This window comes from Haliotis asinina, chromosome 3, assembly GCF_037392515.1.
Source record: "Haliotis asinina isolate JCU_RB_2024 chromosome 3, JCU_Hal_asi_v2, whole genome shotgun sequence".
Lineage (NCBI taxonomy): Eukaryota > Metazoa > Mollusca > Gastropoda > Lepetellida > Haliotidae > Haliotis > Haliotis asinina.
In genome coordinates, this window is record NC_090282.1 from 17,429,623 (window position 1) to 17,501,711 (window position 72,089).

At 40.3% G+C, this 72,089-nt stretch overlaps 2 protein-coding genes across 3 annotated transcripts; both read left to right on the forward strand.

Annotated features, from left to right (window-relative positions):
* Positions 1-5,050: 5,050 nt before the first annotated feature.
* Positions 5,051-35,887, forward strand: LOC137277582 (protein odd-skipped-related 1-like). Of its 2 annotated transcripts, none has more exons than XM_067809379.1 (7): positions 5,051-5,280; positions 29,852-30,262; positions 31,312-31,480; positions 31,733-31,822; positions 33,479-33,634; positions 34,385-34,484; positions 34,959-35,887. In XM_067809379.1, the coding sequence occupies exons 1-7, from the start codon at positions 5,208-5,210 to the stop codon at positions 34,962-34,964; spliced, it is 1,005 nt and encodes a 334-aa protein (XP_067665480.1). In that variant the 5' UTR covers positions 5,051-5,207; the 3' UTR covers positions 34,965-35,887. The 2 variants fall into 2 exon arrangements, with proteins under 2 accessions (XP_067665480.1, XP_067665482.1); XM_067809381.1 differs by lacking the exon at positions 5,051-5,280 and adding an exon at positions 29,043-29,163.
* A 9,558-nt stretch (positions 35,888-45,445) lies between these two features.
* LOC137279273 (U11/U12 small nuclear ribonucleoprotein 25 kDa protein-like) lies at positions 45,446-54,486 on the forward strand. Its single transcript, XM_067811781.1, has 6 exons — positions 45,446-45,551; positions 46,237-46,413; positions 47,086-47,209; positions 47,558-47,663; positions 51,806-51,880; positions 53,651-54,486. The coding sequence occupies exons 2-6, from the start codon at positions 46,237-46,239 to the stop codon at positions 53,712-53,714; spliced, it is 546 nt and encodes a 181-aa protein (XP_067667882.1). The 5' UTR covers positions 45,446-45,551; the 3' UTR covers positions 53,715-54,486.
* The last annotated feature ends 17,603 nt before the right edge of the window (positions 54,487-72,089 follow it).

Genomic DNA, 72,089 nt, shown 5'->3' on the forward strand with positions numbered 1-72,089 from the left:
GAAAGGGCTAGGCTTGAAATGAAGTGTGCTTTCTCAAGAGTGCACCTCCCTTTTTTCAAAAAGCTGTGTCCGTCCCTGTTGTACATGGTATTATGACTGAACTGACAAATTTAATCGCCATTCAGCGACTTTGAACTCCACGGCAATAAGCTGCCCCTATCTCCTCCCAACAAAATGAAATCCCAATAGGTGACACTTTACATCAGTTACCATATTGGTATATCGCCAGTACCTATAAACATGAAAACAACCCAATATTCGCCCGTGTTATCGAAAACAGTGTCTCCACAAACAGCATGAGAAGCATTATACGGACCCTATCACCAACAAAAGCTTTCATCTGACCACCCTAGTCATTACAGATTAGCAAATCTAATTCAAACGCTCTGTAAACTTTGAACAAGGATAAGATATCACAGTTTGAACGTACCGCTTAAAACTTGATCGCTTTGCCATCACAAGTTATTTCCCTTTGAATACGGAATCCGTTTCTATTAGATACGGCTTTCTGATGGGAGCCTCTTCGGGCTACATTAAGCTTGTCCCGCGAAACTCCGCTGACGGACTAACGCATTAGCAATGATCGATGTTTAGCCTACTAAGTCTGGTAGCCAATTCGGAAGGGACTGTAAACAGAAATGAAGGAAAATATGAGGTAAAGGGTTAATTTATGCCCGACAGATGTCATAACGCCCAGTAGTAAGAACCTTTCAAAGATCTGACGCTTGATGTTTCGTTAACTCACGTTTAATGGTCAAAAACACGACCCAGCTCAACGGTGACATACAAGTGACTTGCTTTCATCGTGGGTATAGATGGAGAAGATTTGAACAGATGCTACTGTTAAAATACCTCAATGGTAACTTTGAAGTGAAATGTTCAAATGTTCACGTTTAAGATTACTGCATTTATTTAGCGTTTTCATGACCACCCGTTCCTTAATACAATCTGAGATAGAGTCAGCAGCGTTTGGTATTCAGTTAACCTTTTTCTAACTGATGAACTCGACTCGCCTGTCATTGTAAAGTTTCCAGTGTCTAGAGAAGTGTAAGCACAAATTGCACAAACATTCAAACTTTCAGGTAAATCGATGTACACAGTAACCCATTTACGAAAAGAGTAGTGAGTGTGTGCGTGCGCGTACGCGTGCGCGTGTATATATGCATGAGGTGAAAGAGTTTTACATTCAGCAGTGTATAGCAATACATGCATTAATGAATCAAGAAAATACAGCACGAATTTTCTTTCTATATGCTTGCATCATTTTGTGGAATTCGTTACTTATATAAAACATTTCTTTAAATCAAATTCACCTTTCAGACTTTCACCCTTCAAGAAACGAATCACATACTTATTCCTATCCTATGTTCCTATGTTAACTTGGATCATTACTCTGAAGGAGGTGTTTCCAGAGTTGGTTCTGAATAAACATCGTACTTTGTACGAAACCAAGCTGACATGGATTTGTGTCGATTTGTTACTCAAGACATCCTTTGGCTGCTGAACCAATTTGTGTATGGTGTCGCTGATGACAGGTCTTACTTTCAGGTCTGACTTTCAGGTTGACACCCAGTCCAACTTCACCAGTCTGTCATACAGATCCCGAGCACACCATTCAGTCTAGAATGGCAAGTCTACATTTCCACGGTTACTGGAAATGAAGTACCTCGGTCTCCATCTTATCATATATACATGTTTTACTATGAACATTTTTTTACTGTAAAACGAATTCATTTCAGATACTAGTTGTTAGTCTATTGCTTCAGTGTTTATCATGATTTGCATCCCCTAATTGGTCCGAACCATGTTCAGCCTACCTCACTCACTAACTCATCCTTGCTACTGACCCATGAGAGTTGTTGGATACACAGTCCCGAAATTGGCATTTCATTAGTAACATCGCGTAAGTAAACAAAACATAGCATACACATAAAATAATATAATACAACACTGATAAGAATATTAAGAATAAAGTTTCAAATTAAAGACTTGCGGCATTTAAGCATTTTTAAGGCCTAATACTATTGGTAGTAAAACACCTTTCAATCTGTTTTCTCGAAATGGAGGAGGAATTAGATATCACCGCCTAGACAGTCTAACAATAAGGTCCGAATTGAAAATGAAAATAAGCTGTTGGGATGATTTTCATAATAAGTGAAAAGACAATCTTCACTAATCTTTCATTTGCAAAGTTGTTAAGGCGTTCGCCCGTCACACCGACTGCCAGGGTTTGATTCTCTGCGTGGGCACCCATTTCTGAGCTTTTCACCCAAAGTCCTATAACGACACTCACTCACTCATGTTTCATACAAAACACTCGATATTGAGCTTGTATAGCTATGGGTAATCAAGCACAGTAGATTCAAAGACGTGATCAAGTACCTAACCATCATCCTACCCCATCACTTCCTGCATCCAAAAAATACGCCCTGGCAAAACAAAATTATGCATTTAAAATTTGAATTTGTGTAATCAACTGAAATGATTACGGAAACGTTACACGGCATAAAAAACGGTCACAAAAAACATTGCCAACATAAAAATACCTCTATGCGTTCGTTTGCTCGGCAGTTTGTTTCGATAACACTTTATGCCTCAGTCTATGTGAACCAGGAACTTAAACATTTCGATGCATTTAGTCACTACCAAAGAATTGTATGTGTACGGAACATCCTGATTTAGAATATAAAGAAATGCAAAGAATTAGCGGAAATCATTCATCATATGTATACTTCCATGTGAAACCGACAGCCGAGATTCGTCGAATTAGACTCGTCTGTGACAAAGTGTGCAGGGGAACGGGAGAATATGAGTTGGGCAAACAGTGGATTAGGGTTCGTGAGGGGAGACAGTGTGACTAGAGATACAGATTAATGAGTGTGGTCCGTTGTGACAGACTTACAGTAGTATAGGGTCCCTGAATAGAAACAGGGACTAAAGAATGGGGTGCAAAAAGGAGACAGTAAAGGATGGCGTCCTTGAAGCAGTGACTAAAGAATGGGCTCGTCTGAAAAGGGAGAGTAAAGGATGGCGTCCTTGAAGCAGTGACTAAAGAATGGGGTCTGAAAAGGGAGACAGTAAAGGATGGCGTCCCGAGAGAGAGAGAGAGAGAGAGAGAGAGAGAGAGAGGGAGAGAGAGAGAGAGAGAGAGAGAGAGAGAGAGAGAGAGAGAGAATCGTGACAACATTTTAACATTTATAAATCCCGTGTGACGCTTTTTGAGTAGGAAACCAAACGGCGAAAATGAGAAAGAGTTCTCAGCAAGTGACGACGGCATGATTCAAGTTAACGAAAATCAGCGAATTATGGAGAAAAGAGCAGATATTTCGGGAAGCATGACAGACGTAATGTCAGCAAGTGACCCCTTGTGACCATTCGTTCCACACATGACCCATTCAAATTGGACATCGTGAAAACGTCGCTGGCCAGGCTTGGGATTTCTCCAGCTGGAAACAAGACCTGTGTTATAGGATGCGATGACATTTGAAGCCCAAGTACCAGACTATCTTATGTTATCATCAAGTCATTAATCGCCAACGCAGCCCTCAGTATGTCGGGAGGAAGGACTGACTCTGAGAGACGAGCACGCGGTTTTATTGAGGCTATGGTTGGGAGAGGCTGAGAGATGGGAGCTAGGGGTGGAACGGTTTTGTGGCGAGGGGAGTGTGAGAGTCATAGACTAATACTTAACAGTTTTTGATCACTTCCATATGTCCTCTTCACAGTTAGTCGTAAACAACAGAAATGGTATTATGCTCGAAATTAGTGGAGATATAGAGGGTTTGAACAAAGTGTGAATCCTGATTTAGACAGGACGTGTTTCTAACCCTAATATGACTCATTTACAAAGATATCTCTACGTTTTGGTCAACGCAGACGCATTTCTAACTTTCTTAAGTTCTTAAGTTCTTTAATTGTGCATAGATGACGTGAACGGTGTGATGTTGTAGATGAAGGCGACACCACCATCCTATGCTTTTGTAACTATTGGTGTATTATACAGATAAAATAATGTTTGCCTGGTGTTATGTTATACCCAATGCTCATAGTATCGTTCATAATGTATCCAGACGGGAAATACTAACTGTGACTGAGTACGGCGGTCATTCTATCATTCTATGGGTGATACTACTACTACTACTACTACTACTACTACTACTACTACTACTACTACTACTACTACTACTACTACTACTAGTAGTAGTAGTAGTAGTAGTAGTAGTAGTAGTAGTGAAGATAGCCTTAAGTGGCGGGTTATTGAGTCGGATGGTGAGTCTTGTGTCTTAGATGATGCGTATCTTCGTATCCCTGTTGCTTAGGTTGAAGTTCATAACATCAATCACCGGATTGTCTGGTTCAGAGTACCTGGAATATTAAACACTACTACTACTACTACTACTACCACTACTACTAGTGAAGATAGCCTTAAGTGGCGGGTTATTGAGTCGGATGGTGAGTCTTGTGTCTTAGATGATGCGTATCTTCGTATCCCTGTTGCTTAGGTTGAAGTTCATAACATCAATCACCGGATTGTCTGGTTCAGAGTACCTGGAATATTAAACACTACTACTACTACTACTACTACTACTACTACTACTACTACTACTACTACTGACCAAGACGAGGCTACGAGAAACGGTACCCCATGACTCAAGTGCATGCTTGAAAGACATGTGAAGATACACAGTTATACCACCCATTACCAGCTTAAATGAATAATTAGTCGACAACGGTGAAAGATATCAATGATAAACCAAGAGTAGGTCTCACACAAACTGAACCTAAAACTGACAAATTGCACATTGAAAACAAGCACAACGTATGTGTAGCGCCATGTCGTTATCTTGATATTTTTCGCTCGATAAATTGTGTGTCGCAAAAGTCAATACTTGTCACTATTTACACGTTCTACCATCTCGTTGAGGAATAACGGCATATTTTAACCAACAATGAATCGGGTCGTCACTTTTACGAGCCGTACATGCCAAGTGGCCTAAACTATAAAAATAGCTGCCATACCCGTAGCTGATGTTTACAACATTGATGCGTCACTGTTTTGACTCGATCAAATCTGACGACATGTGCGCATGCGCTGCTGTGAGTATATCCCAGACGAGAGCCTCAACTGTTATCATTATCGAAAGTGATATTTCATTTTGCACGTGTCTTCTCGAGTGACACGCGACATAACAACTCACACCGCCAGTATGCCCAGATCTTTCCTAATCAGGAATGGGCCCCGCAGCTATTGTAACGACAATTCTACGTTGACTCCAATTGGTGAGTACATGATCTAAGTATTTCATAAAATACATCAAAGATTTTGTAAATATGTTATAAGTTATTGAAACATTTCATATTAGGAATCGAACTCCCGAAACGGTTGTGTCTCTTCATCACAGAACCAGAGCTCAAAAAGGCAAATTCACCTTTCAGTTAGTATACACATACATAATGTTCTTCATTCCACTTAATTATTTTATTAAATACGATATAAAAAGGTAATACTTTATTCTTTTTTATGTTTATACAGTCATTCCTGGGTTGAAACATTAAATCCCTTTTTTTCTAATGAGGATTATTAAACATAACTAATCTTTATTTTCTTAACTCGAGCTTTTATTCACGGGGTGATGATAATACATAGAGGGCTCATGATTTCAGAGAAACGTATTTCGTCATAACTCTGTGTAAACTTTACATGTTGCTCATGTTGCGGGGTGTCTGTTTCCTAATTATGTATCCAGTTTGTGACATGAGTTGGGCGGGAAAAGGGAAGGTTCTTGTACACAATTGGAACATAATGCATAAATAACACTTGTAATTGATTTAGATACTGCCATTGAATTCCTCATAACGCTTTTAATCAACTTTTCGCAAAGTGCATGCTTTTTCTATAAATGAAAAACTTACAACACATGTATAAGAAACATCAGCAAGGAACAGTTATTACGATGGTTAGAAGAAATATCGTTTAAGTTTGACTATATGAAAAGTGTTAAAACGTTTGCGGTTCTATCATCTATTTGATGAGTTTAAAACCCTTAATTAGGAGAGATTGACGATGTGTCGTGAGAGAGATTGTCCCCGTCATGGCTGTTTCAGGAATCAGCTTACAAATACTTCCTTCCTAAAATACTTCAGTCAGAATACTGAGAAGTAGTGTGCGTAAAAATACTGGTTTTCGTTGTTTGACAAAATCTCTCAATTTATTAATTCTTAGAACGAAACCGGATGTAGCATGTACAATAAGACCCACACGTTACACCATGCGTGCAGCCTAAACTGAGGGAAATGTTAGATCATCCCCACGCACAGCATCCCTCCTATCCTACAGATGGATTTCCTGCCATTCCTTAGTTTCTTGAAATGTGTGTTTTCTCATAGGTTCTAATTTCGATATGGTTCAGCCTCAACTGTTCTACACCCAATCTGCCCAGTCACTGTGTTATCTACTGTTCTAGTCTCACCATGTGCGTATAGTTAAGCACACTTTACGCTCTGTCTCAGACGTACGGATTGCTGGTTCATCCTGCACGCCCTGTCTCAGACATGCGATTTGCTGGCTCATGTTGTACGCCCTGTCTCATATATACGTTTTACTGGTAAATATTGTACGCCCTGTCTCAGACATGCGTTTTACTGGTAAATATTGTACGCCCTGTCTCAGACATACGTTTTACTGGTAAATATTGTACGCCCTGTCTCAGACATACGTTTTACTGGTAAATATTGTACGCCCTGTCTCAGACATGCGTTTTACTGGTAAATATTGTACGCCCTGTCTCAGACATACGTTTTACTGGTAAATATTGTACGCCCTGTCTCAGACATACGTTTTACTGGTAAATATTGTACGCCCTGTCTCAGACATACGTTTTACTGGTAAATATTGTACGCCCTGTCTCAGACATACGTTTTACTGGTAAATATTGTACGCCCTGTCTCAGACATGCGTTTCACTGGTTCATTCTGTACCTCTTAGACATACAAGATATTGGTTCAGTTCGTTAAGTCGTACTTCCAATCTCAGACAAACCAGGTACTGGTTCAGTCTCGTACTTCGTTCGCCCTATCTGTAGACATAGCATGTCCTAGTTGTCGACATTTACAACTCACATCAGCATTCACATACAGTTTCTTTTGTTTACAAATTTTACATTTCGGTATTGACATATTGTAATTTAATTCTTCACTCAGCAATAATCCAGCTTTTTGAGGCGGCTTTCTGTAAATGATCATTCCAGTGACTGACCCAGAGAACAAAAGGACCTTCGCAATTTGGATCAACAACCTCAGCAATCCTGACCGCCCGAAGGTTGCTTTACGCCAATTCAATCTTCACGGGTCTTATTTACATATTTTATGAGCAATTAAGTATTGTTTCATTTTCACATATATCGGCTTTTACGTATTGATCTGGCATTCAAACTTTATATCCATATCGATCGATATTGTTACAGTATTAGCATATTTCTCTGCCATTTTTGTACCTGTTCGATCGGTATTCATGGTATAAGCTCAGTATCCTGCTATTCACGAATTTAGTTAGTTTCCATATTTCATACTAGCGTTCCCACTGGCGTTTCAACATTTACAACTATGCACTTGTTTTGGTTTTCGTTATAATAATCATCGTCATTTTGTGTTGAGCTTTTCCGTGCTCAGTATCATGCTCAAATCTGTATTCAACCCTGACTTCAGTAAATTCTGGATTGTGATTGGTTAATCAAAGTCATTCACGTCATATGCCTCTGATTTTCCAACACATGATGTAGTTGTTTAAAATCTGAATAACGCGGTTATGGTAGAATGGAGATAAACTTATTGTGTTGGACAATTAGGGGTATGTCGCAAAATTGTAATAGCTCTAAGTCTGATTTGAAACCGAACGCGTAGATTTTCCAACACAGTATGTTTATCTCCTAATTTACATATCATACTCACATGTACATGCACAACTGGTACTGTCGTATTTGCACCCGTCTACTGAATCGTTTTCACAAAGATATCGATTCAGCAAAACGTTTTATCGGATCATTGGTGGTATCTTGGTAAAACGTATTTGCTAGTCGTATCGCTTCATTATCTAGCTTCCCATGACGTTTTTGTTTACCATAACTGTTCCATAAAATGAAACACAGGGAGGAAATATGTAAATACGTGTACTACAGAGGATGTCTCGGAAGATTAGAGTTTGGTTTTAATAGCAAATTTGTAGTGCACTCGTTCTTACTCCTTTGTAAAGTCGAATGAATGTAGCGGACATATTGTGTGACAAATTCATATTTTGGACATGGATATTCATATTCATATTTGCTGTTATGAATTATACATACATTATAAAATGCATATGTAGTTTATTGATAATTACACATGCGTTTCGAACACTAACTGATTTACTTATTTGCTAATTCTCAGAGCATCACTGTTTACTACAGGTTGAAGTGAATTGGGCTTCACGTCACATCCTAATTATTACAGCCGATTATTATAGTGACGAGACCAAGTATGCTTTCATAAACAGTTCTTCTACTGTCTACTAAATCATGGATGGAAGACGTCTTGTTAAATTCCTGTTACCGTTACTAGTCAAAACCGTATGCATAGTGGTTTATGAACGTTTTAAAGTTCTGTTAAATAGACAGTAATGTTCAGTATTATTGGCTAGCTGTCCCATGTTACAGCTCTTCTTGCACCAGTTTTCGTGGCACGTAGCAAGAAAAAACAAAAGAACACTATATCTAAACACTTTCAAACATTCTTGGAGAATGCGTATGTAAAAAATGTGGCCAGTTGCCTTAAAGGTACATTTTGTGAAATTCAACAAATTCATCATTGTAGATTCATATACATATTTCCCATCGAGAAATATTAAATACCTTATTTTCAAATCATTAAATTCTGGACATTGTAGTAAAATATGAAATTCATCTTGAACGTGTCCGTTGTTACAATGGTTACATTAACTGTGCTGACTCTCAGCATCGTTGTTTCGTCTGGTGGCATTCGCATTCAAGTTATGTACAGAAATTCGTAATTTACAAAATAACTTCAGTGGCGTCTTATCATGGGTATGTAATATACGCTTCAGGCTAGAATCCTGGCTATAACACAGTTAAAGAGGACACGGATTGGTCACTAAGTTGGATCGATCACTGCACCCAATTCTCAAACGAGCATTGATAATTTGACAATATGCAATTTGACAATTATTTTAGTCAAAGATATACAAACACATCTTTTTCGGTTCAAATCTTCGAAGAACATTTAGAAGTGGAATTTTAATGGAGGAGCAAGCATACACTCCGAAACGACGTGTTATTCAAAATAACGCTCACATCCTTAAATTTTTTTATTTATCCGGCTTTGAATTCTTATCTCTTTATCTTTGACTCATGTATTACAACATAAGGGACGTTGGTTTTCATCATATGCTGTGGTGTTTTGTTTTTGTTCTTTTCTTTTTTTTTTTGCCTTTTAATTAGTGAAGCGGACATATTGCTGTACAGTTCCCCTTACTCAGCCCATGGAAACAAATTTTAGTTGATTTTCGGCACAGATTACTTGCGACCAGTCATTATATCGCTTTATCCAATCCCGGATTTATTCTTCATGCATGTCCTGCGAGTTGAATCCTAACAACTGATATGGTGCAGGATATCCGGATTGTGTATTGATAAGAGTTAGAGGGAGGTAGACAAGCCAGGAGTTTGCCTGACGTTCATAACGCCCGTTTCGTGACGATATTCTGTAAATAGTGAGTCGGATCAGACAATTCAGTGATTGACATTATGAGCATCGGTCAACGCAACTGGGATACGGCGTCATGTCGGCGAGCCTGACGACTTGATACTTTTAGTCACCTCTTACGACACTGATATATAATGCTTACGTCTCGCCGCTGTACCTACCTACCTACCTACCTACCTACCTATCTATCTATCTATCTATCTATCTATCTATCTATCTATCTATCTATCTATGTAGTCTATACATATAGAAAAGCAATGATGTATTCATGTAAAATAGGTTTTCTGTTTTCTACCCTGTAGTGTTGAAAAGCGGGTTTGGTCATTAAGATAGAGGACACGAGCATATATTTTCTTAATTTGACAATGTTCAAATGTGTACACTTTAGTCGTAACAAGAATTATTCTAAAATCATCATATATGGAATACTAATAAAACATACCCATCGTATTCAAGCGTGTGTGTGCGTCCGTGTGTACGTACGTGTGTATTCGCCGGAGTATACCTACATCGCATATTTTTTCCTGCCTTACCTTCACCCACATCACCTTTTTAGCACAGAGTCCAGAACACCTAACGCCAAGAAATTCGTTAGTTATCCTCTGTCCCCAACATGTAAGTGTTATGTGTGCGTGCGTATAATTTTCCAGCCTTAACTTCCCCCACATCACCTTATTAGCACAGAGCCCTAACGCCTAATGTCTGTGACCAGTGAACGGTGGCGTCTCAATGGAGCAGAGTACGTTCTCAAGTAGGGGTCTCCCTCTCTGCGTTCTCCATTAATTCTTACAAAACACACCTAATCAGCTTAACACAGCTTGTGACTTTGCGAACTGTAACCTTAAATACGTAGAATACGCAACACAAAATACAAGTCATGAATCAGATTATCGTCCACACAAGGTAAACGAATGATGTAGTGGAAACATAGGAGACAGGAAAAGGAATGCCATTTTAGAGAGTGGTCAGATGCAACACATGTCATATTTGGGATTTCACTTTCTCAGTAAGGTACAAATTCTAGTACTTGTTTGGTTGAGTCCCATCCGGGATTCGAATCCGCACCCTCAGAGTCAGGCACCTAATCGCCAGCACACAAAGTCAGCCGCCTAGCCCGCTCAGGTACCTCACAATCCTTACCAAGTGATATTATTGATATGCTCGGGTTATGTATAGGGTCTTACAATGTCGTAACCTAAAATACACCATTATCTATACTTTACATGATTGTATCTTCCGAACATACTTGGTATTTATAATCTATTTGTATTCCGGATCGGTATTCAAATAAACAACGTACTGCTTGCTTGCAATCCGGTTCCGCTGTTGAAAATAGATATGTTTAAACCATACACTGTATTTCTAGCTTAACAAGTTATTACAACAAACGGATTCCATGTTCAATGTCTTCAATAAAGATGAGCGGTAACTTCCGTACAGTTCCTGGGTCTCCGTTGTTTCCTCTTTTGAAGTTGTTTTCATTCTTTTGGAGTATGATGTAAAACGCAAACGAACTGATGACGTGGGTTTTCATTAATATGTGACTAAATATTAGGTTAATTGGTACATGGAAAGATAACATGCACTATCATTAGTGCTATTTGTACGCTACAAATATATATGCGCCGTTGCTGACGACATTCAACTTGAACGTAAAATCCGCGCGTGTGTGTGTTTGTTTGTGTGTGTGTGTGTGTGTGTGTGTGAGAGAGAGAGAGAGAGTGTGTGTGTATGTTTGTGTGTTTGTGAGAGAGAAAATGAAGGGAGACTGTGACGGAATAAAGAGAGCATAAAGACAGACAGTGTCTGACGGAAGAATAGATCCGTGGAGAGAGAGAGAGAGTGTGTGTGTATGCATGTGGTGTGTGCATATTTAGATTGTGAGTGTATGTGTATGTATGTGGCGTGTGTCACACACACACACACACACACACACACACACACACAGAGATAGAGTGAGTGAGAGAGAGAGAGAGATGGTATATGCGATATACTTTAACCCGGATCTTTAAAGGCGTTAAACCATCTTGTATGAGACTGTTACACCTCAACTCGTGTAACCTGTTTAACATCATCATGTAACGCCCTGTAGAACTGTCCCCATGGTAACCTATGTCGGCAGTGGGAGGTGAAAAAGTGGATTGGATGCCCCTGCACGAGAAGGCGTGGACATTATTCACGCAAAAGATCATTCGAAATATACTTACTGTCTGGCTTCATATCGCTTGTACATTTTTTAGAGCGCTTCTGACAAATGTTGCTAGGATATAAGAGCAAAAGCATTGCAAATCCAAGGTCCAGATCAATACTATGACATCAGTATGAAACATATCTACATGAGGTAACCATTTTCTGTTTGTTTCAAGTTATTTACCATCATATTAAATGTCAAAAGTTAAAAGGGGTCAGTTAGTGCTTAATGAGATATGCATTTGATCTTACAAATTAATTACGGAACTAAATGTTGTTCTGCAATAACTTCAGCGTTTAGCTTAGGCGTTGTTGAACAAGGCACACTTGTACTTTCCGACATCTCCGTTGCCTGACTTGATGGAGGTGGTGTCAGCCACGGTATTGGGGGCTGGTACGACGAACGGTACCCTGGGACACTATCTGAGCCAGCTGGACCCCTGGCCCGAGTACAAGCTAAGGTTTCCAGCTATTAAACGCGCGGCTTGTCAGCCGATAACCCCCTAAACGTTTTCTCATTGTCATTTGTTTCAAATAGATACTATCTCGTGTGGGACATCTGGGAAAAGTTATAGAAAATATATTTATGTCTTGTTTATATTAGTATTATTTGGAAACGGTCTGTGTGGAAAACATTATGCAATGTTAGAACTCAACACGTTTAATTGATGATTAATTTAGGAAATTTAGTCTTTTTTACCGAACAAAGATCGCAGTCAGTTGTTAAGTGCAAGTTAAACGCTGACGAGAGATTGCGAAGAGTTTGAAGATGGAGTAGGCCATATAACTCAGTCACATAGGACAGTGTAGGCACATATAGCGGACTATATATTTACAGATAAGTAAAAACCAACAAAAACAACACAGCTCCCCTACCCCCTAAAAAACAAAGACCCCCAAAAAACAACAATAAACAAAAAAAAAACCAAAACCCAAAACAAAATAAATAAAAAAACCAAAATAAAAACAAAACAAAAAAACCTCCAAAAAACAAACAAACAAACAAACAAACCAAACCAAACCAAAGAAACACCGAAAAACAACCCCTAAAAGAAGCCAAAACAAAACAAAAAAAATACACAAGAAAAATACACGGACTGCAAATATTTACCAATATTCCTATTTTAAATTCTAAGTTGAAAAACATACTGCTAAAGTATTCAGCTACGACACTAAAACACGGACTTTCTCATCGAGAATTTCAGTCATTTCAGAATTCTTTATTTTGAAATATAAAATATGGTGCCATTCAAAAAAGCCCATAAACACATAAGCATCACTGATTTTGTTACATATTGTATATAATCAATTTAGCTGAAAGCAACATAGGACTGAGGTGCCGTTTGTCTTTTGGATACTTTTCTCTCTCACGCCAGTCTCAAGTGGACCATGCATTTCTGTAATCATACGGCGTGTGTCAGCTTGAACCGTTATAACTATACTTATTGTTGGATATAAGTAAGTACGTTTTTAAAAACACCCTCAAACAAAAATATCAATACGGAACATTCCGTAACGGATCGACTCTCTGCAATTAACATATATAACTATCAGTAACTAGATATTACGTTTTACGAATTCTCGTTCTTTTCACTTGAACATCCTGTATTGATGATGATGATGATGATGATACCCCGCATTTGCAGTGGGTTAATGTAGGTGCTCAAATAACATTTTTACGCAAGAGGTAGCAGAAGTATTGTACGACAGCAGGCAGTGACATCCTCCCGAATGTCATACGAGTTCTGGCAATACACAGCCTGCGAACCCAGCTAGTAGAATGAGGCGATGCACTTGCCGGTCGGGCGTGTCATCGTGTCAACACACCCGTACCCCGTGTCAGACCAATGTTTATTATGACCATGCCCCTATCACCATGAATTATTCATAGGTATTGTGTATATAGCACATGACGAATGTAGTATACACCATCGCACAATAACTCACGACGGGGAAAGACAACGATAATGTGAATTTGCAATTGCTGAATGTCTGATCTGGACAGCTGCCAATCTTACACGGCTTATTGGAGGTAAGACACATTTGTTCAGTTTTGAAATATATTGCACCGAGCTTTTCGAATACATTGAACCAAATTATTCATAACGTTAAAAATCCAGTTTAAGAATTAATGTAATAGTTATTATTTTATATACGTCCCCAAGCAGAATTCACTTTTTAGGTTCTTATCTGTCATGCCCATATTGTGATGATTTACGTGATTAGCACAAACACACTTTGGAACACCCACGAGTGAAGAAAACTTCAGTTTTAATGACATAAATGTAAAATAATGTTTAAAGAAGTCGAAAAACGCCCTATTTTTTTATTATTACAATTACGTTTTTAAATGATAATATGAAGAAAGTAGGGGTCATTAACATTTTAGTTGCGTTTGACAGGCTTTATATTTTATTTTGGATGCAAATACATTAGACCCTATTTGGTAAAACGTAGGGTTCACAGATGCGAATCTTTAGGAATTCACAACCCATAATTTTAGCCGACCAGGGGTGTTGGACTTTTAGGAGGGACGCAAGATTGTCAAGGTCGAATAACCCGTAGGCCTGCCTGCACGTGCATGGACTACTGGTTGACAGACGACATCATTTGCAATCAAACTGGTTTAGCCCTTGGTCAGATTGTTCCGATTTGAGGGATTCAGGCAGAAATCATACTTCCTTTTATTAAGGTTAGGACAACTGCATTTGGGTTAGGACAACTGAATTCTTCATCCCACTCGTGTGAAGAGCTCTCCAACACCCAGTGCTTCACACTCCTGTTGAGAGATCCACCACTTCACACGTCGGGAAATGGAATCTCAAAACAGCGTCTGTAATTCTGCAGCCCCAGACAGGCAGTTAAGTGATGAAGAGCACACACTAGACCTATTTACAAAACCACATGACAGTGCCTGTCTCAAACCTACCTTTCCTAATTACTTCAAATGTATTGTCGTTAAAGAATCAGTGAACATTTGCTTTCAATAATAGCATTTTATGTACTGTCGTGTTTCGTCACCTTTAAATTGTGTAAATCAATGTCTTGGCGAAGATCATCAACAGATCTGAAAAATGTTATTGTTTTTTGTGTTTATTGCTTATAACACGTGACCAAAGTTCCATCGTTTGACTACACAATAATTGTATGTGTTTCAAGTTCGATTAAAAAAGAGAATGAATGTTCCCTTGCATAGTGAATAATCACAGACTAGTGTTCACTTCTGTATAGAAAATGAAATACAAATGAAAGTGACGAATTCCTCTAGTCCAGTGTTTACACTTTTCCTTTTTAAGTTCTTCACGTAATAAATATAACTAAATGGTGCAAAATTCCATGTAAATTGTGTTTGTAAGTCGGTGTTTCTGAGTGTAATCGTGTCGCCCAGGTTTAAATTGTTTTTGTTATTCAGAGTTTCTGAGCGTCATGGTCAAGTTCGTCCAGAATTCCGTAAATGATCTACAAACATCAAACAAGAGGCAATGGATAAAATGCGTTACATAAGTAAACAAACTTCAGTGTAGAATGTCAGGATATGTCTACTTTTCTCTTTACCCTTGGAGAGATAAGGATAATCACTTAAATATCTTAAAATATCCTCATTCAAGCTTCCCACCTACTTAGTGTTGTGTTACTGTTAATCCCAGCGTCGGGTTGCTGTTCAATCCCACCCATTTTGGTACCAAAATAATATATAAACACGCACTTGCTGCATACGAAAGGATTCCGACGATAAAACTAGCGTCTGTATAAGGGCATACACATTTCATTGTGATGAGGACGCGTGTGTTAGAGGGGACATACGGTGTGAGATCTCCGGCATTTGTTTCGTGTTTAATTATTTTACCCTCCCCATCAACAGGTGCTCATTTATATTTTCAAAATATAAACAACCAACTCTACCCTTCGCTCACTTGTTTGTAAGTAAACCGAGAGTTATGCTTTACAATTGTTTTCATCTCGCATAATTAATTGACATATTATCGAGTTAAATGTTGATATGTACTCGTGTACTTTTGTATAAACATTGGGATATAGCTCTGCCGGATTAAAACTTACTTAAAAACGTGTACAAATGAAATGTGTTAATTTCCTCTCGGGGATGATATTGCACACTTGTCAACACACGTATCTACCAGCTGAAATAATGTCTGATATGAATTAATAGAAAAATCGGAAATTATCATGTGGAACATTTTATTGAGGAAATATCTTTGTAACAATATTATCCAGACCAGCTAGTGAGAACGGGTTGGTAAAATCTAATTTAGACAGTGCCAAACTGATACATCATGTTTGCTTGTTATGTACATGTTTCGTTTTTTTGTGACTTATGTATCTTTATTAGTTCGCCTTTTTAAAATATCCAAGTCTTTGTTTATGACAGTCTGGCAATATATGATGTCTTGGTATTTAGTAGGTTTAGATAGCAGTGTGAAGAAGAAAATATTTTATTTCAGTGTCACATGCTCTTACAATAAGATCGTTAAAGACCCATGAAATATTGTGATAGCGTCTAGAAATTAGAGTTGGTTGACAATTGACAATAAGAATGTGAAAATCTACAATTAGTCTGTCCAATAACACGCTTTATATATTGCTAATATACTGCCTAAATCAGTAACACAATATATAAACGTTGGAACACGATACGACAAGAATTTCTAACATGTTGATATAAATTATTTCATGAAACAATATTTTTTAAAATATATTTTCTGATGGAATATAATTATTCACTCTGGTAATAACTGAGTTAACTGCAAAGAGTCCGGGCTCGTCCGCGACACAGCAGCATGTATGACCACGTGACTTATCTGCTTATATGAAAACGTATACAGCGAGTTTACCAAAGGACTGATCTGTATAGGAAATTTTATGGTAGAAACATAAAAAGATTCCCTGAATTATTTGATGTCAGTTTCGTTTTCAAGTCAAATGTTGAGACGTCTTTTCCGTCCGTCTGTTGTATCTCGTACGGTTTGGACATTAAACCCGGTTGAGATAACGATGTAAAAACTAAATTCAGAACGATGATCGCTTTGTTCCTCGCCAGCCTCTTTGTAAATGAAGCCATTTGTGTGGAGCTTTGGGGTCGTATTTCATGTTGTGACAGTGTGAACATTTCAAACAAAAACTATATCTGAGCGAGGAGGTCGCTGACTCGGTAACCATGGGAACTAGATACGCCATGCGTATGTATTTGCGAGACGTAATGACCACGATTCTTCAGTGATAATTTATCGCACTAATATCAGCAGATTTAATTAGCCTCTCGGGAAAAGGATAGACTGAGGGTATTTCATACGTGAGAAGAAAAAAAAGTAGAAAACTTTGGCGAGAAGAAAACCGATTTGTCTCTGAAAACGACGATCGGTTCTCAACCATCTGTTTGACGATGGGATGTTGCAAGTCGCCACACGCCGGAGCTACGTGATGGGTGAAGGCGTTGGATGCAGTTCAGCCATCACGGACAGATGTTGAACTTAGGTGGATGGGGACAAGCGCACAGTGGTCCATTGAACTGTGAATGCCCGTTTGCTTCAATAACAGGGATAGCTCAGAGGCGACGCTCCACGACCACAGGGTGTCTAAGCACACATACGGAGCAATAGTTGTAACATGACACCTTTTTTTATTACCAGTGGAAAATGGATAAAATCAACAATTTATTTAGCGATAGACTCACAACACACAAATGTTCCACCAAAGGGTGTAAGTATCACCACGTGCATGTAGTTGAAATTGAACACTCACCGCATAATTCATTTTTTCGTAACCTTAATTACCTACCCAGCTGTGTGTCGTTGTATGAGAAAAGACATTTGCTGTGTCAGTGAAGAAACAACACTTCAGCTAGTACTGAAATAATATCTGCGAGTATGCCACCTGTTGCAAGCGTGCAAATTCTGCGCTGCGCGTAACACATGCACGATGGGTTACCCTAAGATGTACTTTTACATGTTACACGTAACACATGCACGATGGGTTACCCTAAGATGTACTTTTACATGTTACACGTAACACATGCACGATGGGTTACCCTAAGATGTACTTTTACATGTTACCTAACATATAACGCATTCGATGATGATTAAGTAAATCATAAATTGTACGTACCGACAGTATATTTGTTTTACGTTTGTTAAATCAGTGAATTAAGTGGATTGTATTATGTTAATATTCAAGAAGACAGGACTTTATGGGAAAACATCGGTTGTATGAGCAAAGAAACAAGTCTTATATACGCTGCATACCTATTTCTGTCTTCCACTATTTATCATCAAATAAATTAAAAATTCTTCATAGTGTCACGAAACTCATAGTATCATTATCATAACATGGGGTAGCTTACTTTTGTTTACGCTGTGAGGTATTATTATCTGGTTTTTCAATTTTATGTTACATTTATTCCTGAAAACTTCATAGGGGAAAAATCCCCTTATCAGATAAAACAACGGGCACCGACAAAGGCCATGATAAAAAAAAAATGTTGAGTATAGTTCAAGGGACAAGCAATTGAACAACGGCCACATAAAACGTGTTTCATTGGTATAAATAATGATAATATAAAATCTTTATAATATTTCACCAGTATTTTATCAGAAAGACATACATGACATGAGTTAGCATTGACAGTAGTGTTGATAGACACCAGAAACGTGCGATGTTGAGATTTATTGAATCACTGGCAGATCTATTTAAAGATTATATATGCAAACTCTATGTATGTGCATCATAAAAAGTCCTACATCCAGATATATAAACCCGATAGAGAAAAAAAAATCGATTTTGTGCGCCATATGCCTAATGCTGTATGTATGAAATGCGCTGGCTTAACTGCCAAGGGCGGGTAACTCTAATCTATCATGACTTAGAACTATTTATTCGGTAAGCACCCGCCAAGCAGAATGAAGTATTACAGAAATTGGTTTTACTTGTGCCATTTGAAACGTCGCACTGCGTGAAATATGAAGATGGCCGTCACAGCATGAGCGGTATATTGATAAGAAGGTCTTTGGTAACAAGAATTGACAACCACATTTCGCTTTCTGTCATTAACTATTCTTAGTGGGCCGTCACAAGTTCCCAACAGCGCAGCAAATGTGTTTGTATCTTGAAGAATCCGTATCTAAGCTGTTATTTTCTATGGAATAAATGCCTAACATTTGCATTATGTCACATGCAATCAGTTTTTGTAATCGGGTTATTAACATCGACGTGAACTTTCACTTTTCTGGTCATAAATTCGCGCAATTTCAAGATGTAGTAACTTGATTTGGTTTGGGAGACAATGACATTTATTCACACCAAGAAAAAGATGTATAAACTGGGTTGGTGTTATCATGAACACCTTATAAAGATAAGAAGAATAGTTCCAGCTATCTCCATGACATCAGAGTGTGTTGTCAAGTTGCGTTCGCCGCTCTCACTTCTCCGACAAGGTCTTATTTATTGCAAGTTGGCGACTTTTGACTTTAACCTACCTCCACAAATTAATTTTTCTCCTGAGTGGACATTTTTAGAGAGAATGTTTATAAGATTAAATATATATGTCACAGTTAAATCAAGATTTAACAGAACCAAGACCTCCCATGTCCTCAAATCGCTTCCCCATGATGCGTTACGACGCCAGACTAGGGGTTCCCTATCGTATTCTGCAAACTTTCTATTTATTAATTTATTCGTATTTCTTTTGCAAACATGTTTGGCATGACAAACGGAAAAACAACCGCAATTAAACTTTGTTTATAGCTATTTCTTGAACTGTTATTAGGCTGAATGACTTTCTCATGAGAGTTTGATTTAACGTCGGCAGAATTATGTCTGAGTTTTCGTTGCCACGTAACATACAAGACAAACACTCGTCCTTGTTGAAATATCGTGAAACAGCCACATGTGGTTTGTGTATGCAATTCTGTTTGTTTTACTTTGTCTTAAGAAAGATAAGTCTGACGTTAAACCACTTTCAACCGACTCATGCCGGCCGTAAACCCTAATTTCTTTTTGAAACAACGCGAGTTTTGCTGGGTTCAAATTCTAAGCAAATGTCCAATCATGAAATAATCAAGTCTGAAAAAAATGCGTTTTCTCACAAATATTTTTCAAACAAATGTGTTTTCACTTGTCAAACTTCGCGCATTAATCACGTTATCAGATTCTGCTCTTTTTTACAAATACTCACGACATATTCCTTAGAGAATATTTTTTCATTATTCTACAAAATACACAAATTTTCTGTCGATAGCCATGACCTTTCAACCCTTTTAAACATTGAGCTTATATCGTGACGGTTTTTGCAGGATTAGACCTCAGTGTTCCCACGTTCTGTGATTAGAACTAATTTCCCAAGCCTCACAAATATCCATATGCTTTTAAATCTGACATTGGGTTCTCTTAAAAAAGTTTGAACTTCACCCAGAGGATGTGTGCTTTCCCATACTGGCTCACATAATTTGTGGAAACACTACCTGCCATGGTCTTGGAGTTCCCACATGACTTAAGAGCCTGTTTATAGAGTACATGTCCTCGGTATACTTGCATAACCCTTCCAACCAACCCAAATATTGCGCAGTTGCACAGATGTGAGAACGCCAGTGTAAATCCGGAACATAGGAGCTGGTGTCATACACTCTAAAGTAATCTCTACCGTCTTACTAGACTAATGTATGGGAACATTTTTAAATTAAAAGTGAAATGTAACTTATGAGAGATGAGAAATGTCCCACGTAATACATCGCCCAGTTTAAAACGTCTGCGGGGTAAACTCTATACACGCTTGACCTCGTTACTCTGCCCTAGTTTGCTGTTTGTTAGCCGCCCAGCGTAGCAGCGGAGCACACGTTATTCCCAGATGAAAACTTCGGACCACTACCGACTCAGTCCCTTCGGTGTAAAGCATGCATGACTAATGATTATGAATACCACTAAAAGTAGCATGTCATAATATACAGCCATGCACTATATATCTTATATCTTAAAATTCTAGCCTTGAGCGTTCTGCGTACAAAGAAGCATCCACTTTTTCGGTCACTGGAACAATGGGAGATGGGCTTTAGTGGAAAGTCTCGCCTAAGTATTCATGCATCTTGGTCCGTGTAGCATATCGTTTGTACCATGGTACCACGGTGAAAGTGATGCAGTTTCTTGTTAACACCTGAATATATGCATATCTCAAGTTCATGGAGTGAACATGAATATTCATCATTTTGGGTGTATGAATATTCATGAAGCAGGCAGTGTGGGGACTTGTGAGATACGTAAGCGTGAATGTTAGGTGGACACGTTCGGAATTATCCACTCAGTTCAACTGAATCCCGACACCACAGGTGTCAGCTTATAAATCAGTAAGTCGAGTCTTACTAAAACTGGAACTTCCTCTCCGATCGAGAGCATTCTTATAACGAAAGGATGGACACATTTTTGCGCCGGTAAACAAAGAATGAATCGTTAACGTCTTACAATACAGACAAACACACTAAGACCAGTGTTTATATATTCCATTAGGACCTACTAAAACTTTAGTAATTTAGCGAATGAGGAGATGAAGAATGCGGACGATATTTATATTTATACTACTTCTTTACTCTACATAGGCGATGTTTCGGCATAGATTCTAACGTTTTTGTCAAGCAAGTGGTGAGTGCTTAACAACGACTATAGAACCCGTGTCCAAACGCCTATGTAGAATAAAAAAGCTGTATGTCCATAAAAATTGTCCTTTCCTTAAATGAACGAATATCTTGATGTAGTCGCCGCTTGAACGTGTGTTTCAGGGGCTAATGCGTTTTTTATAACGAAAAATGGTAGGGGGTTGGGGGGTTGGGGAGGGTGGAGGTAGTGGTGCACAAGAGGGATGTTCATTCTTATGTGTTCACGAGAACTTCAATGTACTTGTAATAAACGTTCAGAGGAAAGAGGAAAGAGGAAAGGGGCGTGTGCGTGTGTGTGTGTGTGTGTGTGTGTGTGTGTGTGGTGTGCGTGTGCGTGTGTGGTGTGTGTGTGTGGTGTGTGTGTGTGTGGTGTGTGTGTGCGTGCGTGTGTGTATCTGTGTGTGTGTGTGTGTGTGTGTGTGTGTGTCGGGGGTATCTCTGCAAACTCCCTATGAATCCTCCTATTTCCTTTATTGACAAAAATAATGCCTATATTTGTTCTTGCTCATAATTGCAATCCCTGATGTCTTAATAGGTTAATACGGAAAGACTAACGTTACCTTGAAAAAACACGACTAGAAAAAGTCTGCTATGTCTCAGCTACTTTTCCACGTCAGTAAGCCATGTTAAAGATCAGCGTACCATGTCCCAGTCGTCATTTTGCAGTTTGAGTGGAGAACGCAGCACTGTAGTGTACCCAGGTCGGAGGATATCCCCACTGCGATATCGGATTTATGATAGTAGAGATATATCGCGATACATCACAAGACAATTACTGTACCGCTTATCTCGTTGACTGAACATAACCCATCTCGCATGTCGGCATCAAGCGTTCAGTTATGACCAACCAATAAACTCCTAATAAAATACCATATCAAATTGGTCAGGCAGTAGAGGCTTCAAAGCAGAGTGTCACGTCTTATCGGACTAGTTTACGGGAGACAATTATGCAAATTAATCACAAGACAAGGGAATACATCTCCGTATCGAGGCTCGTGGCTGCTCGGTTGGGGTGACCTGTTGCCAATTAAACGTCGGACCAGATTAAAGGAGTCCCCGTTATGGTGATTACAAACAACGGTTTCACCTTCTCAGTCGACAATAACAACAGCAGGCGGAGCTTTTGATGCAATTAGCGCCACTGATTGACTCACAATTGACGACAAAGACTTGAGTGGGATTAATTAGTCAGGTGTGAGCTTGTTCTAAAGCGTTGCTAAATACACCGCCCGAGACGTATCAAATCACAGTCAATCGATGCCAATCAGTTGTGTATATTCTGTAATACCTGTATCAATCACACCTGAACACGTGCGATCCCCATTTACCTCTCCCACCGTGACGAAACTTCTCTATATGTGACTATGTGTGTAATACAAATTTATAGCATTTATAAACCTTATTCTGTATTTTAATATATATTACATATGATGTGCATATATTATAACGTGTATCAAGCAAACATTACTAATTTATTTCATATTTTCCTTATGTTTCATTTTGTATTGAGCACTAAGTCTTGTGAAAAGAGTTCGGATTTTATAGATATGAAATTCTGAAATATGAGGGAGTATATTCTTACAGATGCTGAAGGAATAACAATATACACCGAAAAGTCGGGTTCCTCATATATCAGATGTTATAAAGCAAAATGTAAAACGGAATATTTGCAGCATAAAAAAACCCCAACAAAATGCAGCGTAACTGATATGTGCGATAAGTAAAGTATTCTTTTTGTTACCAACATCCGAACTCAAGGCAAAAATTCAATTCCTCCCTAGAGGAATAGATATGGTCCTTTTGTCACACGTGGTTATATATTTTACTGGGGTACTTTCTAATTTGTATGAATAAACAATGTAACAAAAAAAAAATACATTTCCAGTTCGTAAATTAGGAATGGGAAGGTAACCACCTGAAATATATATAGTTCAGTTCTACCCTACAGATCACAGCCTTTAGATAGCTCCATGCAATGTGAGCTCAAACAAACACAAGGACGCGACAAGAAAGCCACGACAGTTGATATCGATGTGATGGGTATTTCGGGCTATCGCTGGTTACTAAAGATATTGTATCTACATCAGCCAAACTGGCACACGTTCTCTTTTCCATCAGTTTAGATCCTGAAATCCACGATATCTCACTTTTTACATATGTCTTCGAGAATTTAAGTGGTCCCGAAAGAAATGACACCCAGTTTATTTCCTAAAATAAACAATTCTGAAACGACACGGCATTGTTAGTATGAGCACTACAGATGTTTGTATGTAAATGCCATGTCGAAAGCAATCACTAGACATTTCTCTCTGTGCTAAAAATTATCTTTGACTGAAAACAAGTTTTTGAAAGAACACAGAGCATTCAATAGCCTTGCAGTCTTAAAAGCATCCTCGCTCCTACCCCCAGCGAACATTTGGAACAGTAAAACTGAAATATTGAAGAATGACAGGCAGTATCCTTTCAGGAAATGCAATACATTTCCTACTGATCTACAGTTCTGGGTGTGTAAAAGTGCGGATAGGCACGGCAGTGGGGAGTCCCTTGTGTATGCCCGTAGTGACGTGTGTCAACAACCCGACATCTCCCTATCTTGTCTAAATGTGGCGCGAAATCTCACGCAGGGCTGTCTATTGCCGGGTAATTTGAAGCAAGATATCATATAGTAGTGTTTATTGCGCCCCCTCTGCGGTCGTGTCACCTCCAGTCTAATTATTCTGTTTGTGCTGATTTAACAAATTAAACGAGATGAGACTGGCTGGAACTTTTGGAAACAATTCTGTCCATTTTTTTGATTAACCCAAATTTCAGCATTTGTTTTACAGCGTAAGCATATTTGGTCTTAGAGACAGGAATAGCTAAATGGAAAAAAATAAGAGTGCGAATGACAAGATTAACAGAAGAATTGGCACGAAACATCTGTTTGAGCAGTATATATTGAAAACAATTTTAGATATAACTCAAAAGAAGTTAAAACCATACAAATGGTAATTCTGTCATGTTAATATTTAAAAAAATCTGTCACAATTTCTAATTTATTTTGAATACGTTCAGAGAGGATAATAGAGGTGTGTTATCTTTAGAATAAATTGTGGGAGCTTTGAAAAAACAAATCTTGTACAAAAACACAATATGAAGATGGTTTAGACCTGATTTGGTTTAAAAAGGACACAGCATATTTCATCTCTGAAAACACCTCACATCTGTGGGTTTAGAGACAAATACAACAACGCGTTTTGGAAGAAAACACCATGCGAACCCCTTTCTTCAAAGCTGAACACACGTTTATTATTAGTTCACCTACTGACAAAATAATGCAAGATCATCGTCAACATAATATTCTGTCATAGCTCTTCCCCAATATTTGAATACTTGGTCCACACTTGCCACAGGGTACCATTCCCGAATCAACCTGCCTCTGTACCCACACGAGTATCACAACCATTTTCTTTGTGTTCAAATTATCTCGCTACGGCATTTTGTTATTTTATCTACCTATGTACTTTATATTTTGCTAGATGTTTACTGGAATTATGTGACGCAACGAAATCATGAACATAAAACATTGTTCCGAAGGTCTTATGCTTCTGTGTCTGTAGGGTTTCCCAGCCGGACTCAGTTCTGAGTATTAAGTTGGGGGTTGGGTGGCGCGCACTTGCCGTACAGTCAAGTTGGGTGGAGATTTACAGAGGATTATGCATGTATATTTCCTGACCAGTTCGAGGGCTGCTGAGAGAGGGACACGTATGTTCAGTTTAAGAGGACTAACGGATTTAGTTCAAATGAATGTTAAAAAAAAGCTCTGTCACTTGAGGACAGAACCAGATTAGTACAGGATATGTGATATATAGACTCGGTTTCTAGTTTTAAACGTTATTATCTATACTGTTCACTGTTTACAATTTACCATAAGAACAATACATGGCGTCACATTCTTAAGACTGAAAGCTTTTCAAACACAAATACATATGAAATTCACGTTGATTGCCCGCATATGGTCAGAATGTGCAATAATAAGGTTAAAATGTTCGCATTTTAAGGATAATTATTATTTTAAACAGTATGAAGTGATAGCCTGAAGTGGTATCCAGATGTCGTTCATCGATCATGGGAAATGAATAAATATTGACCCAAGCCTAAATATTGACCATACCCTGGCGTATTCGGCTAGCACTCGTAACTAGACATATAATTAAAAAACAAGATCGCAATCTTTCAGTCCCCTTAGTGTCAGTACTTGGTAGACATCAACAGAGAATCCATGTACTGATTACTCGCCCCCCTCCACCAAGTGTACAGCCCCCTTCCTCCCCGGAGAATATACCCCCCTCCTCTCCAACGACTGCACTGCCCTCCGCCGAGAATATCCCTAGCGGATGCCACTCTTGTCTCGCGAGGATAGTCGCTTTACAGAGTATATTATATGCTTGCTCATTATGCATGTCGGTTGTGTCATTGCGTATGTTAAATATAGCAGGTTCAGACATGTTTACTGTACAACTAAACACTGCTATCTCCATTTTGAACGCTGACGTTCTTACAAGAGACATTCAGATTTCTCTTGTTATGCTTTGCATTCACCAACATGCTATAAACATAATACTCAATACAATATATAAATACCAAGATTTATCTATCACGATTTATATAGACATTATTACGATATAGAAGGGGTTCGCACAAAAAGAGGCAATTGTCTTGCAATATTATTTCTGCAAGACAATAATACAATTTTTTCGAGAAAACAATTTACTACGTAATCCATTATTGATGTTAAATGTATCATTGAAATAAAACAAGTACGTATGTTGTTTCATTTTCTATATCAAACGAGTGTTTTTATGATGTGTGCCTCAAATTCATTTTCTAATTTCATGACTTTATCGCAACCCTTAACTGAAAAAAAAAATAGAAAAAATACACCCAGTCTCTAAAATAATTCAGAAATGACCTCAGATGATGACAGTATGACTTCATATTCAATATATTTGAAAATTCCTATACCAATAGCAGGAGCTCTGTGTTCATAGCATTACCCTGGATTCGTTCATTCGACATTTTCTTTCTTTTTTTCATTTTCTTATGCTACGTTATTTAGCAATAAATCTGTTAGTTGATATTTGGCTGCAAACAGATAAATCGAAATTGTTCTGAAAATGTTGTTTTTTCCCAACAATCACAAATTTCGAGAACCATTGACAGTGTCGGTTCTGTGAATTTGTTCTCATTTCCCAGAAACAAGTTGTTAAGCCTCGATGGGTCGAATTCAAAATGATTCATCTCCCAATCAACAACGTATATAATTCCATGTGTGTACAGCCTCTTACACCTAAAACAATGTGGGCATATTCGCGGGTGCGCTGTTTTGCGGGTAGATCAAAGTGTGCTAACTTTCTCAGGCCGGTGGTCCGCGTAAGCGGGACTGTGATAAGCACTACTGTACACAGATTACACCAGGTAACGAGCGACCAGCTTTGTTGTCGTAGAGCTCATACTTCACAGATGGAATTTGTAGCAAATAATCAAATAAATTCACACATATCTGTTTGTGGTTGTTGTGGGTTTGTGTTCGTATTAAAGGCGTTTATGCAAGTGTGAACACCCTTAACGAACATGGAAACACATGTATTACCCGGTACGACATTTGTCTTCATTTTGTTGAATATTATAAATAAATAATTCTCTTTTCAATTGGAAACAACATAAAAGATACAAGGATTTAAAGCATAAATCTTGGAAGAAGTTGATTTTGTGAATAATTCGTTTAAAAAAATTTAAATTGTAAGATTGTATGGATGGCAACTTCTTTGTTTCAAGGAATGCATATGGACAAATGAATAAGCTTTTACCACGAAACATTGTGTTTTTCATAATAAAGAAGTTATTTTGAAATACCATCCCAGACCAGCATAGTAGCACCAAGTTCGATCGCAACATTACATTGATAAAAAATCCATTTGGAAACAATTTATTTTTATACTTTAAAAATATATTTCTTGCAACAAAATATTGATTAACGGTGATTAACAGACTGCTCCAACTTATTTTCCCCATCAAACAAAGTGCATAATTTATGTGTATGTTCTTGACTGATTACGTGCTGACAAAAGCATGAAAATATATAGTCATACGTTTTTTTAAAAATGTAATACTGTTGTAAAATATAACGCGTTCCCTTATACTTACACATGCCACCTTCTACGATTGATATGTCAGTTGAGTTCCATTTTCTTTGATAAGTTAACCTTAAACGCTACATTGGGCTACACACGGGGTTACTACAACAATCATATTTTCTTTAAGTGGGATTTAGAAGCGGGTATGAAGAGGAGTACATTTTGTGGATCACTTCCTTGATAATGTTATCTTCTTTTATTAGAAGTTGAATTGTTATGCATATACAACTTCTTTTATTCTGTGAATTCGACTTTTCGATATAGATTCTAATATCGTTATACACTTGTTTGAAGACAATTAGAATTTATGTCGCTTTTGCGGAGTAAAATAAGTTGTAGATCCACAAAAATTGTCATCATTCTTCAACGGTGTTATCATCTACACCGAAATGTCGCATCTCTTACATTAAGGAAGTAGTCAATTCATAACATTTGTTCCTCTTCAAAAAATACCAAGTTCACAACACATAGCGTTCTAGAACACTGGCTTGGCGTTTGTATCATTTTAAAATGTATAGAAATGAAATCAGATTAAGAATAGATTGTTAGAGGGCACCAGACCCCTCTTTATACATTTCTGACTTGACGAATGGATTAGTGTGCAGGGAATTAACAAATATAATGATAGTTTATTAATAAACATAATTTCTGCCTTTATGTCACGCTCCCTTTTATGTGTAACTGATGCTATACTTGGAACTACATATTTCAGTCTTGACAGATCCAAACCGTTAAACAATACAATAGTCATATTGAACTCGATATATATTTAGCTACAAATAAAGTAATACTGTAATGTTTGTCAGATAACAGTGACAACAACAAAACACATTTATAAACGTCTCATAAATCAAGGTTTGTTTAGCAGTATTTCATGTGAATGCGATCAGTTAAACACAATAAAAATACCGAAATGTACAACATAATACCCCTCTCCCGTCATCAATACATCGCACTTGGCATTCTCCATGTATATTCTACAATCTCCCTGCTCTCTTTCTTCCTCCACTACACCTGCCTTCTTACAGTCACTTTGTGCTTCTATCAAAGCTTGTATCAACTGTAATTGTTTGTGAGGACTTACTAATGTGATCCAAACTAGTTGTGATAAGAAATCCCTCCTCGCCCCTCCTCCCCCACCCTCTGTTTAAACCCCGCCTCGCTGTGATCTGTGTCTCTGAGGGCCGAGTCCTCTCCACCGTTGTCCTCGCGGTGTCGATCTCGAGCAGTCACCAATCAAAATGTGTTACGTCACGGCGCTATAGTCACGTGACCTCGACGGGCCACATGCGACTCCGTGATGCTTTATGGAATATGTAAATGTATATATAGGTTTGGAGTAGCACGACCTCAATCACAGTGGTGAAAGGGGACTTGACGCACTACTGCAGGTAAGGCTTTATACCCCAAACGACTTCCTTAAATTCATGTACAACTTGACGGTTTTATTTACAAGTATATGGCAAGGTCGGACTGTCAGAAATGAGCACCATATAAATATTATGCCAGATTACGCGCCACCGATTGTAAATATTGTGATTTGATTGATTTATATGCACTTATTACGCTGAATAATACTTGCTATTTTTTTCAAATATATGCTTGAATCTTTGTGCACGGTTAATATTCATTTGCGATGTAAGAAAGCCTGTCTTAAAAATCTGCGTGATACAAGAAATGATTTGCACATAGACTCTATGTCATGTGATCGACTCTAAATTTTACGCTTTTGGCACACAATAACATAACAATGGTTTACCTAGTTTCATGGCGGTGTAGTGAATTCTTCCTTGTCAAAAGGACTCTCGTCCTTAGTGCGACTTACGGAAATCTGAACTTTCGTTTCACTGAGAATCGCAGTCTTAGCTAACTAACTGCAACCGTTTACTGTTCCCGGTTTCCATACTCAGTCTATATTACATTTGAGAAATCTCTGATATAAAACATTTATTTAAACAATAACCTCGAGACTTTCGTTACGTTTACAATATCATAGACACACGCAAATATGAACGTGTATTTGTGTGTTTCGTTTTACACTGCCATTTACCCATTTATTCATGAGGAAATTTATTTCAGATTACTCCAAGACCGGCTCCCTTCGCCATTCTTCACCACCCGGCCACCCTGGAAACAACATGGCGTCGTCTACGGCAATTCAACCGCAGCCCATCTTCAGCTACCCTAGTCTGTCGTCACACGGTAGCCCTTCCCTGGGAATGTACCCTCCCGTCCCCCGGGCGTCGCTCGGCGCCCACAGCGGATTGTCTTTGTACCCTCTCCCTGCGTACGTCGCCTTCAACTCGTACAATATGAACACTTGGACATGTTCGCCTTACCCCGACTGTCGGTGTGAGGGGGACGGGACTCCAGTGACCCCTATCATGGGCCTACCCCTGGAGGCATACCGTGGAATGACGACACCCAGCACCCCCGAAAAAGATAGTAGTCCAGGGTATGACGTGGCCAGAGAGCTTGTTTACAGTGACGGTGAGTATTTGAAAATAACACTAAACATTTTCATCATCACGCATTAAGACCGCTGTATGTAGGTACTCATTTATTGCAATTGATGATTATTTTTAACACAAATATATTCACATATTCCTTAAAGATATTCACCTTCTGACTGATGAGGAAATAGATCAAGAAAATAAATTGTCATTATAATTGTCAAAATGTAACATACATTTCGTGCAATCACTTCAAGAGTCCAAAACTGATACCTGTATTCAATATTCCACTTTGTGTTAATATTTTAATTATTTATGGAAAATAGGGACGTTCTCAAAAATGAAATACTGCTAATGTTGCACGTAATGTTCTCTGAATAGCCGTTTCGACACGTAAATCAGTCGTAAATTTAGTACATTAACTAGAACCAGGATGCAGCGGATCTTCTAGAAATGGCTAATAGGATACGAAACCGAGTAGTCATAAAGAGGGTAAATATCGTCATTAATAGTACATGCCGGGTATTTGAATTAAATCTTCTTTTGTTAAAATTCTTAAAGTTAAATTCTTAGCTGATGACTTGTTAATGAATATGTTTACTGGCCTAGTGGTGACCTGTAGTCAGATACACAGATGCTGCAGGGGAAGTGATAAGGCAAAGACTCAGTAGTTCATATTGTTTTAACCGCAGCGGTAATGTGATAAGATATTTTTTTCCAAATTTTAGTGATGTTCCTACAAGCAGCCAACTTCCGGAGATAAGTCTCCGCGCAAAGGGCGCATGACATGACTTCCGGAAACTTGAATAGTAGTCATATATCACAATTGGATATAATTTATGCACAGACCTATAAGATATTTTAACTCTTCCCCACTCACGCTCGCCCCCACCCTCCTCCCTTCCTTTCCCTCTCTCTCTCGCTCTCTCTATCTCTCTATCTGTGTCTCTCTCATATATAGGGGTTGTCATATCCATTCCCTTATCGAGGAATCGTTTCCCTGTTCATGTAACAGCTAATTTGTTCCTTTTTATTTGTGTTCTTGTATACACCGATAATGACTGGTGATTTTCTGAATATTTCCAGCCGATAGCCCCGATGAGAAACAACGATTGAAACCCCGCTTCGACTTTTCCCGTCTTGCCGAATCAGCCACGCGAGACCTGAAGAAAACCGATGGCGACACAACGCGATCTGGTAGCGCAGACGCCAAAGTCTACAGTCACGCTCTAGCCTTGTTGCAAGACAGCTTGAGGTAAGTTGCATCGTATACACTTAGTCTTAACTTGACACATACACCATAACAATTTCAAAGAACTGTTCAATCACATTCTACGAAAAAACGTATTACGTTTGGCATGAAAGAGATAATAACTTTAGCCACCATTCATTTCGTCCATTCTGTAATATAAAGGAATGCATTCAGCTCTTCTCGAATTGGCACGAGTGGTGCCGAATGGGAAGGTCTGTGACATTGCTGTGACTCTGATTGGATGTTTGTTTACAGGTACAGCCAATTACTGAGCGGTATCAGACTTCCGGTGTTGCAGAGGGCGTCAACAGAAACGGAGAAGCTAAAGATAAAAAGACCCAGAAGGTGAATTGAAGTTCCTTACGTTCTATAATTAACTTACATCGATAAAGATAATAACACCAAGGTTAAGGTTTAAGGTCTATACTGTACCTTCGGTGAAATAGGCTACAGCCTGAAGCCGGCGTTAAACCTTAAATCATTATCATCTGTGCAGTAATTGTAGCGCCGATGGTGTCGTAACGCTAATATCGCAGTGGGAAACGAGAGTCGATGACCTAAAATTACAGTTGGATTGTCAGATAGTCATTTCGGTCGGTTGTCATACTACTACCAAGAACGTGAACTAGTTTTGGACTGATTGAATGTTTTCTCGTCTTGTAAGACAATTCTATATATATGGAGTTCTCAATATGTAATGAAACGTTATTGAGGATATTCCAAAAATGGTAAGGCGGGAGGTCCCAGAAATTGATTTTGCACTTTGTACCCATGCAGGGATTCGAACACGGGTACCACTCCACCCCTCTGTGAATATACATTGAAATAGAAGTGCACGATATATATGTACATGATATATACACAGTTACACCCGGTCTTCATGCTATAAATATTCCTCAGATATTTTATTTTTGTCATAGTGGACACTTGTGTGTCTCGGTATTCAGACGAAAGATATGATTTTGAACCTAGATTTTCGAAGCTCTCTTAGCGCTAAGATAGTCAGAAGCTAAAATGTTGATATATGGGACTTACAACTATCTTTGCGTTAAGAGAGCTTCGAAAATCTAGGCCCTTTGAATTAACTGACATCGTCATTTTATCTCCTTACTTGTCAATAATCACGTGATGAGATCTAACGGTAATACCAAAAATAGTTTGCTAGCTTGCTGGGACGTATTTAAGCCGTACTCACTCACTCAAGTCTAGTTGATGCACCATCAGCCATGAACTGTGCACGTGATAATGTGATCTGCGATGTATATAACTGTACGACCAGGAAGAATTACGTGCATACACTTGAAGCAGGAGTAAGTTGCCTGATTCGGCTTCCACTCAACCTCCGGATCTGGGATCGGAAGACCAGTAGTCTAAGCGAAACCCCTGACAGATCGACTTTCCTGAATAAAAATCGTCATTATTTTGACTCACCCGGAAACCAGCACATCACGTGAGATAACGCGCAACACATTTCCCACGTGGAAGGTTTCAGCGCGGGCGTATGTTCCTAGAATTATAGATTCGTTTTGAGTTGACTGATATTACATGAATGAGTTCGGACACAGGGCACAAACAGCGTCTAAACGGACGTTGCTTTTATATCAGTGTGTGGGTTGGGTTTAACCCGTCGTTTTCAATATCCATCACATCACCGCATGATACATCTGAAATGGACTGTCTACAATGTATCCGATGGAGACAATTGTTGTATCAAAAATTCGATCGTTACCCACATCTAGGCCAAATGCATTTCTGACTTGATTCTCAAATGAAGTGTTAATAAATGTACGTATTTAATACACACACGTGTTCCTTTTTTACGGGGTGGTGGGGTAGTATAATGGCTTTAACGTTCGCTCGTCACGCCGCGCGAAAACCCGGTTTCGATTCCTCACACGGGTACAATGTGTGAAGCCCAATTCTGGTGTCCCCCGCCGTGATGTCGCTGGAACAATGCTAAAGGCGACGTAAAGCTATATTCACTCACTAATGTTTTTCCAGAGCTAAGAAAGAGTTCATATGCAAGTACTGCGGGCGTCATTTCTCCAAGTCCTACAACCTACTGATTCACGAGAGAACCCACACGGACGAGAGACCCTTCCCATGTGAGATCTGTGGCAAGGCGTTCAGGCGACAAGACCATCTCCGTGACCACAGGTACAACTCAGTCTTATTGCAACATTCTCCCCAGTGAAACTAATACCTAATCACTTACGAAACATAACATGTAGGACTTTTCTAGTTGCTCCCCCTTTGTCACCTGTAAATCGTAAAGCTACTTGTGTTGTAAGTGGAGCGGGAATTACGCTACTTGCACCAGTTGTGTCAATAATAAAACGACAAACTACTTGCACCAGCTGTGTCACTTCTAAAGCATGAAGCTGCTTGCACCAGCTGTCACTGGTAAAGCGTGAAACTACTTTCACTAGCTGTGCCATAAGTAAAGCGAGACGATCTTGCACCAGTAGTGTCTCTGGTAAAGCGTGAAGCTACTTACTGCAACTGTGTCAATAATAAGGCCTGAAGCTACTTGCACTAACTGTCACTAGTAAAGCGTGAAGCTGATTGCACCCGCTGTCTCACTGGTAAAGCGTGAAACTACTTGCACTAACTGTCACTAGTAAAACGTGAAGCTACTTGCACTAACTGTCAGTAGTAAAGCGTAAAGCTACTTGCACTAACTGTGTCACTAGTAAAGCGTGAAGCTGATTTCACTAACTGTCACTAGTAAAGCGTGAAGCTGATTGCACTGTCACTAGTAAATCGTGTAGCTACTTGCACAAACTGTCACTAGTAAAGCGTGAAGCTGATTGCATTAACTGTGTCACTAGTAAAGCGTGAAGCTGATTGCACCAGCTGTGCCACTAGAAAAGTGTGAAGCTAATATATCCCATCTATCTTCTTCAGGTACATACACTCCAAAGAGAAACCTTTTAAATGCGAGACATGCGGCAAAGGATTCTGTCAGAGTCGAACCCTGGCTGTCCACAGAGCAACTCACATTCAGGTATGTTGTCCAAACTGCGTCACACAATCTATCTGAGTAAACAAGATTGATACTTAGTTGGGAAATGTGTGAATGAATGTTATTTTACACCGCATTATTCAATATTCAAGGCACATGATGACGACATGTAAACTATCGACTCTGGGCCAGGAAAACAGGCGACTGAAAACATGGGCAACGATCCCGAAATAACAGTGACTGGATTCATAGTCCGCCTCACAACAAGTAGTGGGGCATTAGGGAACTGTATAAACCTGTTGCTTACGACCGTTTAACTAAACCTGTGCTTGGTAGGGATGGGCATAACGTCTAAACGTGCAGTCTTCTTGCCGTTTAGAAATCAGACAGAATTCAATCCAATATTACTCCATAAACAAGTTAGGATGCTTCACTCAGTGTATTAAGCAACAGTTATTGATTGTTGCTCATTTTTGGTACCATATGGAATGTTTGAACAGTCGTTTTCCCTTTCAGCCTTAACCTGCCACCGGAGCGGTTTGCAGTATTACCTGTTATGAAGGCCGGAAAGTGCTATTGAAAGACTGACGTCATCGCATTTGGCGAAAACGCGGGGTTGTGCATGTTTCACCAGCAGTGTGCTACTGCAAGTAGACCCCTATACCGAAGATTCTCACTGCTGACATCAGCATCTTTACAACAAACTGTTTATGGATCAACTTCAGACAGTTGTTGCAGTGCCTGCAATGCACGTGCTTCACAGCCTGTTCATCCTTGTCTTCAGGAGGCAGTTGTCGCAAGACCTACGTTGCACTTGCTCCACGGCCTATATTGTTCTCAATGAAGGCCATGTTGCATACGACGGTGAACAACCCGCCATGCTGCGTGCTGGCGGACACCCCTGACGTTATGTTGCAATCCTGTTATCCTTATTTGTTTTGTTATGATTTCACGTTTACTTTGTTAGTGATGAGATACTTAATAATATACAAATATTTGCATTCTTGAACCAGAATTGACGAGTGTAGCTAGTCGGCACTTCTTTTTCTACACGATGCCAAACGTACGCCTAGTATATGTATATGACTAACTGTAAATAGGTCTATTATCAAGACATATACACTACAGAACCAATTGTGCCAACTGTTTCAAGCAAATCCAGATTGCGTCCATGAAATCTACCTGTGTGCCAGCGATGCGTGTCCGGCGAACCCAGTGCCAACGCCAATACAGTATTATAATGTGATCAGCACAATGCTGACCCCACCTGTAGAGGGTGGGGCAGTGTAGTTGTAGTGGGTAGATCTTTAGGTAGGGTTGTAGACTTAGTGACGGTCTCAGTATCTGAGATTCATCGTACCTACTGCCACCATTCCTTCGATGTACATACAAGCTAGACATAGATATGCGAAGCTAGCTGATGCAAAATAAAAGAGTAGTAATGATTTGTGATTTTTGTTTTTTGTTTTCGTACAGTTTGGATTTAGTTGTGTGTGAGAACGTCCGTACGTGCGTGCGCGGTGTAGACTGCTGACGAACAAATAGCGGGGTGATTTTTCACTTGCAGATTCCACCGGTGAAATAGAGACACGTCAGATATATTTTGGCGCAATCACTAGCTGGTTTAATCGACCTGAATTAACTTTACGTAAAATCTGGCCATGCCTCAGTATTTGGGCTGGGGAAATCAGGAGAGGACGACGGTCAAGGATGCAAGTGGAGTAAGTTACTTCGGATGGACAGGGAAATATGCAGTTGGTGTGCATGTAAAATATGTATGCGAGTGATGTTTCGGTTACAGTAACTACTTGGAGTTCTGATTACACTCTGCTTATTCGAGTAATATGAACACCACGAATGGACCTCGCGCTATTTGCACGTGGGGAGTCGAACAAGAGTCTCGTAACAAGCGAAAGCTATAGACCGCTTGGCTACCCAAAGTCCTAGTGGCATCGCTGTGTTTGCATTGTAAGGGACACATGTTCATGGGCTCAGATCACGAGGTGAAGCAGCATTTTGGTGCAGTGGATCAGGAAAGTGCATGTTGAAAGTGTAACTTGGCATGGAGGGTAAAGTGTACTTTAGTGCAGGTGTGACTGGGCATGTTGTAGATATATATGGGCGTGAAGACAGATAATATGGATGAAAACTTCGTGTTATTCCTTGTCCGGGTGACTTCACATGGCGAAGGGGTAAGGAATAGCCCAGAAACCTTGTGACGTACAATAAACAAGGAGTTGTCATCCATATAATTTGTCTTTACTCCACTACTTCTAAATGTCTCTCAAGAATCTCATGTATGAACGAGTGTAAAATGTAGTTTAGTTGTGTCTGGGCATGTTGTAGATATATAAGGGCATGGAGAGTGAAGTGTACTTTAGTGCAGGTTTGTCTGGACATGTAGACGGTATGGGCATGGAAAGTGACAGATGGTATATTTGGAATTACACGCTGTCAGTAAAGTACAGATTCTTCGGGTAGCTGAGTGGGTTAAGAATACAGAAAGGGTACTCACCTAGAGCTCCATCTTTCACACACCCGCCACCACTACTCATCATTATCAAATCAGCCAGCGATGTTCTATAAGGTATTGTGGTACCCGTTACTGTAGGGACATCCCGCGCGGAACTCTGATTTGGGAGGAAAACTCAAAGTGATGCTGGTCGATTGGTATCTCGGAAAGTGTTAACTTTTATCTTAAGAAACGATGATAATGTGCGTCACTGTTAATGCCGTTTGCCATATAGTGAGTGACTCAGTTTAATTTTACGCCTCATTCAACAATATTCCAGCAATGTCACGACGGGAGCACCAGAAATGGGCTTCACACATTGTACACATGTCAGGAATCGAACCCGCGGCTTAGGGCGTTGCATGTTCACCGCCACTTAGTGCAATATAAAATACACAACGACAATGTCATTGGAAAACAACTCTTGCCTGTCAAACCACTGGGAGAAAACGACACACAATTGTGGAACAGTAGTGAATGGACCACTGCATGATGAGATGATGGCTAGTCTACCTTAGAAGAGGGTAGGCAAAAAGGCGATATACTCGTATTACATATGAGATCTCTAAATGTCAAATAACATGCGAGAATAGGTTTAAAGGCCATACTAACTATTTTAAAACACTCGTAGGACTACGAACTTTCTAAGCCCATTTTAAACACATTGGCTACCATCAAAGTTAAGACTTCTTAGAACCACGAACCTGTTGACAATCAGGACCCAACAGTTTGCCGCACAAATCAATCTTGGGAGTAAGGTGATCATAACTCCTATGCATGCCTTGACATAGACGTAAGACAAACGTAGAGGTTTACACCTATCAGAGGGGTACACAAAGTACGCAGTCTAGAATACCAGTTTTTTTAGCCCGACTTCCATTTTTGTAGAAATCGCGTTTGCTGAGCGGGTTAGGCGGCTGAATTTGTGTGCTGGCGATTAGGTGCCTGACTCCGAGGGTGTGGGTTCGAATCCCGGATGGCACTCAACCAAAAAGTACTAGAATTGGTAAGAAAGTGTAATCCTAAATATGACATGTCCTAAACGTAAAGGTGTTTTGAACAAGGGCACCCAGTATAAGACCGGACAGGAGTCCGCAGGACGGCACTGAATGACCCCGCACCCGCCTGGTCATTGCGATAGCCTTGTCCCGTGACACCCACCTCCCTGCTATCTGCCTGGTCACGCCTGATGATGGCCGGTCAGTTTCATCATATCTCCACAGCCATACAGCTGATTAAGTCCTTCTAATTGCCACATCCCAGTCTTTGATTGGTGAAGCAATAATCGCTCCGACTCGGTGTAAACTTTATGCGTATCATGTTTGCAGTAACATAACCGGGTAAATGCTGTGGGCATCCTCGATAGACTGCATCACTTTGCCAGTTGTAATTACTCCTAAATATGCTCACGCAACAGGAGATAAGATTAGAGACGCTATTGACCAAGATGTAGCTTGCACGTGCTGAGATTGTGTGGACCCTGATGGTGTTCAACAAGGATGCTTCTCCCACCGTCTTTATTCACAAGGATGCTTCCCTCGCCGTCTTTATTACGAGAGTAGTACGTGCTAGACTACACGAACATTGTTTCCATGCACACCGTAACAGAATGTGTGATTGTGGATGTGGATGACGCTGTTACCGCCCTTTCTTCTGAACACAAATGAAAAATAAATAAACGAATAAAATGCACCATAACTTCCATAAAATTGTTTCTGTTTCCTGTTTCTCTTTAATTACGAGGGACGTCCAAACAGTAATCGGCATAAATATATTCAAGACGTTCAATGTTTGAAAAGCTTTCATTATATTTTTTTAAGGAATCATTAGCAAAGCCATATCCAAAATTTCACATAAGTGGGTAATATGGTTAAGGAAAAATTAGAGTATAATATTTATTTAAAAATTGCAGAAAATGAAAAACGATCCGTCATTGGCAGCTCTTGGATAACGACACGGCCTCCGATAATACCGTACAAAATATGTTCAGTGTAGTATTGAATGACTTACCGTCATAATGAACATTCAAAGATTTGGATTGCTTGATATATATTTAGACTGGGGCTGTTTTTCAGGACAGTCCCGTTTTAATCTTTCAAAGAAAAAAACCCACGGTGCCCAGATATTCAAGCTGGTCCTGTTTACAATATAATGAGAACTGGCATTGTGACCACGCAGCATTGTGGTTTAGTGTCAAATAGTTGTTTATGCACTTATTATCTGTTGTATTACGTGTTACACACAGTAAGATGTGTGTATACATCATATTTCATATTGTATCTTTTCATATGTATCTGGAAAATTGCAATTCAACAACAACATACAGCGACCATATATATATATATATATATATGTATGTATGTGTGTGTGTGTGTGTGTGTGTGTGTGTGTGTGTGTGTGTGTGTGTGTGTGTGTGTGTGTGTGTGTGTGTGTGTGTGTGTGTGTGTGTGTGTGTGTGTGTGTGTGTGTGTGTGTGTATGTATGTATGTATGTATGTATGTATGTATATATATATATATATATATATCGAATAAATCGAATAACACCCGTAGCCGTGACGTCAACTTTATTCAGGACACACAGTTAAAGCTGCTACTTTATAATTATGTTTCATTCTAGGGAACGTCTGTGCTTGACAGATGTGAATCATAAAAACAGTTGCAGTTTGTATCATTTCCTAAGTGACGCTGACCACTTCTTGAACGCCTATCATAGACCTCCGAATATCGCTCAACAAAAGGGGTTGACAGCCTCTTCAGTCCTAACATGCAGTAGTGTGACTAGTCTCGTGGAAAAGGCCCAATCGCCGGTCTGCAACAAGCGTCAAACAAGGAAGTGTTGATGGGGCTTCGTTTCAGTTTAACTAGAATTATGTGTTTTTGTAACGTAAAAAAAGTTTTTTAATTGCAAACCCACTACCTTACTGTTCAAATGTTTACCCGATTATTGTTTCAGATCAGCTAAATGGGTGATGACTATTTAAAGATAATCTCAAAATCCAATTGAAACCATCAACCATGAAACCTATTTGAAACCCAGGTAGTCTCCCCAGGCAAATCTTCCCACAACCCACAACCTCCATGCCATGGGTTCAGGTTTAATGTCATCGCTGGCTGACAACGCCGTACATTGTACAACCAAACCTGACAGTACAATGTCGCCATATTTACAACCGTCTGCGCTACTTCAAAACTGTGATGATCATTCTATCATCACACGCCGATTACGACTTGAGAATAAACTCAACTACTGATACTATAAATTGGTGCTGTCAGCAGAGGCGCTGGTGCTGGGCGAACTACTGGCTTCGCTCTCAGGCACCGCCCAGTTGTCTCCCTTTACCATTTTGAACCGCAGACACTCAAACAGCAGGTGTAGAGGCAACTTGCTGCCGCAAATTGTTATGAGCTGTTGACAAGGTGTGAATTATGGTTTAAAGAAACACTCGATTGTTGATAGGAAGCAGCAAGGTAAACGATAATTAAACTGTTAAGTACTACCGTTACATAAATCAGCCCCTAGACGAGGAGGCGAAGTGTCAGACTCTATCATATGGCGTGTCGGTCTGTGACAGATCTAGACGACATTTGTGTTAATACACTTTACCTTGATCCCATCACCACCGGGTTTGTCATTAAACCGGGTCCTACACCACATTACACACGGATTGCTAAAAAGGCCAGATAGGATATGGAGAGGTTTTTCATCAGGACTAGCTGTTAGCTGAATTAGCTGTTACACGAACAGGGAAACGATTCCTCAGTAAGGGAAGAGATATGACAACCCATATATATATATATATAGAGAGAGAGAGAGAGAGAGAGAGAGAGAGAGAGAGAGAGAGAGAGAGAGAGAGAGAGAGAGAGAGAGAGAGAGAGAGAGAGAGAGAGAGAGAGAGAGAGAGAGAGAGAGAGAGAGAGAGAGAGAGAGAGAGAGAGAGAGAGAGAGAATATCGTGACTATATTTTAACATTTATAAATCTCGGGTAATGCTTTCTGAGTTCACACACGTTCTATGCCACAAACAGAGAACACATCTCACAGTACCCGGAGACATAACTACACATCCGTCAAATACCACAGACAGAGGCCACACCTCACACTACACGGAAAGATCACTACACACACGTTCTATACCACTGAGGACACGCCTCACCCTACCCGGAGAGATCACTACACACACGTCCTATACCACAGAGGCCACAACTCACACTACCCGGAGAGATCACTACACACACGTCCTATACCACAGAGGCCACACCTCACACTACCCGGAGAGATCACTACACACACGTCCTATACCGCAGAGGACACACCTCACACTACCCGGAGAGATCACTACGCACACGTCCTATACCGCAGAGGACACACCTCACACTACCCGGAGAGATCATTACACACGTTCTATGCCACAGAGGCCACACCTCACACTACGCAGAAAGATCATTACACACACGTCCTATACCACAGAGGCCACACCTCACACTACCCGGAGAGATCACTACGCACACGTTCTATGCCACAGAGGACACACCTCACACTACACGGAAAGATCACTACACACGTTCTATGCCACAGAGGACACACCTCAAACTACCCGGAGAGATCATTACACACACGTTCTATTTCACAGAGGCCACACCTCACACTACACGGAAAGATCACTACACACACGTTCTATGCCAGAGGCCACACCTCACACTAAACGTAAAGATCACTACAAACACGTTCTATGCCACAGAGGACACACCTCACACTACACGTACAGAGATCACTACAAACACGTTCTATACCACAGACAGTGGACACACCTCACACTACCCGGAGAGATCACTACACACACGTCCTATACCACAGAGGCCACACCTCACACTACCCGGAGAGATCACTACGCACACGTTCTATGCCACAGAGGACACACCTCACACTACACGGAAAGATCACTACACACGTTCTATGCCACAGAGGACACACCTCAAACTACCCGGAGAGATCATTACACACACGTTCTATTTCACAGAGGCCACACCTCACACTACACGGAAAGATCACTACACACACGTTCTATGCCAGAGGCCACACCTCACACTAAACGTAAAGATCACTACAAACACGTTCTATGCCACAGAGGACACACCTCACACTACACGTACAGAGATCACTACAAACACGTTCTATACCACAGACAGTGGACACACCTCACACTACCCGGAGAGATCACTACACACACGTCCTATACCACAGAGGCCACACCTCACACTACCCGGAGAGATCACTACGCACACGTTCTATGCCACAGAGGACACACCTCACACTACACGGAAAGATCACTACACACGTTCTATGCCACAGAGGACACACCTCAAACTACCCGGAGAGATCATTACACACACGTTCTATTTCACAGAGGCCACACCTCACACTACACGGAAAGATCACTACACACACGTTCTATGCCAGAGGCCACACCTCACACTAAACGTAAAGATCACTACAAACACGTTCTATGCCACAGAGGACACACCTCACACTACACGTACAGAGATCACTACAAACACGTTCTATACCACAGACAGTGGACACACCTCACACTACCCGGAGAGATCACTACACACACGTCCTATACCGCAAAGGACACACCTCAAACTACAGGTAGGGATTGCTACAAACACGTTGTATCCCACAGACAGTGGACACACTTAAAACTACATGGATAGATCTCTACAAACACGCCCTACACTTGAGACGGACACACCTCACACTACATGGAGATCTAGAGATGACTACCACACGTCCTGTACAGACGGACACAAGACACATGTCACTAAACTCACTTAGGCGCTACACACACTTAGTAAATCAAACGTCAAAGGGAATGGTTATGTCACTTTTTCATCTGAATGATGAAACAAATTCAACTTCATATTGCTGAGGGGAAATCAACACTTCACCAGCAAAGGCAGTATAAAACTGCTAAACAGTCAGGATTATGCAATTGTCACTATGTAAGACAAAACGATGTACACAAATGAAGCTGAACGGGTCATGACCCGAACATTCCACGTCCTCTCATATCTTTATGATGTATCAAGTTGTCGCATATTGGAGAATATCATGTGATATATAACCTGGGACATCACAACCCGGCTTCTAGTTACCTAGTGCAGGAATTGTTCAAATACACTCATGCCCCTTCTGTCTGGGCGTCTCCCTCCCAGATCGGCGAAAGAGTCGTCCTTTGTCTGACGCTAGGTGTTCCAGTGTATAATTCTGGGAAACAATATCGATACCAAACAATGATTGTAACAGATATATCATACATGGGTGACACAGGTCATCATACCACGGACCCCTGCAGGTCAGCGCGTGCCAAGAATGTGCCAATTGTGCGCCACTGTCCACCAACAACGATAAAGGGAGACAACTAATGCCACCTGCTGCAACCAACTTCTGCTGGATGGGTCTGGATGTAATTGGCAATTACGCAGATAGGCGTGGTGGCTGGCGGCTCAGGAGCCATCATACTACCATGAAAACAAATGGTCACTGAATGTACGTATATTTTAGCACCATAGTCGTATTAACATACACAACTATAACATATCTCTCTTGGAATTTTCACCATGTGTAAGTGAAAGAGCTATGTTGGAGACTAAAGGGATTACGATCTGTCGTTCCTGAACTAGCGGGGATGGTGAACTGGTGTTTCCAAGTGTAACCACAGGTTTGCAAAAATGACTTCATGAACTATATGATCTTTGGGTTGGACATATACTGGAACTTCTGCTAGTACGTGAATGAGAATGTGATCTGGGGCCTGTTGGTTGGTTTGTTGTTTAATGCCGCACTCACCAATATTACAGCTACATAGCGGTGGTCTGTTAAAAAATCGAGTCTGGGCCAGAAATCCAGTGATCAGCATCACGAGCATCGATCCTCGCATGTTGTATACGAGAATTCCCGGTGGTACATGAATGTATATGTAGCGGGGATTGTCAGCTCTCGTTCCCCTTTATACAATCTGGTCGGATGAATGAGTCCTAGACTAACAGTTAGTCTCTGAAATGAACATATTTTACTGGAAAAACGTTCATAGTGAAAACAATATTATAATGAAAAGGATCCCTGAGACTTTCTTCATTTTCAGAAGCTAAGGAAATCTAGACTTACCACATTTTCTAGACGTGCGTGGGCTTTCTTGGATGTATATACTTCAGGGTCTGTACGACAGACTAAATGAGTCCATGAGCGTGAGGTTCTTCTTTAATGTCGGTTGTTAGTCACCTCTAACAACAACCATGGCTTATCAAAGATCAGTTTTTGGTCGTATCTTCGCATGCCCTTAACCTTAGTAGATAGCGACCCCGATAAAATACATTGAAGGATTTGACGTTATTTAGCATTACTAAATATTCCATGTACAGAAATTTTAAACAGATGTTTGAGCGAGCAAAGACAATCAAACAAACTTTGAATGAGAAAGGTTCTCCTAGGTTTTCTAAACGTTATCAGTACATTTTAAGTAATATAAGTCAGCAGTTCAAATTCTGGTTCGTCTGATTTGTGTTGGTAGTGTCTTGTCGGTATCATTTTTTGCATTCACAATTATAAGTAGTTATCAACAAAGACTAATTTCAATTACAAAGAGACCACACACGCCGACCCGTTCCATATTTGAATCCCGACTTCCATCCGGTGTATCAATCGTCAGACTTATTCTCCCAAATCTAAAATCAGAATACAAATAGACGAAAACATCAGAAGCACTGATTTGAGATGAATTTAAATTACAGAAACATATTGAAAAAGGTAGCTTATAGGAGGGATACACTTGGCAACGTCGGTAGGCATGTTTGCAAACTAGTCCTATACGTATGGTACCTACCCACTCATTGGAATAAAGAAGTTGACTATCCACAGAACTTGATTTTCCTGTAGCTTGCCCCCGATCCCTATGTACCTAAAGGGGATGGAAGCCTCATACATATTCGGTCTGAATTAAAGGGAATTCAAGTACATAATAAATATACATGATCGCAGGTGTTTCATTACATATGTTCCGGAGTATACCTCTAAAACTGAACGAAAATGGTTTTAACATGTACGTCTTCTCAAGACTGCAGATGGTGGAACACATTGCAGGAACGTAATCGATTCCTGTTTATTTTTCTACTTGTGGCCTGTGTACATATACTCTATAATTTGAATTTATGTTTGCAGAGTCCTGAAACAACATCCTGAAACAGCGACCATCTGTCTTTTGTCAACGAGAAACTGTCGATGCTTCTACATCCGTGATCTCATTACATTGTTATTTTACGTCCGTTTCAAACACCATGTCATGCCAGATGCGGAAAAAAATGTGGAACGCAATGTAAGGTTGTGTGGATCAAATAGATGTGCTGTTTTGCATATCTTTACTCATAAATTCGTTTATATCACGTAGTCAGAGATATTTGTTACAAATTAAGATAATTGGTTTTGTTCGATTTAAGTGAGGTCAAGGTTTTCATAAAGTCACGTGATCCAAAATGGCTGCGCCCTGCGGGTCTCACTGCGATTTAACATTACTACCTTAATAACGCCTAACGTGTCAAGGTAACTTAATATTTCCCATGTTCTACAAAGATAAACGAGTGGGTTTCATTTGACGAGTGAATGTCAGATATTTCCAACTTGTCAGAACGGCAGGATAACTAACCTTTCCAATTTATCACTTGTTTTCGTGTTAGTGAGTGATATATTTGTATGGAGTGAAATTGCACGTGTGAAATTGAAATTTCACCACACCCGGTTACTGATTACATGGCAGTCCTGCCAGCAATTGCTCTTCACCACAACATCAGAAATAGCAAAAAGTGACAACAAAATAATGATCGTTTGCTAAACAACATTTTTATTCGGGTGTCCAAAGTAATGATACATCATACAAGTCACCCGCGTAGGTCTTTCGATTTCACGTGACTGTGCAAAATTTGGTTTTCTTGTAATTATTAGATTGTGTGGCGTTTGGTGTGTTTGCTAGCAACTCGTCGGTCATAAATCATGTGGCCACAAACCCTACATACATATTTTAAGAGATAACTGTTACCATGGTTAGTAGGATAATGTCGTGTGCTGTCACACTCAGTTATCTAGATATTAATCTGTGCCATGACATTGTTGGAGTATTGAATACAGTAGTGTAAACTTTCATTCACTCATTCAAATTGCACTGACAAATAAAGCATAGGCATCAACTAAACCAAAGTTTAAACTATTTTCCCATGTTACCTTGTTCCAGATGGACACAGAAGTGCAGGTGAAGACTGAACCACTGGACATTCCAGAGGACAGTGGTCAGTTGAGTGTGGCTGAAGGGAAGGAAAAAGGGGTCATTGAGGAGACAGGGGAAAAAGATGGTCTCCCCCATCAAGAGGCCATGGCTAGAGTCAGCATCACCATTGCAGAACTAATAGAAGTTAGTTGGACCTAGACTGTTCAGTTGAAGATGCAACAAACTGTTTGTATGACTATTACATAAATTTCAAAAAGATGAAAGTCTTGTTCCCAATGCACAATACACTTGTCATAACAAGACGTTGGTAACTGGGTGGTTACACTGTAAAGGAGATGCTTAATTGCATTGAGTGCCATCATAATGAAGTCACTGAATTAGATCTGATAACATGAATTTATGAGCCATGATCTATGTAAACTAGTCAGTTAATTAATTAATCAGCTATGAATTGACAGAGTAGCTACAGTAATACCGAAACATTTAGGCATTCTTTAACTTTTCCGCAATATGCATATCTATGTGTTTTTGCTTAAGACATCTGAAATCATTCACTTGTTGCCTAATAAAAAATTCAGACTATGTTCAGATTTGTCAGTTGTTATTATTTAAAGTAAAATGACATATCAGTTTCTCCTAAAGTATCCTCATGCTTGGCCCCCAAATGCAGTCTAGTGTATTTATTTACTGGTGCTTTGTGTTTGTTATTCTATCAAACTGAGGAAGACGTCGCCAAATAAAACTCCATTAAGTAAGCTTGCAGTGCAGCTTAGCAGTGTTTAAGAAACTGGTAAATTTGAACAATCTGTTCACCAGTTTGAAGTTGTGTGACCAGTGGTTGTTGTATGTTTACAGTCAGACCCGTTGCTGAAGGATCTACCAGCTGGGGTGACGTTAGAAGAGGTTAACTCTGCCATTGCAGTGGAGTATGGCCAGGCCATGGTGGTGGATGTGATGCGGGCAGATGGGGAGGCACTCAGTAAGTCATGTAACCAACAAGATGTTGCTACTTTCAAAGTAATGATGTGGTGTCTATAAATTCTCCCAATCTCCCAAATGATTTACATGTATATTCACAAAAGCAAACATATGACTGATGGTATGACAAAATTAAATCCTCTTTTGCTAATCAGGACCTAAGCATTTTAAACTAAAATTTGAAAATTAGTAACTAATCCAAATACACATTTAGATTTTTTGACATCTCAGTCCTCAATCATGCGTGCTAAGATTTGGTTGTAATGAGAAAGTGGAGCTAGACATCTTTGAAGCTACACAGTTTACCATTAAGCCTAATCCTAATGTCTTGCATCTGATTTTGTTTCAGAGATTGTGGTGGTGCAGGATGCCAGTGTTCTAGATCTGAAGCATGCTATCAGAAGACATGTCACTCTCCGTCAGTCTAGAAAAGGAGGGACAATCCACATCAGCTGGTATGTTACCATAGCGATTAATGTATGTCAGCCCCCATGTTCCTAAATATCTCCCTGGTCCAGCAGGTTGAACCTTCTTCTGGCACAGCCCCAACAGTCCAACCTTGTGGGTAGCTAACCACAGCACAGCACCGCATAGCACAGCACAGTACATGTAGTGCGACAAATAATCTCACGCTAACCATGAGCTTGTGAGTCTGTTGGATCTATCCAGCAGTAACTGCTGGGCATACAAAAATGTTAATGAACACTTTAACAACCCTGTTATTTCATGAGCTGTTTGCCTGTTCCTTTAAATAAATGGAGAACTGGCTAGCTATTCTTGAAACATTCGTAGCCCTACGTGCTTCTTAAAGAATGAATAAACTCAATTTTTTTTATGCTCTTACCACTGCATATGAAAGACTTCTGGTTAGTCATAAGTTGCTAAAAAGCTGCCTGCTTCTCTCTCTCTCGCAAACAAAACCACAGACAGGTCACCAGAGCCCTGCAGGGACGCCATAGAGGGAACAATTTCCAGTTAGAAAGAAAATGAGTAGGAAACCCTTCATTTTGCTGACGTCACCAAAGGCATGCCGAATAGTTGTGTTGCAGTCAATTGTTCCTTGGGGTTGGGTGATGGTGTCACTATGCAGAGATTTCCACCGGACCTTGTAGTTTGTGCTTAAATTGGTTGCTTGTGTGTGCGAAGCGAGCGTTGTGCAAACCTGTGTTATATACTAAATACTCCAGGATAGAAAATGGAGTTCAAGTTTCTTCGAGTTTATAAAATCAAGACTGCTTACTACACATTGCTGACCAAAGGGATTTTGCATGAATATAACGCTTTCTTCCTTGGAGGTGAGGTTGTGGTCGTAGTGACAATATTATCGTAAGTAATATTATATTGACCCCCGCTTCGCCTCCAAGATTGAAATTGTCATGTTATATGCAATGTCATGTCGGCCTAAGTAAACTTAGTCTCAGTATATTTCGTCACACCCCACCACTGAGTCTATCAAAACCTAGTAGAAGGTCGCGTCAGGTATAACCTTTGAGCGACCAATGACCGTCCAATCAAATGCGAGACGGTTAAATAGATTGCACCAATCAGTCAACGGCTACTATTTAGGGATCGGAGGAACTTTCAAAATATTGAGGTCACTGACACAGATCTCTCCACAAACAAAAATCCACATGTAACACAGTTATTTGACCTTTGGGGCTTCTGTTGACATGATTACCATTAGCAAATGTTTCCGCAAGATGACATCCTTGAATAGTGCCAAAAACACCATTTTCAGCGACTGTTTACTCACCATTGTCATGGCTGTAGGTACGCTGTGGACATCACCCGGAAGTGAGTGTACGCTATATAGCATTCGGAATCATTCGGGTACGAACCTTTTCGAGATGAAAAGTTCAAAAGGTATGTGTGAATGTCCACTTTCGCGATTTGGTAAGCTGTGTTCTGATTGGTCAATCTCAAAGGTTACCTGATGTGACCTCCCATAAGGTTTTGTTAGACTCAGTAGTGGAGTGCAACGAAAAGTACTGAGGATAAGTTTACTTAGAGTGACTAACTTAGACTGAATGTCATGTGAAATCTTAGTGTCCATCAAGTGTCCATTCATCAAACTCCCAAAAAACAATTTTGTAAGTGTAAAAAATGTTAACCTGTTCATGCATAAGTTATATTGAACACAAAAATGGCTTTCCCCATTAAATTTCATTAACGTTAAATGACATGCTGCACGTTTGTGAAAAGGCATGTTTTACATATGGAGAGTCTGAAAAATCATGCAGGAGTGTGAAACCTTGGGTATTTAAACACAAAAAGGAGGCCTTCCTATGGTTCACTTTTATACTGCTGCTGTTAAAACGACTCCACATTAACATGCCAAGATTGACAATAAATCAACGTCTCCTTGCCCTGGCTATGATTAGAGCTGTCTGAACACACAGAGAGGTTGCCCAGCATTACAGCTGCCACCGTAACACTGTAGACAGGCTAGTCCATCGACATGGACAACATGCTGACGTTCGAGACTGACTCCGCTCTGGGAGACCCCAAGTTATCACCCCTGCACAAGATCGGTATATCCATGTCACCCATCTCCAGAACTGGCAACAAACGGCAGCGACAACAGCCAGGAACATCCATAAGCTGAGACGGATACATCCTCAAATAGTAATCAACCGCCTGAAGGAATACGACTCACGTTCTCTAAGACATGCAGTTCGTCAGATTTTGACGTTACGTCATCATCGTGCTCATCTGCAGTGGTGTAGACAACATCTCAGGCATTCCTTACACTGGTGGCGATGTGTTTTACTCACAGACAAATGTTGTTTCCATCTTTCATCATCAGATAACCGCCAGAGAGTGTACAGACGTCAAAATGAATGCTACACAGATCCATGTGTTGTGGAGCGAAACCGTTATGGGGGAAGGTCTCATCACTGCCCGTAACAGAACTGACCTGGTCATTATTGATGGCAACCTCAATGCAGCCAGATATCGTGATGAAGTGCTTGCCCCTGTTGTCCTGTTTCTGCAATGTCACGGCCCCGGCGTCATTCTACAACAGGACAACGCCCGACCCCACGCAGCTCGTGTTGTTCAACAGTATCTGAAGCAACAACAAGTGGATGTTCTTCGCCGGCCCACAAATTCGCCCGATATCTCACCCATTGAGCATGTTGTCTGTATCATTACACTTCACAACATAGACAATGATTCTGTTGAAAGCTGCTACCCACAAATCTGCAGATTTCCCAAGTGATGTGTCTTTTAACAGTTGAATATATGAAAACGTGATGCATCATTTCAGGTTTTTCATATTGCTGAATAGTCTCACTGGTCACCCCAATAGCACACCTTGCAACTATTTGCATAATGTGCATAATTCTTAAGGAATAAAGTAATTTAGTTAGCCAATAATGAGCGATCAATCAGTGTATTGGCGGTTAATCCTTTAGAAGAAGGGTGTTGTTTTTACAAAGACAATGACATGACAGAGTGTATTTAGCACAGATTGGTAAATGTACATACATAAACACTATATTTTGAGAAATCCCCATTTAAATCCGCATAAAAGTAATTAATCAATCAGTGTGTTATCGGTTAATCCTTTGATCAATCCACACACAAGAAATGCCAAATGGGGATCTTTGTCGGGTAATCTATGTGGCGTTACCACTAATTATACCTGTTATAAATTCATTAACTGAGCATCAAGTGAATGATGACAAATAACATGTAGGTTTATACCACCTAACACGGATTACAACCTAGCGACACCAAGTGATTTTGACAGAATCGTCTAAGAAAACCAGGGTTGTAGCTCGGAGACTAGGCAAAGCAGGAGACAAAACTAAATGATAGTAGATTGTGAGAACATATAGCTTTCTGATTGCTTGAAATTTCATTTGCGGCTGAGAATTGTGCACTGTTGTCAAAAAGTTCAATGAAAAGGTCTATGAAAACCAGGGTTGTAACTCGGAAACTAGGCAAAGCAGGAGACAAAACTAAATGATAGTAGACAGTGAGAACATATAGCTTTCTGATTGGTTGAAATTTCATTTGTGGCTGAGAATTGTGCACTGTTGTCAAAAAGGTCAGTTTAAGGTAATTAAAGATCCAAATGAGCTGTTTTAATGATGGGGTTTCATTTATAAGGATGTCAATGAGTGATTTATGCATTTGCACCCCTTAGGGTATAAGTGATCTTTAAGCCCATTCTTAACACATTAGCTATGATCAAAGTTAAGAATTCTTAGAGCTATGAACATTTCGAGAATAAAGGCCCTGATCAGTTCAGCATATGTTCGTTCCAAAACACATCTCTAAATACAGTGACTTTGTGGTCTGTCATACAGACCCTGAAACAAACATATCCAAGAAAACCCATACTAGTCCAGAATTTGTGGTAAGTCTAGATTATCACAGTTTCAAGAGTGAAGATAGTGTCTGGACTCCTTTTCATTTTAGATTTTATGATTATAATTTATAAAAATATATGCATTTCAGAGAATATACTTATTGATTTTAGTCACTTTATGGCATCATAAAGAGCTGGGAAATCCTGGAATTTGGTGGCACAAGTGTGTGTGTGACTCATATTGTATTATATGATGGACTGGTCATTGTCTTTCACCAGGAAATACATCTGGAGGAGCTACTGCCTTTACTTTGATGGGCAGAAACTCAGTGATGACAGGAGGACCCTGAAATCGTATGTAATTGTTTTCCATTCTCTCATATTATCACTGTAATAGAAGCCCTTTGGGGAGCACCCAGTGACAGCTGAATTACGGATTTAACCAGTCTGGGGAAATGCCAACAGACTACATTGGACTTTGCATTGTGTAATTTTATTGATTGTGTGAATATTGTAGCAGGGGGTAAAAAATCCCATACCAATCAAGTAATGGTATATTACTTGTCCGTGAACTACTAGATAATTTCCTCTTACGGTTTCAAACTGCAAACATATTTGGATTTCGTTTCATATCTGCTCATAATGTAGCTATTACATTTCGCAATAAAAGTAATTTAGAGCTATTGTTCTTTGAAATTTATCACTCTTTGATAAATAGTCAAGTAAACATCAAACATTGTGTCATAAAATCAGGGCGAGTGGAAAGTAGTCATGTTACTTCCTTGAAGTCACTGACCCTGTGGCAAGTCGCTATTACAAAGTGTTGGACCCCAGTCATAGTCTCTCCCCATTGTTTGTAAATCAGATTCAAGTTCTAATATTGGACCTCGAGAACATGGAAAATAACAAAAAGCCTGACAGAAAAGGCTTTATTGAAGTAAACGAAACGTATCAGAACAGTATTCACACACCTAACTTACTTTCTAAACTGCCATGTTTATGATCTCGCCCTACCCTTTCATTCGTAATCCCGATGTGCCCCTTTAATTCCTAACGCTCAGCTTATTTGTTCCTACATTAATTGTCCCCCTTTCCAGCCTAACATTAACTCATCATAAATACTTTATTTCCCTGACCTACTCTAAATGCGTAGCCCAAGTAGCCAGGATGGAGTTTTGATGACGAGACCTGGGAACCCTATTGGGGTGATAGTCCCTGTAAGGATCACCACAACAAGACAACTGACACTGAAAGCCAGGTCACCTATATGGTCATGTAGTGAATTGACCTTTGACCATGGAATGATGGGAATCGTCATGAAAAGCATGTGCTGCTGAGCCTGCCAAGGCAATCGGCAAGTCACGTGTCTCAATCACATACCTGACCACTAATATGGCCGCACAGGCCCTCACCATATGGTATACGTATGTCAGACACTCTATAACCTCTCAAACGCAGCAAGCCCAAAAGGCCCCCGTATAAATGAGAGAATGGATACAAGACTATCAGGTACAGATAAATCCATTGCAGTTAATTTCCGAAGCTTTCACCCCCAAATTACTCCATTAACCATTACGTTATGCCAGTCCTACCACATCACGTTACAAATTCACAGACTTAGAGAACCAACAAAATTAGTAAACGATAGCTACCACAACTGTATCAAGATCATTTGAGATATAACTGATAAAGGCAGATAAAGAGTCGACTACCTAAACTATTTGTTAATCAAATGATGATAATGTGACATGGGTTATCTCCCTTTGATATGTAATTGTTGCCAAGGTGACTTGGGTTATCTCCCTTCAGTGTGTAATGGTTGCCAAGGCCTGTTATTCTTGCATTTCTTTTGGGAATATCCATGTTTGTCATTCTGAACATTAGCATCAGTGCTGTCAATAATGTTTTACTGACACTGGTTTTAAAAAAAGTATGTCATCCAGAATGTTTGACTTCAACTTAAAATAATGAGAATCAGATAGTGTTTGTCTGACTGATTCGGACACTGTTCTATGACCTCTGCTCTTATTTATTGAAAACTCATCACACATACATGTTAGAGGGTATTGTGGCAGATGTTGAATGAAATGATGATATTAATAGTTTGTTTCCACTATATTTCAGTTACGGAATTCGAAATCGAGATGAGATCATGTTCCTCCAAAAACTCAGGAAATCACGAAGATAAAGCATGTTATTATGTGTGTGTATGTACAATAAGATGAAACAATCAATGTGATCGTGGAAAATGTGAATCATCTTGGTGCTTCTGGAAGATGTGAATCATCTTGGTTGAACCAGAAAATGTGACTCATCCAGCTGTTTCTGGCAAATTGGAATCATCTTAATGCTTCTGGAAAATGAGAGTCTTGGTAGAGTCAGAAAATGTGAATCATTCCGGTAGTTCACGAAAATGTGAATCATCCTGGGGGAACCAGAAAACGTGAATAATCCCAGTGCTTAAAAAAAAACATAAGTGTTCCACGTGGTTCTATGATTTGTGAATCAAGTCAGTGGTTGAGAAGTGAACCATCCAGGTTGTTTAACAAAGCATAAGCAGTTCTTACCCATGGCTGAATCATCCTAAAAGATGTTGAACTACGGTACTTGTTGTTACCCTGCCTTGCACTTGGCATTTAGGAAAGCAGTATGGACAGGATGGCTTAGAGCATTTTATTGGTCTCAGCGATGTATTCATGTTGAACATATGGCATGTGCTCTGAGTGGGATGGTGCTAGAAAACCTGCACAAGTTTGGACTAGTTCACTTCACACACATATGCCCATAGTTATGTTGTGTGTGTAATCATCTTGAAAGACGTTATATGTTAAACACCCTTAGTGGTTCTGTGTGAAAATGGCTTAATAAATGACATTCCAGAACTAAAGAAGTTCCTTGTACATGATACTTCCACATATGTAGATGACAGCTTTTGTTTCAATAAATTAATATTGTACAGAGTTTTTGTTATGGTGTTTGATGTTTAGCGTCATGGTCAGCAGTATCACAGTTCTTCACTAATGTGTGTAAAGAACTGAGCCTGTTGTAGAACAAGTTCGCGCTGATTTTCATGGCTTTTCTATGACATGTCACACATGGTTATGTACATGACTGATTCAGTGACACAACTGGATTATAAGAAATAAAGTTATTTATCAGGCAATGTTTGTACATCTCAGTTTCACACTGAGTCTGAGGTTGGCTTCCATTGTGAAGTGAGTGTACTCTATGACACCTGCTACTGGTCAGCTCCTATGTATAGTGTGGAGGTCTTTGGGTACACATTGGTGTTGCAGCCATCCCTGACGCAGCAGTAGGAGCAGGTGAAGCTGAAAGGGTAGTAGTCGTCCACGTTCAGGTTGACACATACCTCTTGGTCTGATGATGATAGCCACCACATGCTCTCACAGTCCTCATCACTGCCACATCTAGGTGAAGACAGACAGTGTAATAGTGTACTGGGAACTGCCACATGTACGTGAAGGCAGACAGTGTTATAGTGTACTGGGAACTGCCACATGTACGTGAAGGCAGACAGTGTTATAGTGTACTGGGAACTGCCACATGTACGTGAAGGCAGACAGTGTTATAGTGTACTGGGAACTGCCACATGTACGTGAAGGCAGACAGTGTTATTATGTACTGGGAACTGCCACATGTACGTGAAGGCAGACAGTGTTATAGTGTACTGGGAACTGCCACATGTACGTGAAGGCAGACAGTGTTATAGTGTACTGGGAACTGCCACATGTACGTGAAGGCAGATAGTGTTATAGTGTACTGGGTACTGCCACATGTACGTGAAGGCAGACAGTGTTATAGTGTACTGGGTACTGCCACATGTACGTGAAGACAGACAGTGTTATAATGTACTGGGCACTGCCACATCCAGGTGAAGACAGACAGTGTTATAATGTACTGGGCACTGCCACATCCAGGTGAAGACAGACCGTGTTATTATGTACTGGGTACTGATGTGAATGATATGAGGTTCGACTGAACCGAAACATAAAGACTACTAAAGATACAGGAAGAATACAAAGGCATCAAGCTTGTGCTCCCAAACCATCTGAATTTCGAAATTAAGATATTTTTTAATGTTTAAATTCCATAATAATATATTGAATCAGTTACCTTTTGGATATGGTCCTGGAACCACTGTCATCGTTGTGTACTGTGTTGAGACAGAAGGGGGTTGCGGCTGGGCATGTTTTCAGAGGCTGCAGTCCCGGGACGACCCCACAGAGGCCGCCATTACAAACCTCGCACCGGACTGCAGGCATGAAACAACATGCATGAGTGGTATTATTGTTTAATGAACACTGAAACTTGGGTGAAACTGAACTGTGCATCCCACCCCTTCTCTTTGATTTCCCATTAGTAATACAGAGCAAGCTGTTTAAACCGGCACTCACTGGGACTGAATAAATAATCCAGTTTAGGCAATGTGCCGGATGATGATAAATGTACATTTGTCACGTATGGGACTGAGATCTTATGCCGGTGTTGACAACTTGCCGGATTGGTCAGATGCCGGTTTTGACAGCTTTCACTGTATTTGGGTTTCTATAGATTAATGTTGCAGAAAAAGTACTTAAAGTGGCGTAATATAATCATCAATCTCTCTCAAACTGTTGCCTTTGTTAAGACATTGTGATTTCTTCAGAAGTGACGTGATTGAAAGAGGCGTACATAAAAGAATCGGTGTATTTACTGCCCAGCCGCAGCTTTTACGTATAGTTTAAGTTAAATATATATACTTGCCACCACTTGCGGATGAGGTTGATGATCTAGTCATGGTTGTAGACGATGTGACAGTTGTAGGTGATGCTACAGGAGCAGATGGCGTGGACGCCGTCTCAGATGTAACTGAAGAAAATATTAAAGGTCACATGCAACGTAAAACACAACTTTGCAGATTCTCGTACCTTTAGGTATGCACTTACCGAAACAAATCATAAAAATACCAGTTCAACCTATAAAGTTGGAAAAAACGCGACGAAAAAAAGCCCGCGAAATCGGAGTTCAAACGTTTCACTAAATTCCCCCCAGCGCTGGGGGGAAAACTGGTTTCAACAGCTGTGCTGCGCTGCGTCCATAACGCATGCGCAGTGAATAGGTTCGCGGAGCTTGAAACAGTATGCATGCCCAGCGTCTGTGGTCGTGAGCAGTAGTCTAATCTTGGTTGTGTACACAAACAAGTAAATAATCTACTGGTTACGTAAAACAACTTGTTGATTGTAGTAAGCAGTTTCTGTCACAGAGAAAGCTGAGTGTCTGGTTTATTCACACCCATATGTCTGTCTGCCTGTCTGCTAAAGACAACATTCAATACACAGCTTCAATCATTGACCACGTGCAATTTGAACTTAACACCTATCAGACTATACGACATAAAGGAAATCAGTTGATTTATGACTCGTGCACCCGAGTCCCGTGTCTGCCACATTATGTAATTAGGCACGTGTGATACATACGACATGTTTTTATGTCTGTGGGTTGCAAACAAACTACACTCATTTTTTTCGGATGACTGAATCTGACGGAAACTGGTGCAAACTCTTGTCACTTTCAACTCCTGCTTTGTACTTTGACGGATGACAGATTCCAGTCACGCAGTAGTTTACTATCTCTACTGACATGATTTTTTATTGGATCGAGCGCATTTTCAGAGGACATGTATTTTCCAAACCCAGCATCTCTATATACATTCTTCATGGATAACGACTTCTTTTAGTGTACATGATTTTGTTTGACAACAGTCTATGAATCCATACTGAAACGACGCATCAAATACACAAAAAGAAGTTGTTATCCATAAAGAATCTTACTTTCTTGTGACTGGCTATACTTCTAAAATGCCCACCAAACAGATCATCTGTCTGTACACACAATGAACCCTCAGCATATCAGCAAATGAAACAGCCAATCAGAAGCCGTCGTTACACTTGTGTGCACATCCACCCGCTATGACTGGGTTCGGTCTCCCGAGCGCTTCGTTTCGGGGTAAGCCCAAGTACAAAATATTGCACTTTTGAATCGCGATTGTACGCTTAGAATTTTGTTTATTTGTTTATTTAAAAGCATCAATGTATATTATATGTCATGAATAAGTGATAAATGTGTTTTAATTATGTTTGATTTTTTGGTTGCATGTGACCTTTAACGAAATAGAGTTGATGAACGACTGGTGAATATATACCGACCTCCATCTCTAGATACCTGGCATACCACTTAATTTGTACTAGCATTAAGTTTAGAAACCCATAAAACAGGTTCATCACCCATAACCCATAAGCTTTGGGCTAAATAGTTGATAAACCATTGCTTTGTCTCTGCAAGGATTAAAGACGAAATCTGTATTTCAAAACTGAATTATTGCAATCCTCGTTACAGATCTACATGAATATCAGAACAGCCATTGTAGTGCACTGCGGTAGCTGACGTACAAATGCACGGAGTTCGGCAACCGGTACACCGAACGAGCACACACACGTTGATGAGAATATTACGGTAATCTGTTTATTGAAGGAATACAGCTTACTGTACACACATGCAACTTCGTGTATATCTATATGTGAAAACTTCCAACACAACGTAATAAGTCAACATTGTAGGGACAAAAGGAATCATAATCGGTGACTTGAAGCAGGAGTATGCTTGTGAAATGTTCACTCCAGTGAACACCCGTGTGGCAAGGTGGTTTGTAGCGGGACATAGTTGTGTCCCTTGAGCGCGTAGTGGATAAGCGTTCAACCGCCACACCGAAGACAGTGGTTCTATCCCATACTTGGATGTGAAGTCCATTTCTGGTGTCCTCACCCGGGTACTTCTCGTATATTGTTAAACGCGGCACAAAATCACACTCACCACCTGCTGACCGTGTATATCACCATGACAAGCGATTATATCACTGAAACACCCTTCAAAGTGGCTGATTCAGTTTCAGTTTTCCCTCACCTGTTGTGTGTATTGAGTGGACACCGTCAGCACACAGAGCCTTGTTGCACAGGCTGGGACGGCAGCACTGCTGGCAGATTGTCTCCCCCGTGTGTTGTCTGGAAGTCATCCAGATAGCTTTTGCCTGACATGTCTGTAAATCAGAAGGCTGGATCATGCACACTAGAGACTTACACTGGCTACTTTACACTAACAGATGCAGATGATTTTAAACTATTATAGTACTTCCGTGTCTTTAGCCATTATCACCTCTCCCAGGGTACATAAAACACGCATTTAGAAGATCGAACATTACGATAATCAGACATGCAGTCATATAAACATACACGTTTACAACAAAACTTCCTACCCAACCTTCTCATTATCAAACACCGCTTCACATAGTCAAACACCGCTTCACATAGTCAAACACCGCTTCACATAGTCAAACACGTTTTCGCATAAATTATGTTTAACTCAGGGGAAGTGACAATGAATTTCCATATTCGTGAGGTACAGAAGTCCTCCTACCAAACGCTTGCCGTCAGAGACCTCTTATATATAGATACTGTGGTCACAATGTCTGACACGTTTTTGTCATGAAACTTCCCTCTCACTCACTCACTCACTCACTCACTCACTCACTCACTCACTCACTCACTCACTCACTCACTCACTCACTCACTCACTCACTCACTCACTCACTCACTCACTCACCCACCCACCCACCCACCCACCCACTCACTCACTCACTCACTCACTCACTCACTCACTGAGAGAGAGACCCACCTCAGAAAGCCTGCAGCCTGCACTGTACACCATGACGCCATTGTGCATCACCTTCTGTTGGAAACACACCTGCACACATTGAAGTATGGTGCCGGATTATCAAGGATGTAGTAAAATCCTAGCGTTTGTGGAGTTAGTGATGGGGTTTACTCATTCAGCACAATATTACAGTGTATTAGGTACGTGTAAAAACACAAAGTTACACAGGCGGTTAAGATTTCACGACGCCATTTACGTTTTATCAGACCAGTGATAGGTTTTCAAGACGGTCAGCGGATTCTGCTGCATATCTACGGGGGGCAACTGGACATAATACTGTCTTGTTACAGGAGAACAATAAGCAGTAATGACGGATTAATGTGGAATGATACATATATATAACTATGCTTAGTGTGATATAGAAATATGTGTAGAAACATGGCTTTTCGTGTAATAGACATGTGTATATGTCTCTACTTGGCTCAAATAACGCCGAAACTACGTAAACAGTTACCTCACTGTAACTCACAGTTGGAAACATAGACCTTGCTGCAACTACTCTTTTAGAATGGCATACACTGAATTAAAGAGAGTGAGTGAGTTTAGTTTTACGGCGCACCCAGCAATATTTCAGCTATATGGACCAGACAATCTAGTAATAGTCCTCATCACGTATCGAACAGCACAGGTCTACACATACCCGTGAGAGACATGTGGACGAGATGTGGTATCTACTGTTTGTTTTAACATCAACCGTATACTTAGTAGTAGGCTAATATTGCGGCTCTTGTGGCAGCGCCTTCAGACCTCGTCCTCACGACAGGCGTCCACGTCGTTGCAGAGAGACAGCGAAGCAGCCATAAAGCAGCTGTAGCAGGTCCTGGGCCTGGGCTCTGTTGAAGACTCTTAGTTTAATATGTAATTGGAAATTAAACTGATGGTATTCGAAAACACAAGACGCAATGATTCCCAAACAGAACGTAAAACTCGCATTGTTATTGCAGCCTGCCATTGAAACATTATACCCTTTATTCGTAGTAAACAAGTCCACTCTCACCAGAACATTAAGCATTGTTGTATGTCTCTATGCTGTCGGAAAGATGGACACTGAGGGCTTGTTACATGTAGCCTATCTGTATAATAATTATGTTTTAGTATATACATGATTGAAAATAACACAGATACCAACACTGGTCTCATGCAATATTAGCAAAATAGTGGATGTACGATGGTTTGGAGTTGGGTGATAACGAGTCCATTTTGAACAATACTGAACAGCAAAAGAAACGCAATTTTCTAAAAAAACAAACGGTCAATGTTTATTTTGCTGTTCAGTATAGTTAAAACAGTTTCGGCTGATAATAAAATGCAAAATATACTGAACAGCAAAAGAAACACGTCTCTTGCTTTTTCTCAAGTTTTTAAATAGGAGACATAAACATAAACGTTTGCTTTTATGAGATTTAACTTTTCGAAACTTGCGTTTCTTTTGCTGTTCAGTATAGTAATGAAATTTTATGGATGGATCACTAGTAATCAGTGATGACACCAGGCTGTTAAACATAAACATATCGGCTTGGACGTTTGTAAACTAGCAAATCACCACTTACCTATCAGAAAACTACACACGCCTAACGCCATACAGGCGAAAAGACCTGGGAGAAAAGAAACAGACTGTTCATGACAGGCGTCAATATTTGACAGTAATGCCAGTGTTGACAAGGAGGGTCAGAGACTCGACATCCAGTGCCTCTATCGACTCCTGGCATTGTGTTTAGGGACATGGAAACGATGTGAAGCTGATGTACAACCTGTGGTGGTCAGAATGACGGACACCATGGCCTGGCAGAACTGTTGAAGCTTGACTGGACAGCTTGCCGACTGACGCTGATAACACATGTAACTGTCCTGTCCATAAAACGTAGAAATATATGTAAAATGCCAGATTTGTCTCAAAGCGTTAGCAATCTGTGCTCGAGATGACCAAACTACTACTACTACTACTACTACTACTACTACTACTACTACTACTACTACTACTACTACTACTACTACTACTACTTGTAAAAATGAAAGTTATCATTCGCATTACTAACCCATCCTACCGGATACCCATTCGCAGCTGGGTGAACAGAGACATATTTCGAATAAAGTCACTCACACAGGGAGACACATTTTGCATGTCCAAGGGCCCAAGAAACTCTGAAAAGCCGAATATGTCATTTTGATAGTATCAACACAGTGTTTGAATTGGTCTTCCTCGCAGCCACTGAGAAGTGATTAAACTCATAGAAACTGCAGACATAAAATTATCGAGACTTACTGATTACGAACCATAATCACTGCGGATATAAATAAAACATTAACAGTTACAACATTTCATTATATCCAGGTTTCACTGAATGGACGTAGTTACAATGCGGGCACTGTGATCAGATAGATAGCGATAGTGACCGGGTCGGGATAAAACTAGCCGTGAAGACCAGCAGGTGTCCGTGTTAGTTCAGCGTACAACGGTAAATTCATGATTTTATTATTGACCCAGTATTTGTCATGGAAATTCAGTAAACGTCCCGGAAAACGCACATAATTCTCAATGTTATCTTGATAGAAACAGCAAAACAAGCCAAACAAAAGCATCTTGTATTGACCTCACGCATCTATTTCATTTTTATTGTCATGCGGTGTAGTGCACAGCTATCTAATTACGCCACAAAGGTTGACGACATTGAAAGAAATAATGAGTGTTATAACAAATCAATAATAGGCGAAGCTGATTTAATGCCCTGTGTTGTGGCCATTTATACAACGATCTAATAGCCAAGAATGGGTAGCTGACAGACATTAAATAAATAAAAATATGTTTTTGCATCACAATGGAACACGATCGGACGCGAGACCATTTACCGACATTAACGAGATGAGCAATTACAACAGACATTAGCACACACTCGAAATGTGAAGGTTGAATATCATGTCATTCGATATGGTAGAGACAGAAGAGTAACGTCCCCTGAAATCCACGGGGCGATCGTACACAGGAGCAACTATTCAGCTGCATAGTACACTGAAACACAGCGATATGGGGTTAGAGAATGGGGTGGGATGTGTAGACGTCCTATGGTACAGACAGACGCAGGACTCACGTCATACAATACTGCCAGACTACCGACACACACGTCCTATACCACAGACGATCAGTGGAAACACGTCAGACCATATGAACAGACGAACGTTTTGTAACACACACGGACACAGTCGCACGCTACAACACACATGTCCTAAACCGTAGACGATCAGAAAACACACGTCACACCATACTGACAAACGAGAGAGAGAGAGAGAGAGAGAGAGAGAGAGAGAGAGAGAGAGAGAGAGAGAGAGAGAGAGAGAGAGAGAGAGAGAGAGAGAGAGGTGCCGTTGTTAAGGAGCATACAAATCATGCTTGTATATCGGCCACTATCAAGGGAATAACATGACACGCAGACAGGGACTGATTCAACAAATGACATTATGGTGAAGAACACAGGTCCATTGTAAACGTCATCTCTGTCTGAATAAAGCTGTAGCGTTAGTTGTTGGGAAGTCAGTACCTGGTTTAACCCTCATTTTTACACATAAAATAAACAAACAAACAAAAAAAACCCGCCTCAGTGACGACACAAAATGGTCTTTGAAGGCTTGTTGGATGTCATTCCACACCTGGACAAAGTCACGTTGCAACGGCACCACCGTCATCGGTTGTAGAACTTCGATCCGCACAAAAATCTGCTTGCCATCAAATCAGTGAAGACAACTCTTGTGTTCATCGGTATAGACGATGTAGGTTGGTTATCCTGCACCTGGGATGTCGTGTTGGCCATGTCATGTGTACTGAGATGATACAGAAACAAAATCAGACGTACAGCTGGACATCGTAGTCGGATGCAATACTCTCGTGATTGATTTTCACAGGCCTTGCTCTAATCGGATGTAAGTCTGGGATATCGCGAGCTGTCAAAGGCGCAGTCTGAGACACAGCAAGTGAATAAGATCTATATGATTATCTTGCCGATGTCATCTTTCTTGTGGACATCGTTCTGTGGTGATGTCGACGCAGGAGTAACTGTTTGGTGTTATGGGGACCACAGCGCCCTGAACAACGTCTTCCGCATTTCCTGTTTCAAGCATTCGGGAAAAGGTGATATAACGTTTCGGAGGTTTGGTTGTCAATTAGAGGTGTGACGATGCAGAAAATTCACGATACGATAGGTATCGCGACATTCTGGAACGATACGATAGGTATCGCGACATTCTGGAACGATACGATAGGTATCGCGACATTCTGGAACGATACGATAGGTATCGCGACATTCTGGAACGATACGATAGGTATCGCGACATTCTGGAACGATACGATACGGTTCCATGCTCATCATTTTTTTTAAAACGTATATTTTGATATCAAGTAACCGTGTAAATTCTGACACAACCATCAATTTTCTAAATTAACAATTTTAAGGTCAACGAAACGTATCACGATACGAAAAAAATATCGATATATTTTTCTCTCGATAAAGTATCACTATATTATGGATACTACGACATATTGTCACAGTTCTATGGTCAATCATTTTCCTTTTCACAGTTAAGACACTTAGACAATGCTTTTGAACTGACTCAGTCACGAGTGAATAAGTAACGAATGTCTTTGGGGTTTTATTCATGCAGTGAATGCATGACAAAGTGGTAATATGCATGTGATCATCATTCATGATTCTGAATGTATAGTCATTTTATCCCTTTAAAGAGGCAAATTTAGATCTAGCACATGTATTGAGGTCAGTTTGTTATTTATATTGTTCAGAAATATCATTAAAGCTATTAATTATTACTTTACAGACCTTTGCAAGTCTACGGCGTGTGACGTACAAGTAAATATCTAATAACTGCCTGTGTGAAAATGTCTCCTTAGTAATAGCAGTGTCAGAAGAAGGAGAATATGATAAGATGAATGGTATACGTAAAGACAGCAAGACCACAATGAGGCTATGTTGCTGGTCCCACGTGTTATAGATTTGTCAAGTTAGGTATGCCGTAGTGGTCAGCAGAAGGTGACCACAGACAGCACAGCTTTCTTATGATCATCCCCATGAACACCCGGGACAGAATCGATCTTCAGCAACGGGGGTTAGTGTTAATGGGATTGGTTGGTCAGGCTCGCTGATTTGGTTGACCCAGGCTACCCATGTATACGTAAATCAGTGCTCATGATGTCAATCACTAGATCCCTTCAGGTAGACTCAGTTCTTGACAGACCGCCGTCGCATGGCTAGAGTGTTGCTCAATGTGGCGTTATACATCATATCAGCCTGGCTAGCAAACGGTTTTTGCCCTACGAACTTCTTACGCCCGTTCCTAACACACTGGTTACCACCAAAGTCAAGAATTCGTAGAGTTTCGAACGTTTCGAGAATAATGGCCCCGGAAGTGGCAAACAAATACGTTGTTGGCGTGTCCCTTTCGGATATGGAGTTTCCTCCATCGGCAGTTCGAAACGGCTTAGATGCAACAACATATGGTTAAAACTTTTCAGTGTTTGACCATGTGTTCTTTCGTTTGTTTGTGTGGAAGCCTGATCGTGATTTTTAAGGACCCGAGAAAAACAGTTTTGACTGAGGACGAACTCTTCTCGGTCACTGAGGACAGGATAACCTTCTCCAGTATATAGTTAGATAGTTATTCCATTTACTTCTTGGATGAGTTAATACATTGCCAACCAAAATATCATCAGTTAATGTTATGCAGTTTTGTAATGTTACTGGGGTATTTTGTAATTCAGTGTTTGCAACTTGCTGTGGGATTTCATTTCCATTTGACGCAGCACTTTGTGAGTCGTCTCCCTTGACTCGTATCTTCATGAAAAATCATGATGGGTTTTGGTACTTACGCCATTCCGAATTCAACAATATTTTAAGGACAGACATATAATACCATTTAAGGTAACGTGTTATGATTTTTATCGGATATAACGCCCTAGTGTCGAGTTGTACACTGTATCAGATGAAACGCCCCCGTGTCGAGTTGTACTCCGAAACGCCGAATGATGAATCATGTTTTGCAGCTTATGCAACGCCCCATTGACGGAAGGGACTGTATCGCATGTCATTGACGAGTTGTACTTTGTATCTGATGTAAAACTGTGTGACATTGAGATGACTACTAACACACACACACACACACACACACACACACACACACACACACACACGCACGCACGCACGCACGCACACACACACACTCACACTCACTCACACACACAGCGGTTCAGCGGGTTAGATCGTTGGCGATATTAGGCACCTGACTCTTAGACTATGGGTTTGATTCAACTTCCCAAACGTACTAGAATCACTACTTGAGGAAGAAAAATTCAGTCCTCAATATAACGTATGTTACATTGACCACTTTCTACATGACATTGTATATGCACGTCTAATTACCTTTATGACTTTGTGATTAGGTAACTTGATATTTGTGACAACAACAATCACCGCAGTACATATGATTGACCTTAAATCAACATGTTTAGTTTCGTACTCAGCTGAGTGTTCTGTGTCCCCAGTAAATGCTTGAAAGCCAATGGGTAGCCCCTTCACCTGTTTTGAAACCTTCACAACAGCCCAAAAGTCAAAGTTTGGGCCAAGTAACATATTTATGCCTGTGTTTGGGATGTTAAACATTTTCTCACAGTGAGGTGCTGGTATGAACATCACATGGTGCTGGTTAGAACACAGTTCGATCAATGACAACACACTGAGAAGATGATGAAGGGTTTTCCATCAAGGGCTACATAACTGGAGATGAAAAAGTCAGAAAATGTTATGATAACAGATCTGTGACAAGCATACAGGGGGCAGCTGCGACCTCCGGAATGAATCTTAACTTACCCTGCAAACATATTGTTTGTTATTTCACCCTTTGTCTTCCCAGGGTACAGTTCCTTTTGAAACTTCCCTTGGGGAAATGCTTCTCAATCCCCCGTGTCCCCATGGTAGCTATCGTGTGCCGGCGGCTGTTCCTACCACATGGCAGTTTCAGTCTGAACTTCCGCCCTATCACAGATTGCTATGTGATACACCTGCTGTGTTAACTCGCTTTAAAATTGTCACACATTGTTTTTATTTTTTATTTCGAAAATCCTAAAAAGTCACTTGATGCAAGCTTTATTATTGGTGATGCTCTTGCGACCATATGGTGCCAAAGTTATACCCTGGAGATTTGTAAATATCTCCCTGACGTGTCAGATATACGGTACTGTCGTATGTGGTACTGCAGATTAAGATTTGTGGGTTGTTTCAGATGTGAGTCTGTATGAGATGTAGTAACCTTGTAAGACCATGTGTAACTTATAGAACATTTCCCTTAATACTTGAAACACCATGTGCAACTCACAGAACAATTCCCTTAATACTTGAAAGACCATGTGAAACTCAGAGAACATTTCCCTTAATACTTGAAAGACCATGTGTAACTCACAGAACATTTCCCTAATACTTGAAAGACCATGTGTAGCTCATAGAACATTTCCCTTAATACATGAAAGACCATGTGTAACTCATAGAACATTTCCCTAAGTCTTGAAAGACCTTGTGTAGCTCATAGAACATTTCCCTTAATACTTGAAAGACCATGTGTAACTCATAGCACATTTCCCTAAGTCTTGAAAGACCTTGTGTAGCTCATAGAACATTTCCCTTAATACTTAAAAGACCATGTGTAACTTGTAGAGCCATCAGTCTAAAGCTCTGCTACTTGACATGCAGCAAGCTCTAGAGCCTTCAGTCTAAATCTGGAGACATGACATCTAGCATCCTGTAGAACCTTGAGTCTAAATCTGGGGAAATGACATCTGCCAACCCACGAAGCCTTTAGTCCAAATTCCGGGACATGACATCCTTCAACCCGTAGAACCTTGAGTCTAAGTCTGGGGACATGACATCCAGCAACCCGTGAAGCCTTCAGTCCAAATTCGGGGACATGGCATCTTTCAATCTGTACAACCTTAAATCTGGGACATGACAGCTGGCATCCCGTCCAGCCTTCAACTTAATTCTGGGGATACGACATTACACAGTTAGTAGAGCATTCACTCTAAATCTGGGAACATGACATCCAGCAACCTCGAGAGCATTTCAGCTCAATTTGCATTTGATCTCAGTCTGGGGTTACGGGGGACCTTGCTTCGGACCAATTAGCAGACTCAAGTCTCTTGATACAAGGCAATCATTCACTGGTGCTATCGCATGGGTGATAATTTTATTATCTGTCAATTACCTAAGTTACACGTAGACAGGTATTCACTTAAGAGACATACCACTTACCAGGGTCGGTCCCTAAGTTCATTCTGAACGTTATCCCCTGCAGGACGCTGTTCACATATCCGTACCACTGCTGGAAGGTGACGCATAGAGGTGGCGAGCTATTGAAAGGTTCAAGGAAAATGGATGGCGATGAAGCACCAACTCATCAGTCACTGTCAGGATGAGCATGATGGTTTCATCAACTAGATACACTCATTCTTGGAATCGTAGAGGGAACTCATGTGCGGGGATTAAACAAATTAAATATGTCGCGAAACTAATACAACAATCTGTGAAATATAATCTTCCTAACTTCATTTTGACGTGTAAGCCAATCTGACTGTGATCCTTTATGTCGGAAAGTAGCCATATAAGTATGTAACAAACGATCGAAGCCTGTATCAAAATAGCATCAAGAAATGATACACAAGTCCTGAATCGATGAGAGCAAATGACAATTTTAGACAAGATCGGCAAATGCACGCCCGCGTCTCATGTCTCCCTGGGGAGCCATTGGCCTACTATTGTGTACAGGAACAGTGTATTATGCAGGGACCGTAATTTGATAAGGTCCTTCCATCTCCAGAGTGCCACAGCGGATCAATACATGTTGAGCAAGAGTTGAAAGTTGATACAAGAAAACTGGTAATGTACTAGTATGTCGGTAATGTACTGATAAAGTCGGCCTGAGGAAGAACACATGGCCATTGTCTTTCAATGCATGTCTGTTACATGTCGAATTGGTGCCATTTTCAATATCATCATGCCAAATTTGAGACAGGTCTCGAGTGCTGAATTTCGATTCGTCGCCTTGACGAGATTGACTCGTTGTACCGACGAGCCCGCGCACTGGAACTGTTGTCATAGAATAAGGATTGCTGACTTAATGAATAAATTTCCATTTGATGATATGAGAAGGCTGGTCCAATTTAATAACGTAAATTGAAATTGTGCAGAATTTCCTCTGATCGTTATCCTCTTGATATTTTACGTTATGGATATGGGTGGCGAGAGAACAGTTTGGCAGAACAATTTCACGTAATGTGTTTCATATTAACTACAGATGTTCTAAATCATATCTCGGTCACACTTATTATAGAACGGTTGTAACTTCATTTTCCCTCTCCCCCCTCGCACGCCCCCACAAATATATGTGTGTATATGTATATGTACATCTGTTTTCCTATCTGCGTAGTTGTAGATCATAGTACCTATTACATCCATAAGAAGTTAGATTTTTTTCCGATTTGTGACAGTTGTGTTGAGTAAGTGAGTGAGTTTAGTTTTACGTCGCACTCAGCAATATTCCTGCTACATGGCGACGGTCTGTTAACAATCGAGACTGGACCAGGTACAACCACGGTCAAACATCATGAGCATCGATCTACGCCATTGGGTTACGATAGCATGTGTCATCCAAGTCAGCGAGCCTGACCACCCGATCCTGATAGTCGGCTCTTACAAGTATGCGGTGCTAAAATCAGTTCTAACCCGGATATTCACGGATACTGTTGTGTCGAAGGACTGTGCAATGGACGAGTTGATATGGTTCGTATTATATCCATATATTTCTAAAAACAGTCTCTACCTTTCATATATACGAATACTCTCCATATGGAAACTCCCTGTCTTCACTTCTATCAACGCATACTCTCAGAGCCCTTTATTCTCATTCATTCTCCGAAATCATTCAGTCAGTTAGACAGGTCGGTTGAAAATTGAACATAACTTCTTAAATCATACGGATTTGATGCAATCGGACCCCTGGAGCTAGCACTCCGTACTGTTATTTGATTTTGAAACAGTTACTGAGTGCGATATACCAAATATATCAGACGCGTGACCAGGACCGTGAGTGCACTGGGGTACCATTTAGAGTAGTATTTCAGTACCACCCCTTGTCAGCATGATGCGGTCAGATGAGGTCAAGTCGTAGACGTTTACAACTTTTGAGAAACTCATGTTGACAACCCAAGGACCATATTCATTGGCGAATCTGAATTCAAAGCAAGGGTCCTGGGATTCTAGCACGTCCCTGGGGCGCAACTCTACACATTCCAGTGCAGAGTTTTCGACATCGAGGCCAGCCAGTTTTTACAAGGAGGGCACACACCTTTACCAACGATGACTTCTGATGTGTTTCTTGTACTGTTTGGAGATGAAATTGCCCCATTCTCCCCTCTACCACGTGGCTTGGTCAATTATATTGTTAAATTTGTGCATTAATTCCATCTTACTGCATTCGTGATCAGACCCGCGAAGGTCTGGGGTAAAATAGGTTTTCAGCAACCCATGCTTACCATAAAAGGCCACTATGCTTGTTGTAAGAGGCGATTAACGGGATTGGGTGGTCAGGCTCGCTGGTTGACACATGTCATCAGTTCCCACATGTCATCGGTTCCCAAATGCGCAGATCGATGCTCATGCTGTTGATCGCTGGATTGTCTGGTCCAGACTCGATTATTTACAGACCGCCGCCATATAGCTGGAATATTGCTGAGTGCGACGTAAAGCTAAACTCGCTCACTCATTCTTCGTGATGATCCTTTGTAAACTTTTCAAAAACCTTGCGCTGTGTAAAGATGATGGATGAGGGCGGATTAGCTGAAACGTGAAACGTCCTATATGAAACCTGTCATGCATTGATGTTCGTCCAGATTCTAAATGCCTTCAAAACTGCACCATCACCTCACTCCCCAAACACATGCGGATAGGCCCGTTGTAGGCAAGACAACACCCGCCAACATCCCTAGACTACAGAAGATACCTGTTGACACTTCACATTCGCGTCTGTATCTCTGGGGTATCATAGACATCATGTGAGCATAAGGTTCCGTTCTTATTAGAGACAGTTGTTCAATACTACGTGGTCGGGAAAGCTATACTTGATCGGCTTTAATACGACCCTACACTTTTTGTTGTACATATACATTACTGAAATATCTTGCTTTCACTTCTTGGAGCTAAGAGATTGTTTTGACTCATTTGGACATGCATCTTGTTTAGACCTCCTCGTCTAGAGACTCTGTCAAGACTTTTTCGAACCTGGGACGTGTCTGCACTCCGCTTTGTGTTCGTGGTATCTCGAGTTTTTTAACTAGAAGTCCGACTTCATCCCTTTGTCATAGATACTGCCTAGACTTCTGAAGCCCGTCCGACTAGAGTCCCGTATATATGAATCTCATCTGGACTTGCTGGAGCAGACGGCTTCCTATCTCACATATTGCAAACATGCCTGTAACCGCTGGATCAATATTTTCCCAGACTGGATCAAAGGATTTCGTATCAAGCGAAGTTGACATATATCAGGGTTTTAACGGGAGACACAAGACTTTTATCCGTCAATCGTAATCCTGTCCTAGACAGTTGGCAGGTCTTGAGTAAAAGCCAGTGATCAGGAGGCACGGATAACATCTTAAGATAACAACTCGGCATCTGCGCCGATGTCAAAGAAAACCAGTCATCTCCGTTGGGAAATCGCGCGGACGTGAAAGGCGACACCTCCTGGTCCTCCAATGATATCGCTCGGTTTGCCCTGTTGTCCGCTAAGTAGATCAATACTCCAGATATAGAAACAGGAAATCATCCTTAATCTCAACAACGAGGACGATAGACCAATTTAAAGTTTGCGTTCAGGCACTCGTCTATCCGTGTCAGCAGTTTCTCTTCCGCTGCAAAGCACAACAAACAAACAATAGATAATGATAGAGATGCCACTTCTTGAGAACCTTTAGAGCCTCATGTGCATTCTACAAGCAACTTGGATAAACCTCATGTGAACTCAAATTGATTACATCAAGAAACAGCCTGCCAGGAGGCCTTATCCCATTACGGCGGCGCAAGCCTGTCAGAGAAAATAACTTAGAGCACGAGATGATTAGATGTTTAGTAAACATGTTCATTCAGTAAGTAGTAATTAATTTATAAGTTACTAGTAATCAGCCACGTTAAAGTATCATACGCACTAAAGCCACAGAACTCATTAATCCATTTTGACAGCTTATGCTACTTATTTCATATAGGGGCGTAGAATCTCCAAATAAAAGAAATATATTAAGATAATGGATGATTATAAAAAAATATGATTTATCGCGGTATTGACGGATGAGAAAAAGGAACTATGTGGCATATTAATCATCAGAAGAACTATTCTTCACATGAAAACAATCAAGAAAGACGACATGGGTGTGTCATAACATTTTCGATCTGATTAATATTGGGTAATACGCCACAGTTTGTCCAAAGCTCGTTGATAAGTCATGGCATGGCATGGCATGGCCTGAATCAATATGCCAGTGAAAATTTGAGTGAGTCTTATGCAGTTCTGTTTCAGTGCCCAGGCCCTCTCCAGACGGTTCGAGCACGAATGGCGCCTGGCTAGAAATGCGTGGCTATTTGTTAAAGGAACATGGTTGGCGACTATTTGTAGTTTCTATTTCGATAACGTTTTCAGACATCCAAGCATCCTCTGTATTTGACACCTGTTATTTGACAGACTGTGTTCCCTTTGTCCACTG

Coding starts and splice junctions, on each gene's coding strand:
- LOC137277582 (XM_067809379.1), top strand. CDS start 5,208: ATGCCCAGATCTTTCCTAATCAGGAATGGGCCCCGCAGCTATTGTAAC. Junction 30,263..31,311: donor AGAGCTTGTTTACAGTGACG/GTGAGTATTTGA, acceptor GAATATTTCCAG/CCGATAGCCCCGATGAGAAA. Junction 31,823..33,478: donor AAGATAAAAAGACCCAGAAG/GTGAATTGAAGT, acceptor ATGTTTTTCCAG/AGCTAAGAAAGAGTTCATAT.
- LOC137279273 (XM_067811781.1), top strand. CDS start 46,237: ATGGACACAGAAGTGCAGGTGAAGACTGAACCACTGGACATTCCAGAG. Junction 46,414..47,085: donor CCATTGCAGAACTAATAGAA/GTTAGTTGGACC, acceptor GTATGTTTACAG/TCAGACCCGTTGCTGAAGGA. Junction 51,881..53,650: donor GACAGGAGGACCCTGAAATC/GTATGTAATTGT, acceptor ACTATATTTCAG/TTACGGAATTCGAAATCGAG.